This window comes from Macrobrachium nipponense, chromosome 2 (genome assembly GCF_015104395.2).
Source record: "Macrobrachium nipponense isolate FS-2020 chromosome 2, ASM1510439v2, whole genome shotgun sequence".
In the NCBI taxonomy this organism is placed as follows: Eukaryota; Metazoa; Arthropoda; class Malacostraca; order Decapoda; family Palaemonidae; genus Macrobrachium; species Macrobrachium nipponense.
In genome coordinates this window covers 135,875,650-135,947,738 of record NC_087201.1, presented here as the reverse complement: position 1 = coordinate 135,947,738, position 72,089 = coordinate 135,875,650, and the positions used below count along the sequence as shown (strand labels likewise).

General features: G+C 42.7%; 1 protein-coding gene across 1 annotated transcript; it reads left to right on the top strand.

The window, feature by feature from the left end:
- Positions 1-19,798: 19,798 nt before the first annotated feature.
- LOC135221322 (BCAS3 microtubule associated cell migration factor-like) lies at positions 19,799-61,092 on the top strand. Its single transcript, XM_064259127.1, has 3 exons — positions 19,799-19,921; positions 33,679-33,852; positions 60,754-61,092. Exons 1-3 carry the CDS (start codon positions 19,799-19,801, stop codon positions 61,075-61,077), a joined length of 621 nt encoding a protein of 206 aa, XP_064115197.1. The 3' UTR covers positions 61,078-61,092.
- The last annotated feature ends 10,997 nt before the right edge of the window (positions 61,093-72,089 follow it).

Here is a 72,089-nt window from a genome sequence, read left to right as displayed (position 1 = left end):
AGAATCCCCACAAGAGAGAGCTGATACCAACGGGCGATGCAGCCGCTACTACTACTACTAGAGGACGCCACGGACAGCAGCGCCCCTAGCGGACATCCTTAATCTAAAAACACTTGTCCTGCAGGGGGGGGTGGGGGGGGTAAACAATACAGGGTGGCTTTCATAGGGCGACACGAGCCAATCACCCAGAAATAGATTTTTCCTTCATCAAAATCCCTTTTCTGGGCTCAGCTCGTGTCGGCCTATGAAAGAGTACCAGAGAAAACAGACAAGATGGGAAAAAAGGACAAATGAAAAGCAGTGTAAAAGAGGGATATAATATAAGTAAATCAATTACAGCATACAAACTAAGTACTAAACCTAAACTTATTCTAAACAGTAACATAAAAGAACTTAGTAATGTAAAGTACTTAAAATTACGTAAACACAGTAAAATATAATAATGCAGTGTAATAATAAAAAAAAAAACCAAAATAGATTTACTTAGAAAAATTATTACAAAATATACAAACACATTAGTCCTACCCTAGCATAAAAATAAGGGTAGGTACATGAAGTACATTATCAGTACAAGTGTGGATGTCCCTAGCAAAAAAAATAAGGGACAATCCACTAGTATGATTCAGCGGCTAAGGCTAGGATATCCGAGTAGCATGGCGATAGGGTGAGGCATGTTGGATGAGGTAGGTAGAAAGGAGACCTGGATCTGTACTACGACTACTATACAGTATCAGGGAAGAACAAGTTTCCCGTTTCTGCTACTGCTGAAAATTTTAAAAGATTCCAAGGACTTTAGATAATGACGTTTAAAGACTGTCGGGGATTTCCATCCAGTATACTTTTTAAGATCCTCAAAGTTCATATGTTGAAAGTAATTAATTGAGTGGCTACTCCCCTGATATCATGTGCTTTTGGGAATGAATCAGGATTGGCTTGTTTAATGAAGTAAAGGATTTGTTGTCTCAATACCTTTTACTGACAAAGTACCACCTTTTTCTCTCATGAAGAGAGAACCTGAGGATCTTGAGGATGTACGAGATAGAAAGGCTCTTAAAAGTTGATACTGGGCAGAGAGAAGGATCTTGGGGAAGTGGGATGACTTTCCAAGGGGCCCACCTTGCAAGAGGATCCTCATTTTTAGCTAAAAAGCTACGATCCGGAGCAAGCAGAACTTCTCCTGAGGGGAGGAATTCCACATGACCCGCATCTCTGGATAGAGCCGACAGTTCTGAAATTCTAGCTCCTGAAGCTAGCTTAATAAGAATAATGTCTTCTAAGAAGCATTATGAATGTACAAGACGAGTTGTCAGTATCTTGAAGCTAGTTTGAGGACATCATTTAAGAACCATGAAACTGCAGTAGGACCTTTGAGAAGGTCTAAGTTCTAGCACAGGCTTTAGGATAGACGTGAAATAAGATTCAGTCAGATCTATCTGAAAACCTAACTGAAAAATCTTCTTCAAAGCCGATTTATGAGTAGTAATAGTGCTAGCTGCTAAACCTTTTTCAAACAAGGATCTGAAAAAGGATATAGCTAGATTAACTGTCATGGTTGGTAGTGTTGATTCTTTCAGGAAAGATGCTAATTTTTTAACAGCTGAGTCATATTGTCTAATGGTTGACTCTCTCTTATCTGATTCTAGGAAGAGAATATTTTGTGGATCAATATTAGCATCTTTATTAGCCGCAAAACTTCATGAAGTCCATAAAGTAGGGTCCCTGAAGAATTCCTGAGGAAGCGAACACAGTCCTCATTTGTACTGATTGTGACAGCTTGGGATTGGGAATCCGTTGAGGTCGGAGACCCAATTCCAGAAAGAGAGGATACCAGTTGCTCTTGGCCAGTCCGGTGCAATCAGAGCTACTATTCCTTTGAAAGTCCTCAGCTTGCTTAAGACTTTCAAGAGAAGATTCACTGGAGGAAAAACATAAATTTTTCTCCACTGATCCCAATTCTAACGACAGGGCGTCCCGTGGCATAAGCCAGAGGGTCCAGGTTGGGGGCCACATAGCAAGGGAGCTTGTGGTTCGCTTGTGAGGCGAAGAGATCTACTTGGAGACCTGGGACTCTCCGGCATATCCACTGGAATGACCCGCCGTCTAGGGACCATTCTGATTCCAGAGGAACTGACCGGGACAAAGCGTCTGCTATCACATTCTTACCCCCGCCAGGTGAGTGGCGGACAGATGCCATTTGTGTTTGTTTGCTAGGGCAAAAATGGCTATCCATGACATGGTTCACATGCTTGGATTTGGACTCCTCTGTTGATGCAATGAACTACCACTGCACTGTCCAAAACTAGCCTTAGATGAGACTTTTTCGGGGAAGCAGTCTCTTCAAGGTAAGAAATACTGCCATTGCTTCCAGAACGTTTATGTGGAGCTGGCGAAATTGAACTGACCAAGTCCCCTGAACCTGTTTGAACTGAGAATATCCCCCCCACCCGGACAGGGAGGCATCCGTGTGAATGGTTAACACTGGAAGGGGATATTGAAGGGGTACCTGCTTGGCTAAGTTCTTACTTTTGACCATGGACGGAGTTGATTGCGAAGGATCTGTGGAATTACTGACAACTTGTCTCGAGATTTGGTGTTTGCTCTCTCGATCGCCAAACTCGAATTTATATCTTTTAGCCTTGCTTTCAGGAGGAATATCTGTCACGAAGCAAACTGAAGGGACCCTAGGATTCTTTCCTGGTTTCTCCTTGATGTTTGTTTGCATTTGAGAAATTGCCTGACAGATTTTGCTTGATTTCCTTTCCGTTTGGCCACTGGAATTGACAGATTGTGGGAAGACAAATCCCATTGGATTCCCAGCCACTGAAAACGAGACTCCGGGTAAGTCGGATTTCGTTTTGTTTATCTGGAACCCCAGATGTTCCAGAAAGTGAATACCTTTTTGGTGGCTTTGAGACATTCCTCGACGGTGGTGCCCAGATCAACCAATCGTCGAGGTATGCTGCTACCATGATTCCCTGAGTTCTCAATTGCTGTACAACCACTTCTGCTATTTTCGTGAATACCCTGGGGGATACATTCAGACCGAAGGGCATCACTTTGAATGAGAATGTCTGATTTCCTAGCCTGAATCCTAGGAATGGCGGAAGTGTCTGGCTATAGGGATATGATAGTATGCGTCTGTAGATCGATGGAGCATGTGACGCTCCACGCGGAAGTAAGGTCCTTACTTGCAGAGAGGGTAAGCATCTTGAACTTGTCGCAACGAATGAAAGAGTTTAGCTTTGACAAGTCTAAGATTACCCTTCTTTTGTTGAGCCTTTCTTTGGCACGCTGAATAAGCGACCTTGAAATTTTAGATGCTTGACTCTCGCAATAGCTCCTTTCTGAAGGAGTTCCTCCGCGTAATCTGTCAATTCCTCTGATGGTATTTGGTGGAATGATTTGATTGGAGGAGGATCTTTTGATCCAACTCCAACCCAACCCTTTGGACACTATGCTCTGTGCCCAATTGCTGAACCCCCACCTGTGACGGAAGAGGAACAGCCTCCCTCCTACCTGGGGAGCCTCATTGTTGATGGCGGGTTGACCACCACGCCCTCCTCTGAACTGCCTGCTCCTTGTCGCCCTTCCTGCGCCACGCTGGCGAAAGTAGCCTCTCGCCCTACCTCTCGGTTGCTTGTTAAAGGGAGTGTAGCCCTGACCTTCATACGTAGGGTTTGAAGGCCGGCGAGAGTGCGTAGGAGGTCGACGGTTGTGATTGAGGAGACAGCAGGAGGATGGGCTGGTTCTGTTTCGAACTAGCAGGTTGTCCCTGTTGGGTACCGGGAGGGACGGCCTGAACAAATTGCTGCTGTTGCTGGTGTTTTCTGGTAAGGCTGGAACCTTTTCCCACGACTTCTTTGGTTTCTTACCAGCAGTGGGGGCGGATTCTTGCTTCCTCTTGAATGAAATACCCCACCTAGCTCTAAGGCTCTGTTGAGCCTAGCAGCCTCGTGGTGCACTTCATTTACAGCGGACTCTGGGAAGAGATCCGCTCCCCACATGCTAGAAGCCAGGAGTTCTATTAGGCTCGTGCCTAATAGTGCACTCCTGCAGAACGTGCTTTCGGCAATTCCTCCTAGCTTGGAAGAAGGTCGAAAGCATCTGTCTGAACCGTCTGAAGCTGGGATTTGGCCAAGATCTTAAACAGCGGTTCTGTAGCTATGAGAGAGCAGCATTTCCGTTATTATCAGTGAATTGAGGGACCTACCAAACCTAGTTCGCGCGTCGAACTCCGCCTGAATCAAGGAATCAGGCAGCCTTGGAAGCTTCTCGCCGAACTGGTCCATGGCGCAGTCCGGTTTGAGCTTGCCGAGCGTGAACGTGGCTGGCAAGTTCTCCCACAATTCTCCAAAAGCTGGGAAGAGCGGAGAAGTAGACTCCGCCTCCCTTAGCTGTGGCAATGGGCTCATCCTTGAGGACTGCCTGAAGAGTCCTCTCTACTATTTTCGTGGCGAACGGAAGAGAAGCCTCCTCCTCCGTGGCAAAAATAGTGAAATGGACTCTTATATGGCCTGGTAGCTTAGTGTTTGTGGCAACTCCCAGTCCTCAAGGCAGTGAAACCCATTTCCCAGTTGGGCATGATCCCTACTGTAGAAGAACATCCTCCCTAGAGATCTTGTCTTCCCTAGTAAGAGCCGCTACAGTCATCCTAGCAATAGCCTGATGAAAGGCTGCGTCAAGACCCGGAGGAATAAAACTCGAAGTCCTCCATCCTTCGAGGTTCCACACTCCAGGCTAGAGATCATCCCATCCATTAAATGGAGCGTAGGCGGCCTTTGCTCTCCATGGATTCTCCCATAGGAGAAAGCTGGCAAGAGAGTCGTTATGGCGGGAGCTGGAAACTACCAGCACTCGGCCACTGGGGAGACTGGTAAGAGGGACCTGAGAGAGCCCAGCTACTCGGTTCCTCATTCTCTCTAACCCTGTTAGAGGGAGATCCTGGATGGTACTGGCCCTGATTGAAAGACAGCAGTGCTCGACAGTTGTGCGAACCCATCTGCTCAAATCTCGTCCCCAGGGCGGAAGACTTGCCGAAATCCAACCGATCTCGCCCACCTGTTTGCATCACCACTGCTGAGAAAGCAGTGGGATCAAAAGGGTGCTGGGTTCCCTCTCCTCCCCCACCGGGGGGGGGGGCGTTTGGCCGGCGTGGATGCGGGTGGAGGGCAGGAAAGGAAGGCATTGGCTCGGGCAGGGGCGCGCCGGAGCCGCGAGCCTTCTCCTTAGAAGCCTTCGCTTCTAGAGCTCTTCGCGTAAGAAGCGCTCGGCTTGGCCTTCACCAGCGGTCCAGCGTAAGAAGTCGAAGTCTTCCTAGCCGAAGAAGACTAAGACGACTTTCTTATAAGTCGTCTTAGATCGAGTCTTAGCGGTTCTCTCTGTCCCTTCACCTTTGGGGGCGTGTACAGAGAGGAGCCGGGAAGGCGGTTGGGTAGGGATCTCAGATCCCGCACAAAGCCTTGGAAAAAGCGCGCTCGAAGAAGGGACAGGAGGAAGATCCAGGAACACCCAAGAAAGACCTAGGGCGCCCGACACACCTACCTCAACCAACAAACAAAATCCTCTTGCCCCTACCGCCATAGGCCTCGATGTTTTAGGGTCCGAGGGCAGCTGACGTTCCGGGACCGGACTCCCTGTGAAGCTACGACCCCGAAAGATTGCTGGAAGATCTTGGGCTGGATGGAGGCTCTGAAGGGAGGGGCTGCCGGACAAGGGGTCAACATACCCTTGTTGACTTTGCCCGCAGGGAAGATCTGGGACGGCCAGCTTTTCTTGTCAAGGATGTACGGCTGGCCTTTTGGCGGCGTTTTCTTCCCACGAAGCCGCCCACCCACGCTTTCAGGGTAGCAAGGGCGACCCATCCCTCACACCCAGTAGCCTGAAAGAAAGGGCGAGGATGAGGCTTTCTAATGGCGGAACTGGGGTTAACAAACTTATGTCTAAAGGGAGTTGTTAGTAAATTGATAAAGAAGGCCTATAATCGACCTTACCCCCTACCACCAGCTGACTGACTAGGTCGTAAGCAGATGGCGCAGGCTTCCGGGTGCCAGGGACGATCATATCGTTGGAATGACGGGTTGCACATGGAGCGTGAGAGACCTGCAACTCATCGTGGCCGCAGGGGTCGTTAACAACGTTCGTCGTTGCACGCTGGGACCATGACCAGTTTTGGTAGCCTGTAAGTGGAAAGATACATGAGTATCCAGAAGAAACGCTTACAGCCTAACAGTTTGCTCCGCTGGTGCCGGAGCGAGAAAGTTAGAAAATTAAACCAGAGCCCCAGCCATAATACGTGTCGGTGAAGTAAACAAGGTTGGTTGGTTGGTTTCCTAGGCTTGATTGCTCCGCTTGACGGCGGGGACAAGAGATTAGAATCCAACCCAGGCAGTGGTGGTAAAAGGAAAAAGTCCACGACGAAAAAATCGGCGGGGATGGTAAAGACATATGGGAATAAGTAAAAATTAAAACAAATCATCATAAATTAGGGTATCTCCTTAAAATAACAATAATAAATCAAACCTTTTCTCCACCCGTCTACTAGAACGAGTGCCCGGGTAAGAAGCAAGCTCCCTTCCCGGTAGCGGGGGTAGAGATGTAAGGATTATAGTAGGAAAGCACCGACCACTTAGTAGTTGACCCCGCCCCGCCCCTGGCGAGAGCCAGTAATAATCTATTAACCAAAGGTGCACGGCTGCGACCGGAAGGCTGCCGTTCGTTATAAAAGGGGAAATAAGGTGGCTGAGCAACTGGGGAATAGGGGGGGGGAAGGTCTCGGCGTAAACACGGCCGGGTGAGAGAGAGAGGGGGGGGTTGGCCTACCCTCCCCTCCCCGTCTCAACAACTACCCGCTCGGTAGACCCGGTACCCTATGAGTCGGTCGCCCTATTCCCCCCGCTGGGAGGGACCCCATGGCCACCTACAGGAGAGGGAGGGAGGAACGGCCAACTGAGGGTTGTCATTGACAACCAAGGGGTCCCCCCAGGCGCCTCCCTATAAACCTGGTAGGGAGGGAAGGGGAAGGGTAAGGTGCGATGGAACACGCCGTTGACCGCAAGTGGCCTAAAGCCTGGTGCGACAACAACAACCAACCCGTGGGGAGGGCCACGTGAACCAGGCTGTAAACCCAAACCATGGGATCCCATGCCCACCTAGGCTAGCACTAACACCCTAAATAGGAATAAAAATTAACATCGTAAAGATGGAAAACGACACTTTTGAGTAGAAGAAAAAGAAGCCCAGGAGGATGGCGAAACTGTTCCTAGGAACAGAAGGCCTACTCGGGAGCCAGCGATAGCCGATGAAGAGCTAAAGAGCCGGGATGCTAGGCTGGAACAATAATAATAGCCCTAAAAACTTACCAAACTAGAAGAAATGGTAAAGGGGCTAAATCTATCTAAAAAACACTCGCTGGTAAAAAACGATGAACGTAATATAGTAAGCCCCATAAGTCTAAGAAGTCCCAGTATCGGAGGGACCGGGAATTCTTAACCGGCAGGCATCCCGGCGCCAGCCACGAGACAACCGGGAAAAGCCGGTATATGACCTATTGAGAAGGAAAATACTGGTTCCCGGCAAGACAAAAATATAGTAAAACATTACTTATGAGGCACTTTAACTTAAGCCGTTGCGGGAATGGCAGAACTTTCCATAGCGAAAAGAAGATAATAAAAAGTCCCGTAAAAGGCACAGCACAGAGAAAAAAACTGCGTCATTGGACGCTAGACAACTAATGAATAAGGATGTCCGCTAGGGGTGCCGCTGCTGTCCGGGTGGCGTACCTCTAGTAGTAGTAGTAGCGGCTGCATCCGCCCGTTGGTATCATCTCCTCTTGTTGTGGGTTATTCTGATTGGAAGTTCTAATTGGTGAATGTCCTCGTGGTAGTGTTTTCCCGCTCGCCCCCTATTACCATACCGACACTTCTTTTTAAGAGGTGAGCGAGTCAGTTTTTTACTGACATTTTCTTAATTTTGTTTTTTGTTTTCTTGGTAATTTTTAGATTAATTTTACCTAGAAAAAAGAATGATATTAAAGGATCCTTTCATAGGCCGAACACGAGCTGAGCCCAGCGAAAAATCGTTGACTCCCTGCAGCCTTCCCTAGGCGTTTCCGATTTATTGTTTTACCGTTGTTTATGGTAGTGTTTCTGACGACACAAAACAATCTATATATTAGCGTTTTCTGTTTCGCTTTAAATTAACCAGCTTGAGAGTTCTTTCTGCTTAAAAAATAACGGGACCCTTTTTATTACTTCGTAAAGAATAGGGTAGCTGGCAAGCGCCCACCCCCAGTAACATTAAAGTTAAGAGACGACGTTCGTAAGCTGCCTGGCTGCTGCTTGTCCACGCTGTGTCTGTCCCTCCAAGTCCAAACCGAGCCAGTAACAGATCGTGCTCTGTCATGCGCTGTAGGTTAGTCTCTCTCTCCTGCAGGGATTGACTGACTAAAACCCGTATTCTCTTGTGCTGACGTGTTCGTTCTCCTCCGCTGGGAGTTGCTGACTAACTGTGTCTCTGTCTACAATCACAGGACTTTAGCCTAATATTGAGGGGATTTTCTTACGTAGTGAATGAATAAACGTTTTGCATTTCGATTTTGCCGTTACTATGTTTCAACAGAGTTAATCTCTTAACAATCCTTTCGGTGGCTCGTTGACTGCCTGGTATGGAAATACGAGTCTACCGCAACATTGCACTTTTATATGCTCTCCTGCTTAGGCAAAGCGCAGCCTTATTAGGGTGAATGTAAGCATACCTCGGGGAGGGAAAGGATGAGCTTGCTGGGGACCATTTCCTTCCATGAAGACAGTTTTGTTTCCCCACGAATAGGACTGCAATTCAGACCACAGTTTTTTTCCTACGGGGAAACTGAAACTATTATTCAAAGAATCTAGGAATAGGATTCTGGAACATCTACTTCAGTGCGTCTATCCCACCTGAGGTGGATAGAAAGAAGGTTGCCGGACATCTGGATGGAGGGTTTCAGGATGTCCTGGATCTTAATCTGAAAAGAAGTAAAAGCGATTCGGTAGTCCCTCCAAGTCCTCGAAAACGAGTTTTTGGGAAACCAGTGGTCGCAAGATCAACTCTGATATTCCACAGCTCCTCTCATTATCTTAAAAGAAGTAATCTTCCTCTCGGTCCTTGTTCGAGTTTACGAGAAAGAAAGAAGACCATAATTATAACATACAGGCGTTAGAATGTAACTATCCTCTAGAGGTTTGTCGGTTACAGGATTGACAAAAGTCCGTCACGAATCCGTCTCGATCGACGGCCAGCAACTATTGACTTCCGGAGTGGAATACTTTCTTTTAGGAAGTAAGTTGAGCGTTGTTGTAAGACTTTAGGGGACGCCTTTCATTCCTTCTCTTCGCTATGTTGAGGACGAAGAGGCTTCTTCTTCTCTGCTACCCTTATTCTCGATCCCGGGGATCGGTACCATTAAAACGCCATCCTATGATATTGAACGGGGGATGGATTTTGTTTGTCTCTTTTCCCCTTTTTCAATCCTGCTTAGGAAAATGTAATAAGCTGGCTTTATGACTGTCACAGGTAGACGGACAATGACGCTGATCGGCCCCATGTTGGCCTTCAAGGAATCCTGGATTCACAGAGGCTCACATACTTCCTCGTTTCACTTTCCAAGGGCAACCTTTTCCGAGAGAGTCGGTCTACTCTAACTCGAAAGGTACCTATAGCCTCTCCGCTCAGAGTCTGACTACGTTCATACTATCGATATGTTGACAGGAAATAAGTATTACCGTCTTCCATTTCCGTCTGTAAGATGGGATAAGCTGGCATGTCACAAACTATTTCAAATAATACGCAAATAATGTTGTTGAACGGCCATTTGGGTCTCCTGAGATTGTTGCGGTCTGTCAAAAACAACAAAGCCCCATTCACGATTTTGAGTTCTGTGGAATCTCGAAAACTCTACTCACCATCCTACTTTTTGTCTCACCTGTTTTCTCGGAGTCAGACCACCTCGGTGCTGAGATCATGGCCGACATCATAGTAGCCCTGGAGTTTCTTTGGTTGACGAAGTCGGGTTACGTTTAATCCCCCACCCCCAGATTGATCGTGTAACATGAGAACCATGGTTGGACTGGTCAGGCCTATTCTTCCTTCGGGACTGAATCGCCCTTTTTGCTCCTCGCCTCCGTTCTCCCTGGCACCAGAAGCTTCGAGTCATGGAGTTTGATTCTGCTGAACGACATTGGGTTTTGAGTTGCTACACCCCTAAGGTTTGTTTGGCTTAGATTGAAATCGCCCATGGCAGTCCCAGACACTCAATCCTTCCATCGAAGAATAGTGCCTTATGGTCTTCAGGGTACAGCCTTGGCTTGTCCTTGATTTCGTCCTGGACTGGTCAACTGGTGCGGTCCACCATGACCTTTAGTTATCAGATGTACTGACTGTTGCATGTCCAGATCGAAGCTTTCAATATGGTAACTTAGACAGTAGTGCTGAAGTTTCTTGATGTCCAAAGCATTCGAACCTCTCCTACTGTTTAACTTCTTGCAATGTGATCATGGAAGGACCTTCTTCTAACCACCCTCTAAGATACGACAAAGAGGGTTTAGTGGAGGTTTTTAAGCCATCGTCAGAAGTTTTTGGCTTTAGAGAAAAAGAAACAAAGGCGGTTGTCTCTCTAAGCCTTCCGTTCCGGTTTGTGGCCTAAGAATGGAAACCCGTTTTGGGTCTTGGGCCAGGAGCTTGGAAGCAAGGATGGCACAAAGTTATCCTTAGGGTGGGAAGGAGCCAGGAGAGAGTTCCTGTTGCCCTGTCGAGTCTCTCAAGTTTTATCTACATAAAACTCAAGAAAGTTGAAGTTCATTTGGGCAATCTGCAGTGTTCCGAAAAAAAACAAGACCAGGACTTGCCCATATCGAAGAACCACCCTGGCTTTGTAGTGTTAAGGAGTTCTTTCAAAATGCTCCTTCATTGTGTTTGGCCAACAAAGAAACTTGAAACTCTTTTTATCTGAATGCTCCACGAGGTGGAGGGCGCGGCCTCGGAAAGCATTTCAACAGAGCATGGCACTCAAAGGCAACATCCTGAGTACCATGTTTTAGCGAAGCCAACTCTGTTGTTCCACCTTCACCACTACCCTGCTAGATTTGTGAACGATGGCATTATGAGATCTGCTGCTCGCTAGGGCCATACGTGTCTTGCAGGACACAATCTTGGGGTGCAAGAAGTAACCACTCATCCTATCCTGTATAAAAATGGTTAGGAAGATGCTTCTTAATTTAGTTGTTGAGTCCGCCGACAACGGCGACTTCTTAAATCTTTTACTTAAGCCTTAGTTAACACACCTTAAACTTTGGCTAGGTTGGTCAGGGGTGGGATGATATTATTTATTTATATAATATTTAATTTTAATTTTTACTTCTTAGCCCTCATTGGTATGGTCCAATTATGGGTTCCTATCACATTGTGTTGGTCACGCCCCCCGTTGACCAGATCATCTGGAGTGCACCAGCTTTATATGGTTTCTCTACCTCTCTGGCAACCTCTAGGTAAAGCCCAGAAATCAGACTTGGGTGACAGTAAATGCCACGAAGTTCCAGCTATGCTAAACAGGTGGAACCAAGATGTAAACATCATCTGCATGCATTTGTTTCCCAAAATCCCTTTCTATTCTGTCCCTTATCCCACCTCTAAATGGTGGGATCAAGCTAATCTATCTATCTGACAGGTAAGGATTTCGCTGAAACGAAAATGATATTTTGTTTTGATACAATAAAGAAGGTTTGTTTCATGACCTTACGCCTGGCGAATATATAATAATCAAGATACCCACCCACCTCCCCTCAGGGACAGTGAAATAAAATTATTGAATAGAAAATGGGAATGGTTCCTGATACCCGCCTCCCAGCGGCGGGGAATGGGTACTAACCACCTGACGACCACGGCGTGTGTCGGAAGTTTTTAAAATTCTGTCGGACTTCAGAAAATACAGCTATATATATATCTGCCAGGTAAGTATGAACAAACTTTATTGTATCATAACAATATCATTTTTAATTAGTTTTCATACCTTTTTAAAAATTTCATTTTGTATAAGTAACTTACCAAGTAATTACATAGCTATATTTTCTACTTTAATAGCAGCTTTAGATTTAAAATTCTCGGAAGCGCTCTATTCGTTTTGGTCAGGTAAGTCCCTGCCCACATCTGGGGAAGAACAGGTACAATGCAGCTAATGAGCTCAATTTGTTTCTGCCATTCAACGACTATGTTTGTTTAGGCGCCTTTGTTTATTGTTAGGCTTGATAGCTCACCGGATGGTTTTGCTGAAAGGATTTGGTGAAGTATTGTGCTATTTGGTAGCCTCTATGCTGTTTATTCTTTAGCTTAGTTAAGCTTAGAGATATTTAGATTTTGACTTAACATGTCTGATGCTAGTGGGCCTAGTAGCCGGTATTGCAGCAAGGCAGTACCAGATTGACTTCCTCTAAATATAACCATTCAGTTTGTTATACTTGCCGAGGGCAAATTTGTTCACCTGACTGGGATGGAAGTAAATGGCGAATTTTAAATGCACATTTGGACAAGTTAGAAAAAGCTAGGCTAGTGATTCCGGTGCTTGACTCTCCAGCCCCTGGGAGGAAGTAAATGGTAAGTTCAAGAGAGGTCGGTGGGGTTTGCCCACGAGTAGCAGCTCCTTCAACAGAACCTGTTGCTACTTCTCAGGTTCTTCAGGATAACTGCTGGAAAGGTGTTCAAGGAGCTTCATACTGCCTTTCATCCAGTGGTTCCGACTCGGATGAATAACATGAACAGAGTTGGTGCTTCCAAGAAGCGTATAGGCCTTCGAAGAGGCATTCGACCATTCAAGAAGGTCCCGCAATCCCTCTTAAGTGCCAAAGGAATCAATAGCCCTCTTGTAGCTTCCGGGACAACGACGACAAGCACCCATTGGACACTTGAGCTCCCAATGGCTCGCAAGAGCCAAATGGCTCCTAGGCACTAATTGGATCCCTTGCTTCCAATAGGATCAGATCGCCCATATGGGATCAAAGCTCCCAGTGACTTGCAAGTGTCAAAAGGGATCAGTTAGGCTGGCTGGTGGATTCCAATCCCATATTGAAGAATAAGCAATTGGGTAACGACTTTGTTTTGGATGACTCTTTGGGTGAGGGAGAGTACAAGTTGACAGCATGGCAGCAAGTAGCCCATACCGCAAGGTAAATACCTGTACTAGTTGCAGACACTCCCCCGCTACCTCCTCAGGACTCGATGCACACACCCCTCTCACCAACATGAAACCGTCTCTTGTTCATCAGAGCTTAGACAGCATTATGGAATTTATAAAGAAAACTTCTACTGCTCGTGTAGCATCAGAAGATATTTAACTGGTCCTGACTCTCTCTCCTGTTTCTTCAGCTGAAGAAGAAGTTGAACCAGAACAACCAGTGTCGGCTTATGCCTCTCTCATGAATTACTTTCTCTTCTGCTACCTTTCGTACTTTTCACTAGAGACATCATCTTCGAGTTCGACTTTTATGTTATGACAACCCTCAGGATCAGTGAAACTTAAGAGGATGGTGCTCTCGATTTCTGTTAAGAAAGCTTTGTCGGCTATCAATTCATGGTTACCCGAGTATAGAGAATTGGGCAAGGCAGTTTTCTGCCTCCTCCCAAGGAGACATTTCCATGCTAATTGACCATCTTGTAGATCTGCCTTTGACTCGGCTAAGGTTTGGTTCTTGTCCATGGAGTTAGACCATTTCATTAAGGATATTTTCTAAGGTCTGGGAATATTTAGTATCTTAGATTGGTTCGTGGGAGTATTTACCAAGAAAATAAAGACTGTTCATCACTGCAAGACAAATTTGCAGCATACTGGGTTTGGCTGATTTCATGTACTGATAAAGTGATTTGAGACGGAGCTGAAGAGTTAGCAGTGGTTTTTTGAGAGGAATTCTAAAAAAACGAAAGCTGTGGTGCTCGTTCATGTCAAAGGGAGTCACACTGTCTCAAAGATCATCCCTCCTTTTTGCTGATTTGGATAGCATCTCCTTTTCACTGCTTTGGATAGTAGCAGTCTTTTTCTGTGCACCACTGGAGAGAGGGTAGCTACAGAGCTTCAAAAGAAAGGAACTCAGAATCTCCTTGCACAGTCAACCAAGTGGTGTAAGGAGACTAATCGTGCACCTTCAGTTTCTTTTGCAGCAAGAACCTCATCATCTCTTCAACCTAAGCTCTTTCAAGGCGGCAAAGGAAGAACCCAATCTTGACCAAGAGCAAACCCATGTTCTATTAGATCATCCAGCGAGAAATCTGCTACTCAACCGTCATCTGGCAAGTGAAGATCCAGTCCTCTGTACACCTGTAGGCACGAGACTCCTGCATTTTTGGGAAAGATGGGAAAGAAGATTAGTAGAACCATGGGTGAAGACAGTGCTTAGGGAAAAACCCCTTTTATTTAATGTCTTGTCCAATTGACTTGAAGGCGTACTCAGAAAAATCAGAAAAGTTTTTGGCTCTGTTAAAGGAGTTTTCAGACCTCAAGAAACAAGCGAAAGAATTGGTAGAAGACACTTCAATGGAGGGATTCTACAACAGACTTCGTCTTTCCCAAGTCATCAGAAGGTTGGAGAATGGTCCTGGACGTAAGTGCTCTGAACTTTTATGGCCAAACTACAGAGTTTAAAATGCAAACGAACAAGTTAGTCCTTTCAACTATTTGTCAGGAAGATTGGATGGTAATCATCAATATGAAAGACGCATACTTTTACATTCCAATTTACTCAGAGTCCGGAAAGTCCCTGAGATTTATGTTCCGGGATCAGGTCTTTTAAGTCTTCACCCAAGTTTCTGCACCTCTATTGCAATGGCCTCACCTGATGGGTGTCAAGGTATGCTTTTATGCAGATGACTGGCTTCTTCAGTTTCCATCTGAGAAGTGTATGGAGGAGTTAATGGAAACTCTTTAATTGTCACAAAATGTAGGGCTAGTAATAAATTAATAGAAGTCACAATTAGTTCCAACTCAATGCTTACTCTATTTGGGGATGAAGATAGACTTTTAGAGTTTTTTGGATTTTCCCATCAGACAAGAGAATTCAGTCTTGCATCCAAAAAGTTCAACATTTCACCAATTGCCAGTTTTGCTAAGCCAACAACTGGATGAGCTTCTTGGGAACCTCTCCTCCATCGAGATGTTGCTATTGGGAAGAGTACATGTGAGGCCATTATGTACAGTACTTCCTAAAAGTCCGTTGAAATAGAAAGACTCCCAGATTTGTTTGTCTTTCCCATTGCTCCGGAGATAAAACGAGACCTTCTATGGTGGTTAAGAGAAGGAGGGTTTCTAATGGGAAAGCTGCTCCCTTAACTGAACCTGAGCCATACATTGTTTTCTGACACACCAGATCTTGGTTGGGGAGCGATTCTGGGAGATTTGGAAGTCAAAAGGACTTGCTCAAGAGGAGAGGGATCTTAACTTCAAGGAGCTCAGTTGTTGCGGTTCACTCAGACAACAGGTCCACACTGGCCTACATTCCCAGTCAGGGAGGGACTCACTCATTTTCTCTACCCAAAGCAATCAGAGATCTTCTTCTTTTGGGCCCAGAGCAACCAGACCCAGTGTCTCACTTGATTCTTTCAGGGCAAGTTGAACTTTATAGTGGATGAGCTGAGCCATTACAAACAGGTTCTACCCATGGAATGGTCACTGAATCCACAGGTGTGCACCGACCTGTGGAAACAGTGGAAGACCATTGGTAGACCTGTTTTGCAACATCAAGAAATCATTGACTGCCCTGTATGCTCTCCTGCCCCAGACCCTTGAGCCTGGGTGACAGACACGATGCTCCAGGATTGGTCAGATCTGGAAGTTTATGCCTTTCCTCCTTTCACTCTAGTCAGGGAAGTCATAAATTCCAATCGCATCGCAACATGTTGATGATCCTGATTGCTCCCTCCTGGCCACAGAAGGAATGGTTTCCGGACTTCATAGAACTTCTGTCAGATTTTCCTAGGCGCCTTCCACAACCGAAAAATCTGCTCAAACAATCCCACTTCAACAGGTTTCTTCAAGGGGTTATCCACTCTGGCTCTGACAGGCTTCAGACTGTCAGGAAGCTTGGCAGAGCAAAAGGTCTTTCAAGCAAAGTGGGCAGTGTTTCGCAGTTGGTGCAGAAAATGTAGTACTCATCTTCTGAAACATCTGTAGCTCAACTTGCAGAATTTTTGGTGTTTCTGAAGATGTATAGGGGACTTTCTACATCCACAATTAAGGGGGCCGGCCAAAACCCTTATATATATAGGGGGGGTATAGGGCAAAAAATGCAAAGTCATGAAAAAATTCATGGAGCATCGTATGGCAATGGAGAACACGTATACAAAATATTTCGTCAAAATTCCTTTTACTTTCGTAGTTACAGGGTAATTAGTAAATGTAACTCAGTAAGCCAAAAACATTGATCCGTACAAGAAAAGGCTATATTTCTTCTGTTATCGTAAATTTTGATAATTATTGTCAAAGAATGTGTGAGCAATGGCATCTGGAGAGATTCCATGAGGCGGCAGGAGGGAACTTAGTCAGTCAACCACCACCTTCCAGAGCAAGGAGAAACCTCTTGTAGTGTACACATTCAAGTTTCACCTCTGATGTTCACTTGCTTTTACGTATGTTCATCTACGTTTCGGCAAGAATTTTATAATGCCAATGAAGAAAAGACTGGTTAAACATCTCGCTTATAACAGACGAAGAAAATTAGCTCTTATATGATTACAAAATATTATAATGTACGCGGTATTAGCGTAGTTGGTGAAGAGAGAGAGGGAGGGGTGCATAGTAAGGAACGCCCCCATCTTGCCTGACGCACACGTTGTGCAGTACCCCAGGGTACGGTCTTTGAGCAAAGGGATCTTCATTTATGATAAATAACATAGTTTTGGTTTATTAATACCCAAAAAGGAATATGAAATTCATAATAATCATGTTTGATTAACATTGTCTTTGTAAAAAGAGAGTACACGTTCGAGTTTCACCTCTGACATTCTCTTGATTTTATGTCTGTTTATCTTTGTTTTGGCAAGAATTTCATCATGCCAAAGAGGAAAATACAAGGAAAACATCTCGCTAACATACAGAAGAAAATTCGCTGTAATAAGCCGAGTTAGTGAAGGAGAGAGATAGAGTTGTGAGGTAGGAGTGCCTTGTCATGCCTGATGCAGTGCCCCAGGTTACAATACATAAATGAGCAAAGGGATCATCATTTATGATTAAATTATGATAAATAACATAGTTTTGGTTTATTAATACCCAATAAAGTAATAGGTAATATATATATTCATATGTTCATTGTTAACATTGTCTTTATAAAAATACAAAGGAAAACTATACTTATTGACCTTCAAAATTATCTTCTCGCTTAGTTTTAAAGCTATAGCACTGAAATTTGGTATATAACTCAGAAAAACATTATAGAACAATCAAATAAAGTCCCTTTTTCCTATTTTTGTTTTGACCTTTTTTTCATAAATTTTTTTTCCTGATATATAGGGTTTTTATTTTTTTACCATAATGAAAAAATTTGTATTTAGCAAAAAAATGACTTTTAGAAAAAAAAATCCTCATTTGATTGAAGGTCTACATCAGGTCTATATATGGTAGTAATCCTGGGTCTTAATATTAAATATCAAGGGAGGAGATAGAATTTGAAAAATGGTTATTTTTGGGATAAATTGGCCTGGCATCACAAAACCTAAGGTCAGAGGCGAAAATCATAAGCGGATTGGAGATGTCCCAAGTTATCTTATCAAGTGGCATGAATATCAAAGTCCTGTCCTTAAAAAATGGCATTAGCCGGCCGGCTTCCTTAAGGGCTAGGAGTGATGCTAAATTCTGTATTCAGACATAGAGGATTAGACTTAGCTCCAAATCATGACATCTCTGATTTAGTTTAAGTCTTTTAACACTATTACTTAAAAAAGTTTCTTCTACCTCCTGGTCGCCTGGAAACTTGGATGTGGTTATTATGATGGCTTTCAGGCCCACCATTCAAGCCTTCGATTTCTGCTTCTCTCAGGGGCTTAACGAGGAAGACTCTTTGTCATTGAGTTGGTATTACGGGTCGACAGGCCAAGATCCCCTCAGGTTCTTTTAATATAATAAACAAAAGGGATTCAACACCAACAGTTAAAACTGGGGATACGAGTATAGAAATAAACTCTAACAAAACAGAAGTTTATTTACAAGCTTATTAACAAAGATAAATGCAGAATGGTTTCTCCTATTTACATAACAAAGTTAAATCTAACAATGTGTAAAATGGGGAAACAGTGCATTAATGAAATAATTGCTGATTAGTTTTGCAGCTGTCGAAATCAGTGCTCGAAGCGACAGCTTCACAAAAGGAGTCGGCTGAAACTTCAGACGGCTTCATGACTTCGTACTGCAGAAAGAAATGTCTTAGTCTTGATACTCGAAGGCTGGGTTGCTCCTCAAAACCATTTTCTTTGGAAGAGACCTTATCATAGAGGCTCATTTGAAGATTCAGGAGGAAACTTTACCTTTGCGGAAGGTAAAGGCACACGACATTCGGGCTGTTGACACATCCTTGGTGTTTCAACAAAATCTTTATCTCGATTCTGTCATGCATTCGACTTATTGGAAATGTCGATCAGTGTTTGCCAACCACTATTTGCATGATGTTGAAACGTTGTTTAAGGGCCATAGTAAATTGGATCCATTTTCCACAGCTGACATGGTACTAGGGAATGAGAGATAGAAATGATTCTTCTATTTTCTCTGTGTCCTCACCTTGTATAAGGCCATCGAGTTTATGGGAAGCCTGGCGCTACTTGGTATCTGGAATGCCCACCAATCATTTCTTTTTAATCAGATGAGTACTATTGGTTTTTTTAACGTAGTGTTCAGGTAATCGTTTTTGGTTAGTTATGGTCATGTTAAGCCCAGGGCAAGGGCATTGGTTTTTACTTTGGCAGACATCAGAGTACTCCTTGACTGCAAAGTTCCCACTGAAGTAAGGACAACTCCTGACACTACAGTCATGTCCACTACAGGTTGAGATAAGCAACGACCAAAGGCAGGATCTTCCTGTTTCAAGTGCTTACATAATCAGAGCCCTCTCTCCTCCCCATGTATGGACATAGAGCATAAAAGAGCTGAGCTCATCAGCTACGTTGTACCTGTTCTTCCCCGTATGTGGGTGGGGCACATATCTGTACCAAAAGCAATAGAGCGCTACTGCTAATTTTAAATCTAAAGCTGCCCTTAAAGTAGAAACTATAACTGTATGTAATTACTTGGTAAGTACTATATATATATATATATATATATATATATAGATATATATATATATATAATATATATATATATATATATATATATATATATATATATATATATATATATATATATATATATATATATAAAATTCTAATTTTATTATAAAAATGTCATTTTTGCTGTTTTGGGAATTTTGTCTAAATTCCAAGGATTTTTTTACCTATTGGTAATGTTAGATGTCATTATCAGATGAACCTGTGTAGTATTATACTATGTATTAATAGTCTGGTGAGTTAAGGTCAAGTTTAATGACAGATTGTTCATACAGTTGTATTTAATTAATTTCTTTGCATTGGATACGAGAAACTATTAATTTTTAGGATTTTTAGGAGAGTACGTATTGTACAGTATTGCATAGTACATAATTAATTTTGAGTGTATACAGAAATTAGAGTAGCTTTTTTTAAATTTCCCCAGTGCCAGTGAAGTAAAAGTGTGTCATTTTTGTTTTATAAAAGGTCTGGCTTGATCATGTCATCAGCCATGTCTGGGGAGACGTGGCCGAAGCTCACGACCATCTGTGGGCCAACAAGTGCGTCCAGAACCTGTGATAGAGAAGACTTTGTGGAAAATGTGGCTGGCTTCATAAATGAGGTAGGAAAACTGAATTGCTGTATTCTTAAATAACAATAAGGCCAATGAGTTTTTTTGCCCCCAAAATCAGTGCTACATGGTTGCAGGCATTTTAAAATAGTTATGTGTACCTATACATACCTTTAAATTAGGTGTAACCTATACATGCCTTAATTAATGGCATATTTGCCAATCAGTGCTCTTCCTGTACTGTAGGAGAGATTTGCTGTGCCACTTCATAAAGTTTTCTGCCATCAGAATATGTTTGGCACTACATATTTATTGATGGCCAGTGTCAATATTTGCCAGTGGCCACTTTAAGAGGTCAAGTAATTGGCTGCTCCATATTACACTACTGTTAGTTTCACGATATGTTTCATATTACAGGTTATCATAGCATGACTCCATCCACTACAGGAAACTTTTGATTTAGCCTGAATAGGTTTGTGTTAACCTTTGCTAGGTCAAGAATGCTGTGAACTTATGTTGTATCCCAAAAGGCAAGGATGACATCATCCAGTCCTCCAGATTATTGTACTCTCACCAAGCTTGACCTGTTACAGGCCAGCGCCTTGCTTATATTGTGATGTTTATGTATGCAGCTTACCAAGTACAGTAGCGCCTCAGGTTACGAAATTAATCCGTTCCGAAGCAGTCTTCGTAACCTGATTTTTTCGTATCCAGAACTACATTTTACATGTAAATTGCCTAATTCGTTCCAAGCCCTACAAAAACACCACAGTAAATTTTATAATAAAGCTAGATTGACCAATAAACAATGAAATACAACAATTTGGACTATCAATACCTAATCCAACAACCATTACTGTACCTGTAAATAAGTGTATTGTGTACAGGGTACAAGAAATACTGTACGTACGTATGTAGTTAAAATGTGGACCTTACCTTTCGAGTGAGGCGATGTCCGAAAGTGGCGACAGAGGAGGAGGACAAACAGCAGAAAACATGAACACTTAACTTTACAAAACACATTAAAAAATGGCAGAAAACATTAACACTAAACTTTACGAAGCACATCAACAAATGATTATCTCCATCTTTGTCTCCATAGAAAGCATCCTCTTCTTTCTGTGAACTTCAGCAACATTCTTGGGACCCATGGCTAATAACGTAAGTAATTAAGTTCACACACACAGGATTAGGTAACTTACAGTACAACAAAAGCTAAATCACTAACATGAATATATGTTAACGAACGAAATCTACGTGAACAAATTATTCCACTTGTGTACGATAACGCTGCTGAAACGAAATGGTCGAGGAACTCTCTTACATAGATGCATGATGGATAGATGCTGACCAATAGTGGTGAGCAAGATCTTATGGCGGTAACTAGCATCAGGAACCAATGGGAGAGTGGGAGGATGGTGGTGAGTCTAATGAGTTGGCAGTGCACAGTTTTAAAATTGTTCTCGGCGGCCCCGGGCAAATCTCGGACTTTACAGTACACCCTTTTCTTTCACAACCTGAATATTTTCGTACACAGAAGAAAAAAATCTTCCTCTTTGCCTTCGTAACCTGGATTTTTCATACATAGGGACTTTCATATGTAGGGGTATGACTGTAGTTACATAGCTGTCGTTTCTAAAAACTGTTCAGCAGCTAGAATTTTGAAAATTGACGTTAGCGTTATATTGTTTTGGCTAGGCGACACACCCCTCATCAATCTTGCACACAGGCTTTGGCTTATGGGGAATGGATTGGTTGGGATGATGAGACATAAGACTTTAAATATCCATTTGAGTAAGCACCCAAACGCAATGCTGTTGTCAGCCTCAAGCACGAGTAGACCTACCGAATAGACGGTTGTTGGTTTATTTGTATACCAAGCGACCACACTATCAGTATGACTACCTTACTCACCTGTATCAGACCAGTCCAGCAAATGACAGGTCTATTCCTTAACCCCACCGAAGGAAGAAGGAAAGGTACAAGAGAAAGAAAGAGACCAGAACCCAACTCACTCATCTCTCCATCCACAACAATTCATCTAAGGTAAGATTCAAAAGTGCCCTGTTAAGGACAATGATGAGTTACACATCTGTTGGGCAGCCACCACAGGACCCAGGGAAAACGTGTCCATAGATTTGTGGGCAACATCCTTAAGATGGAAAGAGGTGAACGTGGACTGGCGTAACCAAGTACCAGCACTCAGCACTCCATGTACAGCCAAAGTTCTTTTTGAAAGCCAGAGAGAGGGACCAATACCCCTAACATTCATGCTCTCCTAGCCTGCACAGACGTGGCAGCGGAATCATCAAGAGTCAAGTATGCCGTGTGATGGCTTCCTGTATCCAAAAAGACACCTTTTTCTTTGTATGTCCTGTGCTAACAAAAAGTCGGCGGTAGGACAGGACTCAACAAAAGCTCTTGAGCATCATGCCCACAAAGTCATTTAGTGATTGAATGGAAAAGGAAGTGAACCTATCATTGTGCACAGAGGGATTTTGGGTCTTGACCACGAATTCTGGGACAAATTCAAAGGATACCGACCCCCAACCCCTGGTGTGCTTCACATCATAGCTCAGACTGTGGAGCTCTCCCACTCTCTCCGAAGATGCCAAGGCCAGGATGAAAACCGTCTTGAGCATCAAGTTCCTGTCAGATGATTGACGCAAAGGCTCATATGGACCCTTAGATGAAGCTTCTCAAAACCAAGGAAACATCCCACATTGGAGGCTTGAGCTCCCATAGGAGAACTTGATTGCTCAAACTCCTTAACTAGCAAGGAAAGTTTCCCAGGACGCGAGATGTCGATACATCTAAGGAGTAACACTAAACTCAGGGCCGCCCTGTAGCCTCTAATGCACAGAAAACAGACAAAAGTTTCTCATCCCTGAGGAAGGTTAAAAAGTCTGCTGTGCGTTGAATAGAGGTTCCGAGTGAAGAAAAACCCCATTTACAACACCAATCACAGTAGATTGCCCATTTGCCTTGGTTTTAAAACTGCAGAGGTCAACCTTCTGAGACTGCAGGACATATTCCCTGCTGTTCTCTGAGAAAAGCCTCTCACTCGGAGGAGATACTTGATAGCCTCCGACCGTTAAGAGACCAGGATTCTACTGACTGGTGGAACCTTTATACATGTAGCTGACACAAGAGATGCCGCCAAGGGGGAATTTCCCACGGAACCTCTGACAATAACGACAGCAGATCTGGAAACCATTCTGCCTGAGGCCACAGAGGGGCTACCAAAGTCATCCTGAGACCCTGCGAACTCATCAGCCTGTTCAGAACTCGACAGATCAAACAAAACGGAGGGAAAAAATACACCTCCAGGTTGTCCCAGGGATGTTGGAATGCGTCCTCTGCTAACGCTAAAAGATCTGAAACAACTGAACAGCATATCTCCAGTTTCCTGTTGAACAGTCACAATAAGGGCCAGCATGGATCTCCCCCAAACCTGGAAAAGCTTGTCTGCTACTACCTGATGAAGGGACCACTCTGTGCATAGGATCTGATCCTGATGACTTGAGTTTGTCTGCGACCACATTCCGTTTGCCTGGGATATACCTGGGTTAGAGCTCTACCAAATTGCTGACCACCCACTGGTGAACCTCAACTGTCAAGGCGTGAAGTTGACCAGAAACCAGTCCTCCCTGCTTGTTCACATTGGTGACCACCGTGGTGTTGTCCGACATGAGAATGACAGGAATTACCCTCTAGTTTCTCCAAAACTCCTTTCAGACCCAGAAAGGCTGCCTTCAACTCCAAAGTCGTTGATATGCTGCTGTTTGTCCTCCAAACTCCAAACGCATGAGCATTGAGGCCACCTAAATGAGCCCCCCAACCTGCGAGGGAGGCATCTGAAAACAGAAGGAAGTCCCTGGTGGGAGAGAACGCAGAGGGACACCCTTCAAGATTTCAGTCGTTCAATTACCAACGAAAGTCTTCTCTTACTTCCAGAGACAGAGGAACCTTTAACAGGGGTGAGTCCCCCGACAGAGACCAGAATTCCCCCAGTCTCCATTCTAGAGACCAAAAATGAAGATGCCCATGAGGGACCAGCTTCTCCAGGGAAGACAAAACTCCCAGAAGAACCTGCCACTGATGAGCTGACTGATGTGGTTCCAACAGGAAGTCCTGGCCTTCACTCGCAAACTTCTCCAGCTCTGATCTGACAGGAAAACTCTTGCAACCGCCGTATCGATGACCATGCCCAGATAGAGAATCTTTTGACTAGGTACGAGAGGTTTGACTTTTCCTGGTTGATCATGATGCCCCAGTTCAGACAAAACCAAAGCAGACAATATCTGTCCTGCAGCAGCTTTTCCCTGGAACCTGCCAAGACCAACCAATCGTCGAGGTACCTCAGCAAATGGATCCCCTGAGCATGGCCCAACTTGAGATGAAGAGAAGACTCTTGTGAACATTTGAGGGGTGGCTGTGGTCAGCCCTGAAGCACAGGACTTGAACTCGAAGACCTTGTCTCCAAGAGAGAAGTGAAGGAACTTCATGGATGACGGATGAATAGAGATCTGGAAGTATGCGTCCCTCAAGTCTATCGACAGCATGAAGTCGCCTTCCCTCACAACTAACTGCCAACACTGAACGTGGGGTCTTCATCTTAAACGTCCTCCTAATGAAGTGGTTCAAGGTGGATAAGTTGATCACAGGTCTCCAACCTCCCGACGCCTTGGGCACCATGAAGATGTGACTGTAAAAACCCCTGAGACAGACGCACCACTTCCTCCCGGAGAGCCAAGAACTTCAAGAGAATCTGGAGAACACACCCTCCTGAGCTGCGGCTTGTCCAAGAGAGGAGGAGAAGTTGAATGGCAGTAGATACTCCACCCAAAGGACATCTACCATCCAATTCTCTGCCCCATAACTCTGCCACTTAGCCCAATGGCCTGCCAGGCACACCCCCCCACCCATGGCACAGGAGAGGGAGAGGTGCCATAACCTTACCGACGACCTACTTTACCTCTGCCCCTGGGCCCCACCCTTTCGACTTAAAGGAATAGGAGATGAAAGGGATGTTGGTCTCGACCTAGGCTGGGATGAACAGGGAGGCCTGCCGAAACCAAACTCTGAGACGGCCTACCAGGCAACAATCTTCGTGACTGCTGCTGGGCAGGGGGAGGCGAGGACGAGGAGCAGGACATCTCCGAGGATGAGACTCCAACTTATACACAGCCTGGTGCACTAATCTGTCCTTGGTGTCAGCCCGGCGCCGGTCTATTGTATCCTCCAGCTCGTCCGAGGGAACAGAGATTGTGACTCCAACAGATCTCCATTCCTCATTGCCAGTAAGGACTCAGGGTGGGTCAACTGATCTTTCCATCCTGGATAAAGCCGTGTCTCTTCTAATCGGAAGGTTAGCCCATAAATTAACACTGAGGTGAGCCATATACGAAAATGCCTTGCCTCTGGACAGCAAGAGAAACTGGCAAGAGAGGAAGCACTCACCAACCCCTCTGGGGACCTGTCAGAAGCTATCTTGGCAATGACCTATACCAGAAGTCCAGCCAAGAACTCTCTGCAACATGGAGGCTGCCGTAGACTCCTAACGTTGGAGGCTTCCTGTGGAGACAAGGATGGAGCCACAGACCTCATCTGCTCCAAAGTCAATCCTGGCTTCAGACAAATGACGTCCAGGCTAAGATGGTGTGACATCAAAAAAGCAGAGTTTGTAGCATAGCACTTCCTAGACCTCATGAGAGGCGGGGGTAGCAGCTTGGCAGAGCCCCTAGAGCGAAGCAGCTTTATGCAAGATCGACTGGACATGCACCAAGGGAAGTTGAAACGATGACTTGGGATCCTGCGTAGCTCCCAGCAAGGCTTCCAAGCAGGAAGAAGTGTAAGACAACAGAGCCTGAGTCCTACTCTCCAAATTGTTAATCATGAATGAGATCAACTTCTGTAAAGAAGGACAAAAACTCTTGCGTGTCTCCCTCCTCCTGCTCCAGCAATGGAGACTGATGATGAGAAAGGTGTGTGGGCTTATCTAAAGCGCCTTCCTCCTTTAAATTAATGGAAGAACCAGCAGCCAAACAGCCCATAACACCAACTAACTTGTCTGGATGAACCAACCACAACACTATGAACATCGCTACACCCTCTCCTAACAGATGACTCTCTAACATGGCCGCGAACGGGCACGGGTGTTACAGACGTACGAACGTGTGTCGGTGAGGAATCCTGAACACTCGAGATGGAATGAGGAACCCATCGGAGTCAAAACTCTTTGAAGTACCAGGGAGAGGGGCAGGCTAACACTCCTGCTGCATTAACTCTGCACTCACAACTTTTGACCTCTTGACAGGCTCCTTGAGATCCTTAGTTGACGAATTATGCCCTGGAGAAGGATAAGTGTGGAGCACGCTGCCAACATGTGCATGAACGCTTGCGACTCGATGCAGAGGACGAAGCAGTCCACTGCAGACCGCACAGGGGAAGATACAGTACCTCTCTCAGGAAACACGGGCGTGCTGCTCTTCACTCTCAGGCAAAGAAAGGGCAAAGTCCTTAGCCTTCCAACGCTTGATATTGCCGATGCAGCAGAGAAGGAGAGGAAGACAGCACTGGCCCCTTACACAATCTCTTTGCAGGAGGTGGGGGTGATGCAACAGAATCCAATCTCTTAAGAACTGCCTGGCATAAAGCCTCAGATGGATCAGCAAGAGAAGGTCCAATGACATCGAAGGGTGATGCAGCAAACTGGATGGCAGATGTTGACACAGATGAGCGAGGCAGCACAGCAGAGACGACTGGGAGTGACGTCATCAGTGGCGATGACGTCACGGCTTCCCCTCGATCCGAACAGGAAGCAGACGCCGCTGGCAGAGGATGCAAAATGACTGGACTGTGACGTCGCTAGCGGGGCTGATGCCATGGCTTCCCTCTGACTCGAAGCAGCAGCAATCGTTGCTGGCGTAGCAATACAAAATGGCTGACTCCGCTACCCATGAGATGCGTCCAGGAGGAGGCGGGAAGGGCCTGGACAGATGAGGAAGGTAGCGAGGGGGGGCATCCATGAAGTGTGTCAGCAAACCCTCCAAGGACAGGGTGGACCCCGTAGCCCAAGTGTCCCCAAAGTGCCGCCATTTTTGGATGCCTTCGACTCTGAAATAAAAGAATGGTGAAAAAAACCCTCTCCCTCTTGGGAGTAAAATTAACTCCCAAAGAAGAGGCGACATTACATAAATCTGCCTGAGGGTCTCCCGATACTTCCCCAACAACGAATTGAGGGAAGAAAAGGAAGGAGGCAAAGGCACAACACTAGCTATTGGATGGGGTGACAGCAGCAGGAGAAGAAGCATTGGGAAGAGAAGAAAACACCTTCCACGAAGGAAGAGTAGAAACCGCACAATGCTCCCTCTTACTATAAGATAATCTCCACTGCTCTCTAGGCCCACGCACGGCATTCCGTGCAGGGATTCGTTATTGTACAAATGTTAGAGCCAACACCTACTACAAGTGAAGTGGGGGCCAGTTGCAGCCAAAGCCAAAAAACAAGAATACGGAAACCAGTAGTTCTGGGGCACACACATTGACGAGACTGAGATGGAGCAGAAGAAGCCATAATAAACAGCAAAAATACACACACTAAAACACAAGCGAAACGGGCAATGACCGGGTAAAGGCCGAGAGAGGTCAACCACCAACAATTCTCGCCCAGGCGGTTAAGAAAAGACTGATGCAGTGGTGTAGGTGTATGGTCCTTGACCACTCTTCACCTGATATACGCACACGTTGCCAGATCTCACAAGATTCCTTGCTTTCATCTGCAATTTAACCGGATCCAGCTGGGCACTAGAAATTATCCTAATGTTAAGAGCAAAGGTTTGTAGCTATGAAAATACGAATTGCCTTAGAAAATTGTCATATTATGTTACAGGTGATGGAGACTTTAGGAGTGTCTGTTAAGATGGTAATGGAGAAGGTAGGGTAATAAAGCAAGTGCCAGTGTTAAGTGTTGTGGAGGAGGTGGCTGTTCATCTTGCAGATTCTCGTAGGCAAAGGTCCCTGTCAAACTCCCATCTCCTGGGAGGAGTCATACTGGTAGTCCAAGCGAGGTCAGCAGGGTCTGCTCAAAAACAAGTCATCCCCTCAGACGGTCCTGTTGAAAAGTCCCAGACCATAACAGAGCGCCATTGGAAAGGCATATGTAAGAAGTCTTGACACTTCTTGAGTGGGTTGGACTCCGAGGAGTCTTCCCCAGACACCAATGGTGCTTTGTACAAGTGTCGTCCGTTGGAAAAGGAAGACTCGTAACGTATCGCCTTCTCCTGTCCCCCTCAAGAAGTCTAGTGTTTTAGAAGAAGACCAGTGTCCGTTCTTGTAGCTTTAGGACATTCCAGCACATTTTTACCAAGATGCTAGCCTTCCTCAAGGGCTAGGTAAATCTCGTTCCTTGTTGATAAAGTTGTCCTCTGGATGTTCAGTCTGAAGAGGTAGACAATTCTCCCGTGCTTCCCTCTCCAGGTCCTTCCTCTCCTATTGCCTCTGGCTCCAGGAAGCTGTCTGCACCTTGGTGTCTGTCGTCACGTGCAACCTTCTTGTACGGAGAACGGTATTGTGTGTTCATCGATGATTGTAGGATTCAGGAGCACCCATTGGTGCAGGAGCATCCATTGACACAGGAGCGCCCATTGTTGGCTCAGGTGACTATACTGGCACGTGAGTCTTCTCTTCCCGATCAATCCTTGGCGCTCTCTTGTTCTCTGGTATTGGAACCAGTGGTTTTTCAAGACAGGGTTTTTTGGCCCTTGAGTACCCATTGACACCCGTCTTAATGATTTGGCCAGGAGAATGCTTTTCATTCGGCCAAAATAATGCTCGTATCAGAATTGGACCACCTTACTAAAAACATTTTTGGGTTTTGAGATAGTAAGCTTCTTGGATTGGGTAGGGTGGGAGCCTTCAGTTGGAAGATCAAGGAATGCTCCTCTTTGGATGAGGAAACTCTCTGACATTCCAGGTGTAATTCTTGCCTGATAAAGATATAAGAGATAGTTCATTGGAATTGGCCTCGCTTTTTACTCTATAAAGAGAGAACTTTGGTGTGTGATTCACACTAAAGGTGTTTCTTGGACGCAGAGGTCTGCCTTACTTTACTCTCCTCTTTATAGGAGACACGTCTTCCCAGACGACACTGTGGTTCAAGTTTCTTCTAAGCTTCAGAAGAAATCCACTCAGGGTTTACCCTCACAATTGACTAAACGTCCTCGTTATCCAACTCCAGTTCTTGCCTCTAGCCAGCTATGCACGCTTAGCCCTTTCTCGGCAACAGAGTATCCAGATCCTTCCCTAGATCCAGGGGGAGAGCTCCCTTTACCCCTAGAGCAATTGAGAAGTTTTTTTCTAAGTCCTCAACGAAAAACTGAATGTTCAGTCCTTTGTGCATCGGTAGGGATGAGGCACCACCAATTCTGTAGAAACTGGAAAGTAAAAGGGGCGGAACCATGGATTGTTGAAGTTTTGAGAGAGGGCTACGTGATCCATTTTGAGAGCTCCGCCATTGTTCAGCTGTCCGATAAATTTGTTGGCCTTCTCAGAAGTTCAGATAAATTCATTGCCCTTTCGGAGGAGAAGTTTTGTCCCTCCTAAAGGAAAAGGCATGGAGTTAGTAACGATCCACTTGCTCCAGGGTTCTACAATCGGCTTTTTGTAGTCCCCAAGCCTTGGGTTTGGAGACTATTACTAGATGTAAACTCCCTAAAGGGATTTTGACGAAGGAAAAATCTATTTCTGGGCAAGGGCCCGTGTCGCCCAGTGAAATGTCCCTTTAGCACACATTTCTAAGGTAAATTAATGCTAACATACCAGAGAAAAAGCTAAAATGGAAATGCCAGAATATTCTGGCTCGCTCATCTTATATATAAAGGTGTCGGTATGGTTTCTGGGGCGACTGAAACCACTACCAGGGGTCTCTTGCCATTTAGATTCATCCTTCTTCAAAATCCCTCTACCAGAGAGGAGCTGATCCAAGCCCCACTCCCCGATACCGCTACTACTAGCGCCTCTGACGGCATCCTTGGAGTTACCACCCAAGCTTGGGCCCAAGAAGGGTGAGGGTATAAGAGAAGGGTGGGATTTCACTGGGCGACACGGGCCCTTGCCCAGAAATAGATTTTTCCTTCGTCAAAATCCCCTTTTCTGGGCTCAGCCCGTGTCGCTAAGTGAAATAGTACGTTTGTACCAGAGAAATGGCCACAAGCTTGGAACAAAGGAGTACAATGAAATATTGTAAGGAAAAATGAAAAAAACAATTAAGGTTAATTAGTATAATCTAAAATCAACTTATGAATTAGAAATAATTGTACTGAAGACTTAAGAGTAAATACAGTAACTTAAGATTAACCTTAAAATTAGATACAATATAACAGACAGTGTGATTAATCCTAAAGCAAAAACAAGGAAACATCACAACTATGTACTACATGTGGCATCCAAGGCACGACAAAAGGCTACATGGTGGCAGAGCCACGGCAAGAATGTCAGTGAGGCAGGTAGAAAGGAGAGATCTAGATGTAAAGCTAGCTTACCTACTGCTTAAGCCGAGTGTCCAGGTAAACTGTGTTTCCTGCTGCACTGCTGGAAATTTAAGTGCTTCTAAGGACTTGAGGTAATGGCGTTTGAACACTGTCGGAGATTTCCAGCCTGTATACTTTTTCAGATCATCAAAATTCATATGCTGAAAGTAATTAACTGAGTTGTGTCTAGTAACCTCTGGACTTCGGTTAAGAAACCATCACGCCCACGGACAAAAAATTCATTGTTCTTCCTGAGGATAGTTATCTAGGAAGCACATGCTCGAGTGGTTGGAGATTGTTGATTACTATTGAAAATAAGGGCTCGTGAAGTCAGATCAATAGCTACCTCATTAGCTTTCAAATACAATCTTTTTCTTGTACTCGTATTGGAAACGACTTCTGGAAATGCAAGGCAGTACAGGCAGTCCCCAGGTATTGGTGGGCATTCCGTTCTCAGCTGGGTGCTGATAAGCAAAAACCATCATTAACCGAAACTCAGCGATTTATGCCGCTTGTGGCAAAGTTTCAGTTAATGGCGCCTCTGTTAGGTATGGTCATGCCAATTTTATGGCACTAGACAAGCACCATAAACCGGGTCACCATTAACCGAAACCGCCAATAACCAGGGACTGCCTGTATGGCTACTTATTATCTTTGGGATGTGGTATAGTAGAAAGTGTGTCTTCCTTCATCACATTTTGCCTTGAATCTTATGTTGAGTTCTTGGGAAGTCAGGTTATAGTGTACGTATAAGCAATCCCTGGTGGGGGTTCTGTTCTCGGCAGGATGCTAATAAGCAAAAACTGCCATTAATAAAAACTTGCCAATTTGCCAATAACTGGTTAATAGCACATCTGTTAGGTATGATATTGTGCCATAACTTGATTAGGCGCCAATAACCAGAACTCTGCGTGTTATGGCGCCATATCACTGATTTTAGGGCACTAGACAAGCCCCATAAAACCGGATCACCATGAACCTTACAGGTAAGGAAACAACAAGCACTCTGTGAGTGTTAGCAAAAGTTTTCTTTCTCAATTTTTTGCTCTTATTAACTTTGTTTGGGATTAGAATAGTCCATGCTTCCCACCTACTGTCAATGTGGGGATCAGCTATGTACAGGTGGCTGCTTCACTCTATGGTGCTTCAGTTTTATGGCGTTTTTTTGAAAATATTAAAAAATAAGGTTTCTTATGGCACCACATTTTGTTATCGGCGCCATAAGCCACCCGTCCACTATGGTGTTATTGGGGCGCCATAAAGTGAAAATCGCCATTAAGCGAAGCATGAAAGTATAAGGGAGTAAAACATACTTATGGCACTCTTATGGTGCTGATAACTGCTTATTGGGACCATAAGGCACCATAAGAACACCATAAGTATGTTTTACTCCCTAGACTTTCCTGCTCGCTTAATGACGATTTTCGCTTTATGGCGCGACAGGAACAGAACCCCTTCCAATAACCGGGGACCACCTGTTATTACTTGATAAGTTACATATACAAAAATGGCATTTTTATAATAAAATTAAATTTTGCACGTAGGTACTTACCAATTAATTACAGAATGAGAGCCCAGCCCTCCATCCCCGACACCATGGACATATGCATAAACAATTTTGTTTTTTTCTACTCAGTTTTCTTCCTTTCTTTCCTGAAAGCGGATGGGCTGTTTACCCACATTAAAAACAAAAGAATCACTACCTCAAATTTTCAAAACATTTTTTTTTTTTTTGTTCAAACTTTTTTTTTTTTTTTTTTTAGTTTGCTGATACTGGAAACCTTTAGCTATGTTATTACTTGGTAAGTATATGCAAAATCTAATTTTATTATAAAAATGCAATTTTTTAGTAACTTGTATAGTAATAAGAGTACTAACATTAATACTGTAATAATAATACAGGCAGTCCCTGGTTATCTGCAGCCTTGTTTATCAGCTATCCAGTTTTTTGGTGCCGAACTGTGCCGATTTCCAGGTATCGGCGCTAATACATATGCCTAACAGAGGCGCCATTAACTGGTAACATACCTAACAGAGGCGCCATTAACTGGTTACCAGGCCAAAATCTGGTTATTGGTGATTTTCGCATGTCATCAAGCTGTCGCAACGGAACCCCCGCCAATAACGGGGACTGCCTGTAATTATAGTTTTCCCCCAAAATCCTATTGGTACAGGCAGTCCCCAGTTATCAGCAGACTCGATTAATGGCGATCCAGTTTTATGGTGCTTGTCAAAATTGGCAATTTATGGTGCATTAATGGGCCAAGTTTCAGTTATCGGCACCATAAGATGCCGATGATAGTTATGGCGCCGTATCATACCAAACAGAGGCGCCATTAACCGAAACTTGCCGCCATAAGCACCATAAATCGTCAAGTTTCAGATAATGGCAGTTTTCACTTATCAGCACCCTGCCAACAACATAACCCCCACTGCCTGTACTACTTGGCACCTAATTGGCCTCTTCCTTACCTCATGTCTTTGTTTTAGTTGGATCAGATTACACAATATTATTTTAGCTAACTATGGACCAGAGTGAATATGTATGCATGTGCCAAGGCCCTGTTAAAATGGGTGTATGGACAAGATTTATACTGTGTTTAGAAAATTTCATTTTGCTTGTTGGGGTTGCACTGTTGGTAGCTTCTCTGGTTCATAAGATTTCAAACTCAGATTGTGACAAAGATGACTTAGTATGTACCTTGTTCATTGTCATAGAGAGCATGCAAAATGGCAGGTTCCCATTGACTTCTTGGATCTTTGTATTTTTTTTTTTTTCTACAAAGGAATTTGATTTCTGTGGGTATATTTGGATGATTGATGCATTGGACCAAAAAAATACATCTTCACTGAAATTGTGTTGAAAACAGCAGCCCTTTGCATGTTCAAGGTTTAAGAATGGTTTACAATAGGTATGATCACTGAAGTGGACTTGGAAATATCAGTGAGAATAAAGACATTCTTCAAGTAAATGGTGCTTAAAAGTTAATATTTACACATGTATGTTTTCAATATTATTACTGTTTATAGAATTTTTTTCCATAAGAATTGTATTGTTTAAGAAGAATTAACTTTTCATGTGTTGCCACTCAATCTATGTCAAGTAAATATATGTTAAATGAGTTGAAAAGTGTTAGGAAGTAGTATTGTTGAATAATCATATAAATTCGTGACAAGACACAATTAAGTTAAATGAATGCAAATTCTAAATATGGGAGTTGATTGTACAAAATATTTTTTTATGCAGTAATTAAACATTTCTTTATTTGCTTTCAGGTTGTACCACAAACCTACAGCAATCCTTCTCATTATGAGGGAAAAGAAACTATCAGTTGGGTGCGATTTGATCATTGTGATATCAATGACTTGGCACAGTTTCGGGATAAGATAGAAGTTAACGGAAATTCTCCTCCTCTCCTCCTGATTGTTGGTTATGCATGTGGTGTACAGGTATGTTGATCCTTAAGTTATGTTTCTTCAGGCCAGCCCTAGGAGAGCTGTTAATCAGCTCAGTGGTCTGGTTAAACTAAGATGTACTTAACTTTGTACAAAATCATTCCTTTACAAATACAAGTCTTTTCTTTTTATGTGGATCTCCATTGCAGCAAAAGTTAGTTCTATCATTAAAGTTTGATAAGTTAATTAATTAGTACTAAGTAATTAACCCTTAAACGCCGAAGCGGTAAAAAAAAATTGTCTCCCGTGTGCCGCGGAAGCGGAAAAAATATTTTTTTCAAAAAAATACAGCGCGCTTAGTTTTCAAGATTAAGAGTTCATTTTTGGCTCCTTTTTTTGTCATTGGCTGAAGTTTAGTATGCAACCATCAGAAATGAAAAAAATTATCATTATCACATATAAATAATGCGATATATGGTGGTGCAAAAACAAAATTTCATATATAATTGTATTCAAATCGCGCTGTGCGCAAACGGTTTGGAAAGGTAACAAGTTTACTTTTTTTTGTTGTAATGTACACTAAATTGCGATCATTTTGGGTATATAACACATTGTAAAATGATAAAAGCAACACAGAGAAAATATTATCACAAAATGATGCATGAATTCGTAACGCGCGGACGTAAAAAAATATATATTTTTTAAAATTCACCATAAATCTAAACATTGTTATAGAGACTTCGAATTTGTTTCAAGATGAAATTAAATGATGGAATATTACAATACTATAAGAGTTTTAGCTTACAATTGCAGTTTTCGACCATTTCGGACGAGTTAAAGTTGACCAAATGTCGAAATTTTTGTATAAATTTTTTTTATATGCAATTATTTCGGAAATTAGAAAAGCTACAACCTTCAAATATTTTTCCTTTTTTTATTCTACATGAAATTGCGCACATTTTCATATATAAAACTCTATGAAATGCCTAATATGAAACGGAGCAAATTTTCCGAGAATGCGATGTACGCCATTTCGAAGATTTATGGCGGAGAATCCGCGCGCGGAGGGAAGGAAAGTTTTTTTCATAAATTCACCATAAATCGAAATATTGTGCTAGAGACTTCCAATTTTATGCAAAATGAAAGTAAATGATTGAAATAGTTACTAAAAATATAAGAGTTTTAGCTTATAATTGCGTTTTTCGACCATTTCGGTCGAGTCAAAGGTTGATGGAACGGGAACGGTGGTTTTTTTTTATTCTAATATATCGTGATTTATATGCAAATATTTCGAAAATGAGAAAAGCTACAACCTTCAATTTATTTTTTTAGTTGTATCTACATAAATTGTCACATTTTCAGATATAAAACTTTTATGTAACGGCTAATTTAAATGGTGCAAACATGACCACAATCGCACGTATGATTTTTTCGGAAGAATTACCGCGCAGACGTAAGGAAAATTTTATTTTTTTCATAAAATTCACCATAAATCGAAATATTGTGCTAGAGACTTCCAATTTGTTACAAAATGAAGGTAAATGATTGAATATTACTAAAAATATAAGCGTTTTAGCTTACAATTGCGTTTTTTGACCATTTCGGTAGAGTCAAAGTTGACCGAATTAGGTTGAAAAATTTGTCACTTATCATTTTTTATATGAAAATATTCAAATCTGATAAAAGCTACAACCATGGGTTGTTTTTCTTAGTTGTATTGTGCATGAAATTGCGCACATTTCCATATACAAAAACTTTATGTAAATGGCTAATTTTAAAATGGTGCAAACATTACCACACTCGCATGTATGATTTTTTTCGGAAGAGTTTACCGCGCGGATGTAAGGAAAAAGTTTTTTCATAAATTCACCATAAATCGAAATATTGTGCTAGAGACTTCCAGTTTGTTGCAAAATTAAGGTAAATAGTTGAATAGTTACTAAAATATAAAATGTTTTCTTAGCGTTACAATTGCGTTTTTTCGACCCATTTCGGTAGAGTCAAAGTTGACCAAAGGTTGAAATTTTGGCACTTACCGTTTATTTTATATGAAAATATCTCAAACTGATAAAAGCTACAATCATGAGTAATTTTTGTTGTATTCTACATAAAAATGCGCACATTTTCATATATAATACTCCATGCAACGGCTAATTTAAAATGGTACAAAAATTATGTCAAAGTGACAAAATAATTTCCGAGATGTCGTCACCGATACTTTTTTAGTGCGACAAGAAAGAATTCGCGCTTGCGCGCCTGCATAACGATTGTAAACAAACAACACCTTGATCCGTGAACTTCCAGCATCCCCCAAGGCGCGTGATTCAAGAGTTTTGGCTGGTAGGCCTATAAGTATTTTCATACAATCAACTTACCTGTCGATATATACATAGCTAAGACTCCATCGTCCCCGACAGAAATTCAATTTCGCGCCACTCGCTACAGGTAGGTCAGGTGATCTACCGGCCTGCCTGGGCGGCAGGACTAGGAACCATTCCCGTTTTCTACTCATATATTTTCTGTCGCCGGTGGTATCAACATCGTTGCTGCCACCTCCTGACTGGAATTCGCTTTTCTAGACAATTGATCATCTTTTTGTGGACTTTTGGTGACGTACCTGGATCGTTGTTTGGCATTTGCTGTACTGTGGACTGGATTTGGACTTGCTTTTGATTTTTCTTCAAGAATGTCTGATTCAAGTGGTTGTGTGAGAGTGTGTGTGAATGTAGGCTGCAAGGTGAGGATACCGAAGGCTTCGGTTGATCCTCACACTGTATGTCGCAAATGCAGAGGTTTTGATTGTTCTATTTCTAACACCTGTCATGAATGTGAGAGGTTTAATGTTGAGGAATAAGAGACTCTAACTTCTTACTTGAAGAAGATAGAAAGGGATAGAGTCAGAAGGGCGGCATCTAAGGGTGCGGGTAGTAGTACAAGGCCTATTGAGCCTTTTAATGATTCTAACTCTTCTCTTAACTATGCATTTGATTCTAATTTGTATCAGGGCCCTCACTGGCTTTACATTCAGATTCGGCCTCGGAAATTGCTGAACTGAAAGCTACTCTTCACAGGATGAAATCCAAAATGGCTGCCATGAAAGGTAAGGATTGTGAAAGTGACTATTTTAGTGAAGTGAGTGTCCCCAGTGTTGTGGAGGGGGCGTCTGACCGTCTCTGCGACGCTCCCAGGCCTAGACCTCTTCCAAGCTCCCAAGCCCAGAGGAGAAGGAAAGTCGAAAGCCGTACGGAGGTTGTGGAGAATTCCCCCGGTCAGGCGTCCCTTCAGCAGGCTCTGTAAATAGACAGACTGCTCAGGACCGCTATAGGAAAAGCGTCCTCAGAGAGTGCTTCTCTTCGTCAGCTTCTCCCTCTCCCTAAACGAGGGTGAAGGATTCGGACCTGTCCAGGCCCCTGAAACGGACTGGAAAAGATCCTGTTTTGGATTCTAGCCCCGAACGCTTTTCGGAAGAAGCGCCTCCTTCGATCAAGAAGGCTAAGAGGGTTTTGACGTCCCATGGCTTGGACAAAACTCCTTCGAGGTCTCCCTCTCCCGTTCAAGAAGACGCCGGAGAAGCTTCCAAGAGGATCATTTTGGCTTGTGCAAGTACAGTTATCCGCCTTGGTAGGAGTCCTTTCGAAGGATCCCCCTCGTAGAAAAGACGTGAGGGCTTCCTGTCAGAAGTCTCGTCTTCCTTCTCCCGCCAGGAGTGAGGCTCCTGTGGGACGTGAGGCGTTTGAGATCTATTCTGATAGAGACTCTTTGGACGATTTTGAAGCGCCAGACAAGCGCGAGGCGCCAGTCAAGCGCGAGGTTTCCTCCAGACGAGAAGCGTCTTACAGGATTAAAGCGCCAGACAAGCGAGAAACGCTTTACAGGCGCGAGGATATAACCAGACGTGATACGTCTGCCAAACCAGCAGCGTCAGCCGAGCGCGAGACGCAGCCAGGCGTTCGAGGATTCAGCCAGGCGCGAGCGCCAGACAAGCATCATCCATACAAGGATATAGCACCAGAAAGGCGCGAGGCGCCAGCCAGGCGCGAGGCGTCAGTCAGACGCGAGATTTTAGAGAGGCGCGAGGCATCAGTCAGGCGCGAGGCGCCAGCCAAGCGCGAGGAGTCAGCCAGGCGCGAGGCGCCAGCCAGGCGCGAGCAGCCAGCCAAGCGCGAGGAGCCAGCCAAGCGCGAGGAGCTATCCAGGCGCGAGACGTCTGTATTGTTACAGAGGAGCTCTGTACATGCTCTTAGCCCCTCTCCTATTAGGAGTTTGTCTCCCGTAGAGAGAGTTATTGGGCAGGAAGACCCAGAACGGGGAAAATTGACTTCTCTTCTGATCCTATATTGGAGAGGACTCAGAAGACGAGACTCACGGCAGAGAAGGGCTGTCTAACTATAAAGTTTTGACAGCTCTCCTCCTGCAGGAATACGGAGATGCATTGATCCCTGCCGCTCCTCCTTCTCCTCGTTCTTTTTTCAGCTTTTTTTCATGCTCTAACCAAGACCGCGAGTCGTCGGCTTTTTTGAAGATGAGGCCGACGATTTCTATGAAGAGAGCTCTTCAGTCGCTGGATAGCTGGATGCTAACCAAGAAGAAGGAGCTAGTCAGAACGGTGTTTGCATGCCTCCCGCTAGACTTACGGGCAAAAGAGGGATTTGGTACCAGACTGGGGAGAATATGGGGCTCACTCTCCCAGCTTCGGCTGAAGCTGACTTTTCCAGTCTGGTAGATGCATCCAGGAGACATAGCCTTCATACTGCTAAGATAACTTGGGGTCTTTCGGAGTTGGATCATCTCCTCAAGGGACTTTTTCACATTTTGGAAGTCTTCAACTTCCTAGATTGGTCCCTTGGGGTGATGTCCAAGAAGGCTCATGCCTCTGAAGGACTCGATCCGGACGTACTCCTTGCTATTTTGTCGTGTATAAACAAGGCGGTACAGGACGGCTCAGGGGAAGTCTCTTCCTTATTTGGAGCAGGTCTCTTGAAGAAGAGATCCCATTCGCAAAGGGCAGCCTTGTTATTCGCTCCCAGGTCTGACTTTCTGTTCCCTTCGCAGTTGGTGAGGGACATTTCCCGTTCTCTGACGGAGAAAGCGACACAGGATCTTCTCCTGCAATCATCCAGGAAGAAGAGACCAGTGATGGTGGGAGACAAGAAAGGTGTTTCTACGCCTGTTCGGCCCTTTCGAGGAGGCCCTCCCCTCTAGAGCTACCGCTAAAAGAAAAAGCGACTGAGAAGAGAGTAGAGCCTCTTTCCGTCCCTTTAAAAGGGGAAAGTGAAGTGGCGCTCCTCCAAACACCAGTAGGTGCCAGGCTCCGGGGATTTGCGGAAGCCTGGACGCTCATAGATACAGACGCTTGGTCAATGTCTGTTCTACAGAAGGGATACCTCATTCCTTTCCTGGACAATCCTCCCCTGACGTCAACTCCGCGGGAATTGTCCTCCAATTACAAGGACCCTGTGTTGAAAGATACTCTTCAACAAATGGTGGATCAGATGTGGGACAAGAGAGCAATAGAGCTAGTGCTGGATCAAAGCTCCCCAGGGTTTTACAATCGTCTTTTCTTGGTTGCGAAAGCCTCGGGGGGCTGGAGACCAGTTCTGGATGTCAGCGCTCTGAACAAGTTTGTTCAGAAACAGAAGTTCTCCATGGAGACTTCTGCATCAGTCCTTGCGGCTCTTCGCCAAGGGGATTGGATGGTGTCTCTGGATCTCCAGGATGCCTATTTTCACGTCCCGATCCATCCTTCGTCGAAGAAGTACCTCCGTTTCATGACGGGGGGAAGGATCTTCCAATTCAGAGCCTTGTGTTTCGGCCTGTCTACGGCACCTCAGGTTTGTTTTCACGAACCTTATGAAAAATGTGGCGAGATGGCTTCACCTGAAAGGAATCAGTATATCTCTATACCTAGACGACTGGCTCATCAGAGCAAAGTCAGAGAAACAGTGTTTGGAGGACCTGGCTGTGACACTAAACCTGATAAAGACCTTAGGATTGCTCGTGAACCTCGAGAAGTCCCAACTGATCCCCAGCCAGAACTTGGTCTATCTGGGGATTTGGATGGATTCTCAGGGTTTTCGAGTATTTCCTTCTCAAGAGAGACTAACGAGAGGTTTAGAGAAAGTCTCTCTCTTCCTAAGGAAGGAACGTACTTCGGCGAGGGAATGGTTGAGCCTATTAGGGACTCTTTCCTCGCTCGAACAGTTCTTTCCTCTAGGAAGACTTCATCTCCGTCCGCTTCAGTTCTTCCTCAGAAGATCGTGGAACATGAAGACAGGGCTTCTCTCGGACAGTTTTCCCATTCCAGTTCTGATGAAGCGCCATTTAGAATGGTGGTTACTCCCACTGAAGGAAAACAAGGGTACTTCCCTAGAAACGCAGAACCCAAACCTTGTATTGTTTTCCGACACGTCGGAAAAAGGTTGGGGAGCAACCTTGGGAAAGAGAGAGGTGTCAGGCACTTGGAATGCTCTTCAAGTGTCCTGGCACATAAACTGCAAAGAGCTGTTTGCCGTACACCTAGCCCTAAAGAGCTTCGAACCTTTAGTGAGGAACAAGATAGTCCAAGTGAATGCGGACAATACAACCGCCCTTGCATACATTCGAAAGCAAGGAGGTACTCACTCGTATGCCCTTTAAGAGCTCGCAAGAGACCTGCTGTTGTGGACATCTCAAAGGAACATCTCTCTTTTGACGAGGTTTGTTCAAGGAGTAAGGAACGTGAGAGCAGACAGGCTGAGCAGGAGGAACCAGGTCCTTCATACCGAATGGACCCTCCACTCAGAATTTGTCGGAATCTCTGGTCTCTTTGGGGGACTCCTCATGTCGACCTCTTTGCCACGTTCCTCTCAAAAAGACTGGAAGTCTTTTGTTCAGTAGTAGAAGACCCAGAGCTCTAACAGTAGACGCCTTCCTGCTAGATTGGTCTCATGTAGACGTTTACGCATTTCCCCCATTCAAGATTCTGGGGCAAGTGCTCAGGAAGTTTGTGACATCAAAGGGGACAAAAATGACCCTGATAGCCCCCTTTTGGCCAGCTCAAGAGTGGTTCCCAGAGGTGCTGGAGTGGATGGTAGACTTCCCCAGATCCCTCCCACAAAGGAAGGATTTTCTCAGACAACACACTTCGAGAGGTTTCATCAAAACCTCCCCGCTCTCGCTCTGACTGCCTTTCGACTATCGAAAGACTTGTCAGAGCGAGAGGCTTTTCTAGCAAAGCAGCAAGCTCGATCGCTAGAGCCCGGAGAACTTCCACTATCCGTGTGTACCAATCGAAATGGAAGTTTTTAGAAGGTGGTGTAAGTCGAAGAAGTTGTCCTCCTCCAGTACCTCTGTAACAGAAATCGCTGATTTTTCTGTTATTTTTGAGAGAAGAATCGCGTCTCTCCGTGGCCACGATAAAGGCCGTCTTTAGGAATAGAGGCCTAGATTTGGGAAACGATAAAGATCTACGTGATCTGATTAGATCTTTTGAGACCAAGAAGTCTAAGATTACTTCTCCCCTAACTGGAATCTCGACGTGGTACTTAAGTTCTTGTCCTCAGCGAGATTTGAACCCCTGCATTTGGCCTCGTTTCGTGACATAACGAGAAAATGTTTGTTTCTTTTGTCACTGGCGACGGCGAAAAGAGTTAGTGAGCTGCACGCCCTGAGTGATAAAGTGGGTTTCAATCTAGATTCAGCCATCTGTTCCTTCAAAGAATTATTCTTGGCGAAGAATGAAAATCCTTCGAATCCCTGGCCGAGAAACTTCGAAGTAAAAGGCTTATCGGGTCTCGTCAGCAGGGAAACCGGAGAGGTCTCTTTGCCCAGTAAGGGCTTTAAAGTTTTACATACAGACAAAGAAACAGTTGGGAGGTTCTAGACAAGGTCTCTGGTGCTCGGTGAAGGATCCATCAAGACCTATGTCTAAGAATGCTTTAGCCTTTTTTGTCAGGAACGTCATTACGGACGCTCATAAGGCTTGCACGGATGATTCTTTCAAACTCCTGAGAGTAAGAGCTCATGAAGTGAGAGCAGTGGCTACGTCTCTCTCTTTTCAGAGAAACATGTCACTAAAGAATATCTTGGAAGCGACATATTGGAGATGTAATTCTGTGTTTGCTTCTCACTATTTGAAGGACGTTCGTGTGACCTATGAAAAATGTTTTTCTTTAGGTCCTTTCGTGTCTGCGGGCACAATCCTGGGTACAGGAGCTAACACCAATCCTTAATTAATACATAAGTCTAATAGATATGTTCTAGACTTTCTGCTGAACAAGTGCAGATGCCGCACAGGCGGCCAGTCACTTTCGTTCAGTAAGGAACTCTTGTGATATCTTTTATTAGATGAGTATCATAAAAAATTTTTTTTTTTGGAAAAATTATTGTGTGCGTGTGCAATTTGGTTTGAGTTATGGTTGTTGCGAAGAGTTTGGGGATAACTCGGAGCAATTTTTAATACTAACATGGTGGTTAGGATCAGGTGGTCGGGATTGGTTGTGTGCTCCTTAATAAGGTGTGTTGTCATATAAGTGGATCAGCACCCATTGACAAAGTCCTTTCAGGCTCTGCCGAGTAAGTGGATAAGACCCCTTCGGCAGACCCACAAGAATTCTTGGCCATAGATCACATATCTCGCTAAAGTTTCTTGAGTGATGCAGGATACGGGCAAACACCCACGAAGTCTACCACCTATCAGGTAGGAACCAAGGTTTTATTTATACCTACAACATATGTTGTTTACCTGTCTATTCCAGTAGTAGCTGTCTCTTACCCTCCACCGAAGGGTGCCAATCAGCTATGTATATATCTGACAGGTAAGTTGATTGTATGAAATGATATTGTTATGATACAATAAAGTTTCATACATACTTACCTGGCAGATTATATGATATTAGGGCCCACCCAGCCTCCCCGCAAGGAGACAGGGGGAAGAGAAAATATATGAGTAGAAAACGGGAATGGTTCCTAGTCCTGCCGCCCAGGGCAGGCCGGTAGATCACCTGACCTACCTGTAGCGAGTGGCGCGAAATTTGAATTTCTGTCGGGGACGACGGAGTCTTAGCTATGTATATATCTGCCAGGTAAGTATGTATGAAACTTTATTGTATCATAACTATATCATTTTTCCACGAATTTAAAAAAAACTTTTTTGAGTCGACGTATGGTACGTCCATTCGGCAAACGGGAGACATTTTGACTCGACGTTTAATACGTCCATTCTGCGTTTAAGGGTTAAGATGGTGGGATACCACTTACTCACTGGAATATTAATTTTTTCTTTGTTTTTATTGGTTATATTATAGTGAAGATGTGCCCATGCTACTGGACTTTTTATAATGGTTGTTAAACTTTAAATTGCTTTTATGGTTTTTTTATTGGCTTTGCTTTTGACTGTTGTAATACTTGTAAGGATGATAAGTGCTGGTTCCCCTTGTGAGAAGAACATTGATAGTACTCATACATATTGGATCATGGTTATACTCTGACTGCAGCTTATGGTGAGTGTACTGTTTGGTTGTCTTCCCATGGTTATACTCTGACTGCAGCTTATGGTGAGTGTACTGTTAGGTTGTCTTCCCATTAGCAAAAGTTTGAAACCAATGGGAGGAAATACTTTATGGACATCACTGTTATTTAAAAGTAATACCCTCCCTTTCTCAGTAGTATCCATTTGAGATCATTTTTGGTGGTGATTCCTTCATTGTTCGATGTTCCTCCAAGGCTGCATGGGCTGTGGGGTAAGTGTGGAATAGGAAGGCTGAGTAATGAACCTCCTGTTCTGCTCATGACAAGACAGCTGATTCTGGTGGACATTCCCTACGTGATCACTCTTGCACTTCTTTTTCAACATCTCCAAGTGTTTGGCAGAGACTAGAAAGGTACTGAAGGCTCTTTGGCTTTCCCTGGAGCCTTTGAAGATCCTTCCCTGCAGGTTGTTTGGAACTCATGGCTGTGACTTGGAGTTCTACTCCTGTAAGCCCTTTCTTTGGCAACAGACTTATTGGCCATGACCTCTGCTGCTGCTGTATCTCCTGTTCCTGTTGGGAAACCTGCCTTTTCTATGTCCTTAATGTTGTTGGAAGATTTAAGTGTTCTTGGAAGAAGATGATCAGAGAAGCCCCCAGTTCACAAGCTTGCTTGTGCCCAGTTGGTTGTTGCCTGTTCAGTCATCAGTAGATAGGAGGACTGCCCTGGACTGTTCTCTTTTTGCCAGTGCTTTCTTTGCAATATAGAACAGGTATTTTAGCATTGTATGAATATCACCCAGTGCTCTGGAACAGGCCTGCTGTGTGTACAGGTGCACTATCACTTGGATAACCATGCCCTCATCCTCAGTACCATTCTTGACCATCAATGAAAAGTTGCCATCTAGCATGTGCCTTGTGCATTTGTAGGTAATCTTGGACTTACAGGCAATTCCAGCAGATCTGGTTTTCTGACTGGCTCTAGTACTGAGGCAAACTTTTGATTAGATCATGCCTACCTAGTCTGTGTGGGACATTCGACTGCATGGTTATCCAAGCATTCTCCATGTTTGGATCTTACCCTCCCGTCAGGTGAGGATGGTAGGACCTAAGGGTTCTTTACTCCAGAAACCTCAATAGGCTGAGTTGAAGAGGCTCCTTCTAAAGTCATTGGGGTCATACATTACTGCATTGTTCTTGAGGAAATGACCAGTGATCTTTTCGGAATCTGGTATTGTTGAAGGAATGTGCCTTGGACTTCTCTATGCTGGCAGTTCTGTTCTTCCACCTACCCTTGTCCACTCTTACACAGTACATCTTGGAGGACATTTAATTCTCGTCTCAAAAAAAATAAGTTGGTACAACTGAAACTAGTTGCTTTGAAGTAAGACGATATAGTTATAAATGATGAGATTGTATAAAATGTGTTTTGTTATAAAGTTTTTTTTCATACATTACAAATTTCTATATACATACAGTGCAACTTCTTCAATCTACTTTTCCCTTAATTAACCACACTACAATGTTAATTGCCTCTGTTGCATCTAGGTTAACTTTGGCTGCAATAAGATGTTCCATTGCCAAGGCTATCATAGCTAGACAAGACAGATGGAGTTGCAGAAGTATTGTTTGTGAATATTTTGACATGAAACTGCTGTAATAGGCTTATTATCACGTAAAAAAAATCAAACAAAAGAGATTAATTTGTTGCTCTTGTTTACCTAAAATGAAGGGTGCATTTAGAGAAGAAGATTGGTGTATTGCAGCTTTTTCCCAAATCAGACATTGCTCATTGATTACCTAAAATGGAGGTGCATTTTAGAGAAGGAGGTTGTTATTTCAACTTGATACCAAATCAGGCAATTGCATGGGATTTAACACATTGGGGTTCATTGTTTTAGTTATCAGATCACCAAAGTCATGTTTTTTAAAATAAGGTCTGAAAATCAGTCCAATAATTGTATTAACAATTATGAAATTTTATGCAATGAAGCTACTTTGACCCAACACAAGCTGTGGGTTCCTGAGAAAATTATTTTACAAATCAGAGTGGTACCAAAGTTATATATATGTTAATCAAATTCATATCTTGAAGTCAACATTACAGACAAACCAGGCTTAACACAAGATAAGAAGAATTTAAGCTCATAAACTATTCTGGAAAACAAGCCCACTAGTGATGTAGAGAGAGTGATAGAGAACCTGCTTTTCTATGATATATTGTTACATAACTTGCTGGACACATTTTATCTTATAAAAGTAGATTCCTAATCATATGTTTTCAATCAAAATGCATAACCAACTTATCATGAAGTCATACTATTGGTTAATGAGTTCTATTATTGTTTTGAAGTTTGATAACTGAGGCTTCCTTAAGTACTAATGTTTGATGCTGAAAATATTTTACACCCTGTTAAGCACTTTTGTGAAGGCTTTATTATTTTAGGAGTTAGTCTAACAGGTTTTGATTGACTAAGGAACTGCCAATGAGTCACTGGATTTACCATAATAATGCATGGAAGAGCTTCTCTGAATTAGTGATTGAAAGTTAAGTGTTGTGATTTGGAGGTTCAGTGCTTCCTATGTTGGTTATTCCTGAGGTAAAGAGCACTAAATGCATTTTTCAGTATTCTGTGAGGATGAAGATGGATGTCAACAATGATGGTGATGTTAGAGAGAGGGGGTGGATTGAAATTGCTGAGATATAAGTCCAAAAGTAGTGTCAGATGTAGTCAACAAGGATGGATAATAGTAGCACTTCATGAGGATGCAACAGTTGCAAGGGATTTGATGTGGTGAAAAGAGTAACAGTTGAAGCTCATGGTAATAATACATCAAAGGAAAAGCTAGTGGGTGACCCTGGTTGTTCTTGATTCATTAGACTTCTCATAGCTTTGCCCTAGAAGCTGGAACAACAGTAGAGATTACTGGTGACAGAAAAGATGGAGGCGGCAAGGTCAACAGCATATAAGTTAACAGGAGAGGAAATCAACAGAGTAGAAGTAATTGAAGTAATATTTGCCTCATGGGTGACAGGCTTAAGGAGCAATCAGCAAAGAATGCTCTCTTGGGAGAAGAAGAATCCTTAGAAGTGGAAGAAGCAGCTGCATGACAAGAGCATCCCAGTTATATTTTTGTTCCTCTTAAGGGGGCCGGCCGGAACCGTTATATATGGGGGTATAGGGTGAAAAATGCAGTCATGAAAAAATTTATGGAGCTTCATATGGCAATTGAGAATATGTATACGAAATATTTCGTCAAAATTCCTCTTACTTTCGTAGTTACAGGGTAATTAGTAAACGTAACTCAATAAGCCAAAAACATTGATCCATACAAGAAAATGCAATATCTCTTCTGTTATTGTAAATTTTGATAATTATTGTCAAAGAAATTGTGAGCAATGGCATCTGTATAGATATTAGTGTAGTTAGTGAAGAGAGAGAGGGAGGATTGCGTAGTAATGCCCCCGTCTTGCCTGACAGCACACTTCACACTGTGCCCCAGGCTACGATCTTTGAGCAAAGGAATCTTCATTTAGAATCGCCCAAAAATTTAAATGATAAATAACATAGTTTTGGTTTATTAACATTACCCCAAAAAATGAATTATGAAATTCATAATAATCATGATTTATTAAATTGTCTTTGTTTTAAAAAAGAGAGTACACCTTCGAGCTTCACCTCTGACATTCTCTTGCATTTACGTTTGTTTATCTTTTGTTTCGGCAAGAATTTCATCATGCCAAAGAGGAAAATGCAAGGAAAATATCTCGGTAACATACAGAAGAAGAAAATTCACTGTAATAAGCCGAGTTAGTGAAGGAGAGAGAGAGAGAGTTGCGTAGGAATGAGTGCCCCCGTCTTACCCGACACAGTGCCCAGGCTACAATATGAGCAAAGGGATCATCATTTATGATTAAATTATGATAAATAAAATAGTTTTGGTTTATTAATACACAAAAAAGAAATATAGTCATAATAATCATTATTTATTAACATTGTCTATATAAAAATACGAAGGAAAACTTTTAATGCCGTATCTCAAAACTATACTTATTGACCTTCAAAATATATCTTCTCACATAGTTTTAAAGCTATAACATTGGAATTTGGTATATAACTCAGAAAGACATTATAGAACAATCAAATCAAGCCCTTTTTTCCAATTTTTGTCGTCTTTTTTTTTTTTTTTTTTTATAGTTTTTTTCTCATTTATAGGGTTTATTTTTGTACCATAATGAAAATTCATATCTAGCAAAAAAAGGATTTTGACGAAGGAAAAATCTATTTCTGGGTGATTGGCTCGTGTCGCCCTATGAAAGTATCCTTAATATCATTCTTTCTAGGTAAAATTAACCTAAAATTACCAGAGAAAAACAAAATTAAGAAAATGTCAGTAAAACTGACTCGCTCACTCTTAAAAAGAAGTGTCGGTATGATAATAGGGGCGAGTGTGGAACACTACCACGAGACAAACACCAATTAGAACTTCCCATCAGAATCCCCCCAAGAGAGAGCTGATACCAACGGGCGATGCAGCCTCTACTACTACTACTAGAGGACGCCACGGACAGCAGCGCCCCTAGCGGACATCCTTAATCTAAGAACAACTAAAATACATCTTGTCCTGCAAGGGGGGGAAACAACCATAGATGGGGGGGTTTCATAGGGCGACACGAGCCAATCACCCAGAAATAGGATGTTTCCTTCGTCAAAATCCCTTTCTGGGCTCAGCTCGTGTCGGCCTATGAAAGAATACCAGAGAAAACAGACAAAGATGGGAAAAAAGGGACAATGAAAAACAGTGTAAAATGATGGATATAATATAAGTAAATCAATTACAGCATACAAACTAAGCACTTAAACTAACTTATACTAAACAGTAAAACAATAGAACGTTAGTAATCTTAAAGTACTTAAATGGTAATTACAGAAAATTACAGTGATGCATGTAATATAAAGAAAAGAGGATTTACTTAACAAATTTACAAAATATACAAACTCATTGTGTCCTACCCTAGCATAAAAATAAGGGTAGGTACACTGAAGTCCATCATTAATACAAGCATTGCAAAGTATATACAAACACATTGTGTCCTACCCTAGCATAAAAATAAGGGTAGGTACACTGAAGTTCATCATAAATACAAAAATGGTGAAATATACAAACCATGTGTCCTACCCTAGCATAAAAATAAGGGTAGGTACACTGAAGTACATTATCAGTACAAGTGTGGATGTCCCTAGCAAAAAAATAAGGGACAATCCACTATATGATTCAACGGCTAAGGCTATGATCTTCGAGTAGCCTGGCGATAGGGTGAGGCATGTTGGCTGATGTAGGTAGAAAGGAGACCTGGATCTATACTACAACTACTATACGTATCAGGGGAAACAATGTTTCCCGCTGCTACTGCTGAAAACTTTAAAGATTCCAAGGACTTTAAATAATGCCGTTTAAAGACTGTCGGGGATTTCCATCCAGTATACTTTTTAAGATCCTCAAAATTCATATGTTGAAAATAATTAATTGAGGTGGCTACTCCCCTGATATCATGTGCTTTTGGGAATGACTCAGGGTTGGCTTGTTTAATGAAGTAAAGGATTTGTTGTCTAATACCTTTTACTGACAAAGTACCACCTTTTTCTCTCATGAAGAGAGCACCTGAGGATCTTGAAGAAGTACGAGATAGAAAGGCTCTAAGAGTTGATACTGGGCAGAGAGAAGGATCCTGTGGAAGTGGGATAACCTTCCAAGGAGCCCACCTTGCAAGAGGATCCTCATTTTTGGCTAAAAAAGCTACGATCCGGAGCAAGTAGAACTTCTCCTGATGGGAGGAATTCCACATGACCCGCATCCCTGGATAGAGCCGACAGTTCTGAAATTCTGGCTCCTGAGGCTAGGCTTAATAAGAATAATGTCTTCCTCAGGAGCATTATGAATGTACAGGATGAGTTGTCAGTATCTGAAGCTAGTTTGAGGACATCATTCAAGAACCATGAAACTGTAGTAGGCCTCTGAGAAGGTCTAAGTCTAGCACAGGCTTTAGAGATAGATGTGAAATAAGATTCAGTCAGATCTATCTGAAAACCTACTTGAAAGATTTTCTTCAAAGCCGATTTATGAGTGGTAATCGTGCTAGCTGCTAAACCTTTTTCAAACAAGGACCTGAAAAAGGATATAGCCAAATTAACTGTCATGGTTGTAGTGTTCGATTCTCTCAAGAAAGATGCTAATTTTTTAACAGCTGAGTCATATTGTCTAATGGTTGACTCTCTCTTATCTGATTCTAGGAAGAGAATATTCTGTGGGTCAATATCAGCATCTTTATTAGCCGCAAACTTCATGAAGTCCATAAAGTTAGGGTCTGGAGAATTCCTGAGGAAGCGAACACAGTCCTCATTTGTACTGATTGTGATAGCTTGGGATTGGGGATCCGTTGAGGTCGGAGACCCAATTCCAGAAGAAGAGGATACCAGTTGCTCTTGGGCCAGTCCGGAGCAATCAGAGCTACTATCCCTTTGAAAGACCTTAGTTTGCTTAGGACTTTCAAGAGAAGATTCACTGGAGGAAAAATATAAATTCTCCTCCACTGATTCCAATCCAACGACAGGGCGTCCGTGGCATAAGCCAGAGGGTCCAGGTTGGGGGCCACATAGCAAGGGAGCTTGTGGTTCGCTTGTGAGGCGAAGAGATCCACTTGGAGACCTGGGACTCTCCGGCTTACCCACTGGAATGACCCGTCGTCCAGAGACCACTCTGATTCCAGAGGAACTGACCGGGACAGGGCGTCTGCTATCACATTCCTTACTCCTGCCAGGTGAGTGGTAGACAGATGCCATTTGTGTTTGTTTGCTAATGCAAAGATGGCTATCATGACATGATTCACATGCTTGGATTTGGACCCTCCTCTGTTGATGCAATGAACTACCACTGCACTGTCCAAAAACTAGCCTTAGATGAGACTTCTTCGGGGGAAGCAGTCTCTTCAGAGTGAGAAATACTGCCATTGCTTCCAACACGTTTATGTGGAGCTGGCGAAATTGAACTGACCAAGTCCCCTGAACCTGTTTGAACTGAGAGTATCCCCCCCACCCGGACAGGGATGCATCGTGTGAATGGTTAACACTGGGAGGGGATATTGAAGGGGTACTTTCTGGCTAAGTTTCTTTTACTTTTGACCAAGGCCGTAGTTGGTTGCGGAGGATCTGTGGGATTACTGACAACTTGTCTCGATATTTGGAGTTTGCTCTTGACCGCCAAATTCGATTTATATCTTTCAGCCTTGCTTTCAGAAGGATATCTGTTACCGAAGCAAACTGAAGAGACCCTAGGATTCTCTCCTGGTTTCTTCTTGACGTTTGCTTGCATTTGAGAAATTGTCTGACAGACTTTGCTATTTCCTTCCGTTTGGCCACTGGAATTGACAGATTGTGGGAAGACAAATCCCATTGGATTCCTAGCCACTGAAAACGAGATTCCGGAGTAAGTCTGGATTTCGTTTTGTTTATCTGGAACCCCAGATGTTCCAGAAAGTGAACTACCTTTTTGGTGGCTTTGAGACATTCCTCGACTGTTGGTGCCCAGATCAACCAATCGTCGAGGTATGCTGCTACCATGATTCCCTGAGCTCTCAATTGTTGAACAACCACTTCTGCTATTTTTGTGAATACCCTGGGGGCTACATTCAGACCGAAGGGCATCACTTTGAATGAGAATGTTTGATTTCCTAGCCTGAATCCTAGGAATGGGCGGAAGTGCCTGGCTATAGGGATATGATAGTATGCGTCTGTAAGATCGATGGAGCATGTGACGGCTCCACGCGGAAGTAAGGTCCTTACTTGCGAGAGGGTAAGCATCTTGAACTTGTCGCAACGAATGAAAGAGTTTAGCTTGACAAGTCTAAGATTACCCTTCTTTTTGTTGAGCCTTTCTTTGGCACGCTGAATAAGCGACCTTGAAATTTTAGATGCTTGACTCTCGCAATAGCTCCTTTCTGAAGGAGTTCTTCCGCGTAATCTGTCAATTCCTTTGACGGTATCTGGTGGAATGATTTGATTGGAGGAGGATCTTTGATCCAACTCCAGCCCAATCCTTTGGACACTATGCTCTGTGCCCAATTGCTGAACCTCCACCTGTGGCGGAAGAGGAACAGCCCTCCCTCCTACCTGGGGAGCCTCATTGCTGATGGGCGGGTTGGACCAACACGCCCTCCTCTGAATTGTCTGCTCCTCGTACCCCTTCCTGCGCCACGCTGACGAAAGTAAACCTCTCGCCCTACCTCTCGGCTGATTGTAGCCTTGAGCCTCATATGCAGGATTGAAGGCCGGCGAGATAGCGTAGGAAGTGGATGGCTGAGATTGAGGGGGCAACAGGAGGATAGGCTGATTCTGCTTTGAACTGGCAGGTTGTCCTTGTTGGGTAACCGGGACCGCCTGCAAAAAATTGCTGCTGTTGCTGGAGTTTTTTATATGGCTGGAACCTCTTACCAGCCTTCTTCGGTTTCTTACCAGCAGTGGGAACGGACTCCTGTTTCTCTTTTGAGGAAATGACCCCACCTAGCTCTAAGGCTCTGGTTGAGCCTAGCAGCTTCGTGGTGTACTTCGTTCACCGCGGACTCTGGGAAGAGATCCGCTCCCCACATGCTAGAGGCCAAGAGTCTATTCGGCTCATGCCTAATGGTACACTCTTGTAGAACATGCTTTCGGCAGTTCCTCCTAGCCTGGAAGAAGTCAAAAGCGTCCGTTAGAACCGTCTGGAACTGAGATTTCGCCAGAATCTTGAACAGCGGTTCCGTAGCATAAGAGAGGGCAGCCATTTCCGTGATTATAAGGGAATTGAGGGACCTGCCAAACCTGGTTCGCGCATCAAACTCTGCCTGGATTAGGGAATCCGGCAGCCTTGGTAGTTTCTCGCCGAACTGGTCCATGGCGCAGTTCCGGTTTGAGCTTACCAAGCGTGAACGTAGCTGGCAAGTTCTCCCACAATTCTCCGAAGGCCGGGAAGAGCGGAGAAGTAGACTCCGCCTCCCTCAACTGTGGGATGGGCTCATCCTTGAGGACTGCCTGAAGGGACTTCTCCACTAATTTCGTGGCGAACGGAAGAGAAACCTCCTCTTCCGTCGCGAAAATAGTGAAGGGACTCTTGTAGGCCTGGAGTTTGGTGTTCGTACACTCCCAGTCCTCAAGGCAGTGAACCCATTCCCGCTGAGCGTGATCTCTACTATATAGGACCGACTCCTTAGAGATCTTGTCTTCCCTCGTCAGAGCCGTTGGCGTCAGCCTAGCATAACCGATGAAAGGCTGCGTCAGACCCGGAGGGTAAAACTCGAAGTCCTCAATCCTTCGAGTTCCACACTCCGAGATAGAGATCATTCCATCCTTGAACGGAGCATAGGCAGCTACTCTCCAAGGGTTCTCCATAGAGAAAGCTGGCAAAGAGTCATATGGCGGGAGTTGAAGAATCCCAGTGCTTGACGCTGGGGAGACTGGGGGAGGAACCTGAGATAGCCCAGCTACTCGGTCCTCATTTTCTCTCATCCTGTTAGAGAGATCTTGAATTGATTGGCCAGACTGAGACAGAGTGTTTGACAACTGTGCAACATCTGCTCGAACCGTTGTTCCAGTGCGGAGATTTGCGAGCCCACCAGCACGCCCACCTGTTCCATCACCCCTGCTGAGAAAGCAGAGGGATCAAAGGTGCTAGGACCTGCTACCCTACCGGCGTAGCCGGAGTGGAAGCGGTGGAGGCGGGAGAAGGCAGTGGCTCGGCGGGAGCGCGAGCCTTCTCCTTCGAAGCCTTGCTTCTGGAGCTCTTTAGGTGAGAAGAGCTCGGCTTTGCTTTCACCGCATCGGCGTAGGAAGTTGACGACTTCCTAGCCGAAGAAGACGAAGACGACTTCTTAGAAGTTGTCTTGGCCAGAGTCTTCGGTTCTCTCTGTCCCTTCTCCTTCGGGGGTACAGAGAGAGCGGGAGAGCGGGTAGGATCTCAGATCCCATAAAGCCTGGAATGAAGCACTAGAAGAGGGGACAGGAGAAGATCCAGAAGCACCCAAGGAAAGACCTTGGGCGCCCGACACACCTACCTCAACCAACAAATCCTCCACCCCTACCGCCATAGGTTCGATGTTAAGGTCCAGGGCAGCGACGTCCGGGACCGACTCCTGGGAGGCTACGACCCCAAAAGATTGCTGGAGGTCTTGCTGGATGGAGGCTATCAGCGGGGCAGCGGACAAGGGGTCAACGTAACCAGTCGACTTGCCCGCGGGGAAGATCTGGACGGCCAGCTTCTTATCCAGAATGTAGGGCTGGCCTTTGGCGGCGTTCTTCCCGAAGCCGCCCACCCACGCCTTCAGGGTGGCGAGGGCGACTTCCCTCACACCGGTAGCCTGAAAGAAAGGCAAGATTAGCTTCCAATAGTGGAACGGGATTAACAAACTTACGACTAAAAGTTGTTAGTAAAATGATAAGTAAGCCTATAAGGGACTTACCCCATCTCCCAGCTGACCGACCAGGTCGTAGCAGATGGCGCAGGCTTCAGGGTGGCAGACGATCATCTCGTTGTAAGACGTGGCAGCAGGGGGCGTGAGACCTACACTCATCATGTCCACAGGGGTCGAACAGCGTCGCGTTACACGCTGGGACCTGGCAGTTGGTAGCCTGTAAGTGGAAAGATACATGAGTACCAGGTAAACACTTACAGTCTAACAGATGCTCCGCTTGTGCCGGAGCGATAAAGTTAGATTAAACCAGAGCCCCGCCAAAATACGTGTGGTAACCAGGTTGGTTGTGATCTCTAGGCTATAGCTCCGCTGATGGCGGAGACACAAAAGAGAAACCAACCAGGAGTGGTGGTAAAAGGAAACCACGACGGAAAATGGCGGGGATGGAAATAAATTCAATCATATAATACAATTCATTGTAAAATTAGGGTATATCCTTAAACATAGTGATAATAAAACAACCTTCCTCCGCCCGTCTACTAGAAGAGTGCGCGGGTAAGAGACAAGCTCTCTTCCGGTAGCGGGGGAGAGATGAAAGGATATAGTAGGCAAGCAACCGACCACTAGAGGTGCCCACCCCGCCCGCTAGCGGAGCCAGTAACCCATAAACCAAAGGTGCCAAGGGGCCCCGGCTGCGACGGAAGGCTCCTTTCGTATAGCGAGGCAGGTGGCTGAGCAACTGGGGAGGGGGGAAAGGACTCGGAGAAACACGGCGGGAGCGAGAGAGAGGGGGGAGGGATGGCCTACTCCTCCCCGCCTCACCAACTACCGCATGGAGACTCGGTACCTCATGAGTGGTCGCCCTATACCCCCCGCTGGGAGGAACCCCTGGCCGCCTCAGAGAAGTGGTGAGAGAAGGCAACTGAGGTTGTCATGACAACCAAGGGGTCCCCCAGCTCCTCCCTATACCATAAGGGGAGGGCGGGGGTAGGGTAAGGTGCGATGGGACACGTGACCGCTAGTGGCCTAGGCCGCGAGCAACACAACCGTGAGAGGGCCACGTGAACCAGGCTGTACCAATACAAGGAACAAGCACCTAGGCTAGCCTAACACCCTAAATGAAATAATACATCGAAAAGATGGAAAAGACACTTTTAGTAAAAGAGAAAGAAGCCCAGGAGGAGGCAGACTGTTCCAAGAAACAGAGGCCTACTCGGAGCCAGCGATAGCCGATGAAGAGCAAGAGCCGGGATGCTGGGCCAGAATAACAAAATAGCCCTAAATACCAAACTAAGAGAAATGGTAGGAGGGCTGAACTAGCTAAAACTCGATGTAAAAACAATGAACGTAATAAAGTAAGCCCATAAGTATAAGAAGTCCCAGTATGGAGGACCGGGAATTCTTACGAGGCAGCATGGCGCCGCCACGAGACAACCAAGGAACCGTATATGACCTATTAAGAGGAAAATACTGGTACCCGGAAGATAAAAATGTGGTAAAATATTACTTATGAGTTACTTAACTTAGCCGTGGCAATAGCTGAGCGTTCCATGGTAGAAAACAGTGGTAAATCCAGAAATAGCACAGCACAAGAAAAATGGCGACTTGTCGCTAGCGCTAAAAATTAAGGATGTCCGCTAGGGGCGCTGCTGTCCGTGGCGTCCTCTAGTAGTAGTAGTAGAGGCTGCATCGCCCGTTGGTATCAGCTCTCTCTTGGGGGGATTCTGATGGGAAGTTCTAATTGGTGTTTGTCTCGTGGTAGTGTTCCACACTCGCCCCTATTATCATACCGACACTTCTTTTTAAGAGTGAGCGAGTCAGTTTTACTGACATTTTCTTAATTTTGTTTTTCTCTGGTAATTTTAGGTTAATTTTACCTAGAAAGAATGATATTAAGGATACTTTCATAGGCCGACACGAGCTGAGCCCAGAAATGACTTTTAGAAAAAAAACTCCTCATTCGATTGGAGGTCTACATCAGGTCTATATATGGTAGTAATCCTAGGTCTTAATATTAAATATCAAGGGAGGAGATAGAATTTGAAAAATGGTTATTTTCGGGATAAATCTCCCTGGGATCACAAAACCGAAGGTCAGAGGCAAAAATCATATGTGCCTTGGAGATGTCCCAAGTCACCTTATTAAGTGGTATGAATATCAAAGTCTTGTCCTTAAAAAATGGCATTAGCCGGCCGGCCCCTTAATGGAGCACATCCACGGATTTACTGAAGGGAAGGTATGGTGAAGGCTGGGCATTGTCCGAAGAAACCCACTTCTTAATGGATGGGACTGAGGATTCTGGAGAGGCGTTAACAGAGGACCTCAATATATGATAAGGAATCACTGGTCTATGAACCAATTACAGCAGGTATAACAAGAAAGTTGAGGTGGTTACTATTGACCCCAATATGACTGGCAGATCAGTATCAAGTGTGAGCAACATAAACCAGCCCCAAGTTTGTGTGGGCAGACCCTGACATATTTGCTGATGTATGGCTGGAAGTGACCGCGTTTATTCCTTGTTAATCCTTACCCTTGGGAGTAATAATAATCCTTGTTTGGCCCTACTCTCAAATGCATCCTTGGTAAATCTCTTAATGTATTGAGTCAAACGGAGGTTTTTTTTATCTCATAGAAATGAAAATCTGATACAAAAACACAAACACACACAGATATTCTTGGAGTAATTCTGTTCATAGGTATGCACAGAGCCATTCTCTCCAAAACCTTAAGAAATATACAATTTCCGTATATTTTTTTCCCTTTATTAAAATAAAAATAGTCAACAGTTCACTATTAGTTTTTGTGTTTTAAAATACTCTACACAGTTCTGCAATATTTTTGTTTAGAGATTTTTTTTACTCCCCTACTCATCATATTCTTATATCTGAATTCGACCTCTACATGCCATGAGGTCATTTAAATCTTCTTTTAGGGATAGTCCTTGCCCCTACGTTGACCTTGAGACTGATATCCATTTATCCTTTCTTCACTTGACCCTCTACAAGTGATTAGTTGCATACACATAAGACGTTACATACTACATATGTATACCCACAAACACACACACACATATACTATGTATGTATGTGGAGGAATATTCAGTGCCTAAGTATATGACAGGTGATTCGCTCTCTTCTCTTATGGCATGTAGTTTATTTTTTTTCCTCTTGTAGGAAAAGTATCACAGAGTTCATTCTGTAATCATACTTAAAATTTATATTTCTGTACACATTCATTTACTATTTAAGTTTGTAAAGATTCTTTTTATCACCCTACTTGCCATTTTTGTATATTTTAAGTTAACATCTACTTTTGAAAAATGTGTTTATGCTTATTCTTTATTGCATATCTTATATGACCCAAGGGCAGCTTAACTCGGCCCAGAGTCCTCTAGGAAAACTGGCCATGTTTCAAGAAAAAACATGTTAATATTTTTACTGAGTACAAGAACATTTCAAGAGGTCTTAATACTCTATAATGAAAATAAAAAATTGATGTTTTATCATGTTTTAGGCTAGCAGTGCATACATTAACAAAAACCAATTTGATAAAGAACGACAGACATGGCAATGCCACACCCCACCCTTGCCCTGCCCTAAATGACTAGAAGGTTTGGAAGAACTTAGCATCAAGCAAAAAACAAAACTTTACTAACCAGACAGGGAAATGAAGAACAGCAAATTAAATTCAAGCTTTTCCATAATAAGTAGGTGATAATAACAAAAACGAGGGATTCCAGTATAAGTATAACCTTAGCAGGCAGGTAAGGGTACTTGGAATCTGAGGTTATTTTAATGATGCAAGGTAGAAGCACTGGTAAAAAAGACTAGTTTGCACTTCTGTCATATGAAAAGTGAAGCTCACTAAGCAAAATAGGAAAGTGAACACTAATAGATTAAATTAAATTGGTTCACCAATGCATCAACTGCTATACAGATTAAACAGAAGGATCCTTGTGATGTTGGGGATGATTTATCTGAGAGGAACTCAATATTTTTGCCTGATGTTCAAAGATGGTTAATAATGGGATTTGCAATTGCTAGTTGTTCATATGTGAAACAAACCTTCGGTCTTAACAATAGGAATAAATTTCAAGCGGCCAGCTAGAACCGGTTAAACAATCAGAGATTGTAAAGCAAGGCATCTGTGAAATCTGGCAACTTGCGCGCTTATCGGGTGAAAGCTGGTCAAAGACTGCGCAACCCACACCATCATGGTTAGTTTTTTTCTTAACCGCCTTGGGGAGTGATGCAGTTGCTTACTCTCCATCTGAAATGGTGAAAAAAAGCAGTTGTAAGCTAAAACTATTACATTCTAGTATTATTCAATCATTTACATTTGTTTTGCAACAAATTGGAAGTCTCTAGCACAATATTTCGATTTATGGTGAATTTATGAAATAAACTTTTTCCTTATGTCCGCGCGGTAGCTCTTCTGAAAAAATCATAAATTTTTTCGTCCGATTGTCGTAATGCTTGCAACATTTTAAATTAGCCGTTACATAAAGTTTTATATATGAAAATGTGCACAATTTCATGTAGAATACAACTAAAAACAACCCATGGTTGTAGCTTTTATCAGTTTTGAAATATTTTCATATAAATAACTATAAATAGAAAAAATTCATCCTTCGGTCAACTTTAACTCAACCGAAATAGTTTAAAAATTGCAATTGTAAGCTACAACACACACAGTCTATTAATATTCAATCAATTACCTTCATTTTGCAAAAAACTGAAAGTCTCTAGCACAATATTTTTTTTTTTTTTTTTTTTTTTTTTTTTTTTTTTTTTTTTTACATCCACGCGTTACGAATTCATGCATCATTTTGTGATAATATTTTCTCTGTGTTGCCTTGATCGTTTTACAATGTGTTATATACCAAAATGATCGCAATTTAGTGTACAATACAACGAAAAAAAATTAACTCATTATCTTTAACCGTTTTGCTCACAGCGCGATTTGTATACAATTACATATATGAAATTTTTTTTGCTCTGTCATATATCCCAATATTTATATATGATATAATGATATTTTTATCATTTCTGATGGTTGCATACTAAACGAGCCAAAACAAGCCAAAAATGAACTCTTAATCTTGAAAACTAAGCGTGCTTTTATTTAAAAAAAAAAAAAAAATCCGCTTCGGGGCTCACTCGCGTAGACCGCTGGCATACGGGAGACGATTTTTAAAATACCGCTTCGGCGTTTAAGGGTTAAGGAGCTATCAGAGGAACCGGAGGCCCTGGTAAGGAACCCATTATGTAATGCACTTGATGTATCCACTATCCCAGATGAGATCTAAGATGAATTTCTGGATCTAAGGAACGACCCTCCAGCTCGTGATCTCTTCAAGGTGAAATCGGTGACTATGTTCGGTGTGCTATGTATCAGTCATACCCCAAAATCAGCATGATAGCCTTACGTGTCCTTATTCCATTTGCTTCTACGTACTTGTGTGAGAGGATTTTCAACTCTAGTCAATATAAAAATTAAAACTAGGAACAGACTGGATGTTGGAGATGACATGAGACTCGCTGGCTCTAACAAACGTTCAGCCACAAATTTCAGAGCTTGCCTCTCAAATGCAACATCAGGCATCCTACTAGCTGGGCTGGATAGCTGTTGAAACCTATGCTGATACTATTGTAAGAATAATTGTTATTTTTGTGAATTAGCATTGGACCAATGTTGTGGTTTAGTTTGCTAATATATAATTACAGGATTCTTGAATATTTTTTTTTGTTAGATGTTTCTTTCCCTCTCCACAGAAAATTAAAAATGTAAATCAAGCTGCTGCTAGTAGGGGGTCGCTTGGGTTTCAAGCTTTTGGGTAAGGGGTTGCGAGTGCAAAAACGTAGGGAACCCCTGCTCTAGATCATGTAATTTCTCTCTCTCTCTCTCTCTCTCTCTCTCTCTCTATCTCTCGCTCTCATGAAATACCTATGTCATAGTGGTAACTCTCGCCCTCTGTTTGGGCTGGAAGTGAATGTATACAGTACATATATCTTTAAGGGCATTACTACATTTTATGGTAAAATAATAATATATAGTACTAGTTTTCAAATAATATTAAGTTTAATGAGATTCAACAATAACAATAACATTTCTCTCTCTCTCTCTCTCTCTCTCTTACTTACGTATGCTTATTTGTTTTGTAGTATAAATAAATTATTTACCTTATAAGTAATTTTCAAATATTAATAAGATTAATAAAAAATGGTGATTCCCAGTCTTTTTATCCACTTGGAGGAAGGAGGGCGGGGAGTAAATGACAGTTTGATATACAAATTGGCGGAGGTTTTGGTATATTTGAAGTAGGATGTTATTTAAGGTTTACATCTGGTATCTGAACTTTCAAGATAGGCAAGTTTATAAGGATTTTTAATGGTGATTTTAACTATTCGCGGGTTTTAACTATTCACGGGGGTGTCTGGTACATATCCCCCGTGAATACGGGGGAACACTGTATTATCAAATAATCAAACCCTCTTTTCAGTAGCAAATACTTGACATGATGGCGTGGGTTGTGCAGTCTTTGACCAGCTTTCACCCGATGTGTGCCAGCGTTGCTAGATTTCAGAGATTCCTGCTATACAATCTCTGATTGTTTAACTAGTTCCAGCTTGGCACTTGAAAATTATCGTATTGTTAAGATCTCAGTTTTGTAAGCAATGAAAAATACAAATTATTTTAAAGTTGGGTTGGCGTACCACCTCAATTCTCAGACTTTCCATTGAGGTGTGAGAGATGTGTATTTCTGGTGATAGAAGTTCACTCTTGACATGGTTCGGAAGTCACGTAAAGCCGCCGTTGGTCCCGTTGCTGAATAACCACTGGTTCCATGCAATGTAAAACACCATACAAACACAAATTGTTTTTAAAATTTTTTCATTTTTTGCTTTGCTAAATTTTTCAGTCATTTTAAGAGTAATTGCATGCAATTGTAAATCAGTGTATTCTATATCTTATTTCAGGCTAACAATTTCCTGGTACGTAATTATTTTAAAAGAAGTGAATATTAATGATGAAAATAATGAAACTTCTTTGTTAAACTAACAGGTATGGGTGATTCCTGTGAATGGAGAGGCAGTGGAGGTTTTATCTTGGAGGCAGGGTGCTGTACGGACCCTTAAAGTTCTTCCCTCTCCTACTACATCATCGAGTGCTGTAGATATTTATTCTCTTAAAAGACCTATCATCGCTCTCTGTGACTCGGCTGGTCCTGGCCCTCAGTTTTGTTCAGTGACATTCATCTCCCTCAAGACCGGTGAACAGGTATATGATCTTTTGGAATTGATTTTATTGCAAATGTTTCTGAGTTGTGTTATTGACTGTCGTGATCGATATTTAGAGCATTTAGTAATTTTCAGCTTTATTGATTAAATGATAATTGTGATTTAGAAAGCTTGTGTTCCTAATTTTTTAGAAAGATTGTGTTCCTAATTTCATTATTTAAGTGATTTGTATTATTTATGTGGAGCCTTATTTTGCTTAGCCAATTAATAGTAAAGCACGTTGGAATGATTTTATTTTAAGGACTTCTAAAAGCCTATGCCAAAAGGGAATCTCATACAAGAAAGCCTAGGTTTATTTTATTTTTTATATTCATTTTAACAGTATTTTCTCATAATTGAGTTCTTGAAATATGAAATCCTTATGTGCAAGGAGTTAAGCTGAGTAGATAATAACAAGAATAGTACAGTATTGTTAAGTCAGCTGATCAGATGTAAATTTTGTGCGTACTGACTAGATTTTTGAGTCATAGTAAGCTTTTGTATTCATGTTGTTTTTGTTTTGAGTGGTGATAAGTTTTTATATTAATTTTATTTCAGTTACTATGTAGTGTACCGAATAGTTTTTATGTAGTGCTTAGCCATTAAAATTTGTTAATATTTTATTTAGTTACATCATTAAGTAATAAGTTGTTTGCCAAACAGCAATGATGAAGGCTATTGACATTCAGCAGTGACAAAGGCAGTTGACATACTGCAATGACAAAAGCTATATAATCTTTCCCACTTTTATCCCTACACTGAGGGGTTGGTTGCCTGATGCACCTTCTCCACTGCCTTCTATCAAAGGCATCATCCTCCACCAAACCTCTTCTCTCCATATCTTCTTTCACTTTATCTCGCCATCTAATTCTCTGTCTTCTTTTCAATCTTCTTCCTCTAATAGGTTCTTCCCAAGCCCTCTTCACTCCCTCCTCGTCATCCATCCTCAACACATGCCCATACTATCTCAGTCGTAACTCTTATCACCTCTGTTCTCTCAAGCTTTACTTCGTCTTTTCTTCTTAGAGCCCATGTTTCCGCTCCATACATTTAACACTGGTCTATCACTGTGTTATAGATCTTGACTTTTAGCTTGATTGGCATTCCCCCATGCAGCTTTTATCCTACTGTCAATTTCAGCCTCCATCCTCCCTCTGCTTAAAGTAGAATTTTTGTATTACTGTTCTGTCTCTATCTTCCCTACTGCTCAGCAAAACCTCTGTTTTATTCTCATTCACCTTTAAGCCATCCCCCTCTAAAGATTCTGCCACTCTCCAACCCATCTCTGTGGGTTCTCCTCATTTTAAGCAGTAATCACCAGATCACTGGCATACAACTCCCACTGCTCTTCATTCCTGATCTCTTCACTTAACGCATCCATGAGCAGCACAAAAAAAAATGGACTTAATGCTGAACCCTGGTGTAATCCAACGCTAACTTCAAAGTTTTCTGTTTCCCCAACTGCTGTTATTACTTTTGTACTCTTTCTTGTATATATCATCTCGACCAGCCTAATCAACTTTTCTGGGACTTGACTTTTCCTCAAACACCAAAACATCACTTCTCTTGGGATTTTATCATTTGAGGCATTCACAATATTAAGTGTCTCCAGGGGGCTGATTAAAAAAAAAATATTGTGAGAAAAACTCATTTGAAAATTGGCTATTTTCAAACGTGCATCCTTTGTTAGATAATGGGATTTTCGACCACTTTAGACTCTACATATGCAAGTATGCTTTTCCATGGGGAAAATAAGGATATTTTTAGAAGACTTTGGAGCAAAGAAAAAAAAAAATGGGACTTGGAGCTCTGGGAACCCTTAATATTGTGAACGCCTCATGTTTTCTCTAGATCCATAAATGCACAACAGAGCTCCTGGTTCCCCTCTAGCTTCTTTTCTTGTAGCTGTCTTACTATAAAGATGGCATCCACTGTTCCTTTTCCCGCTGTTTCCTGATCTTTACAATCTCTCTTAATCTCTCGTCCAGTATTCTCTCTAAATCTTTCAATCCATGCTCTGTTAGTCCCTTCTGCTTGTATATATATATATATACACACCATTAGACTCTCCTCTCTGTCCCTCTAAATTTCTTCCTTTTCACATATAGCTTTTAATAAATTTAGCATTCATTTCTCCCCCTCTGTACCTATTAATTTGATCATTTCAATTTGGAACTCCAATGGACCTGGTGCTTTACCATTCTTCATTTTCCTTAATGCTCTCTTCACTTCTGTATCTCTTATCACTGGTCCCTCCACCCTCTTTGCTTCCCCATCTCCTCTCTCTCATTTTCAGTATTTAACAGTTGTTCAAAATACTCTCGCCATCTCTTCTTAATGTCTTCATCCCTGTACAATATATTTCCATCACTGTCCTTGATGACACCCAATTTACCCATTCCTGTCTCTGCCTTTTCCTCAAGTTTGAAATCTTATAGATATCCTTTTCTCCTTCTCTTGTTCCTAGCCTTTCATTCAACTGCTCTGCCGCCCTTCCAATAGCCATACCTACCCTCCTCTCACTGAGGTATTTCCCCAAGGTATTAATGATATTTGATATTTCCTTCATTCACAATACATATCGTATATTACTGTGTATAAGATGACCTTTGGATAAGATTAGGTTAAAACATTATGGTAAATTTTCATGACATTATCTCATATCTGTTGTTTAAGATGACTGCTAAATTACAAAACCATCTGTGCATAGGCTAGCTTTTGTTTACCGTATATACTCGTGTTTTGAAGACCTAATTTTGAAGCTAATTTTAAGAAGTGTGCATCATACATAACATAAAATTAGTGTATGTAATATTCACATATTAGGATCATAGTTTAAAATACAGACATAATGAATATACATCTTTTCCATGGATCTTCAAAAAAGTTGAGCTTTACTTCACAGTATCCAATGATATTGTACTATGTACAGTATTCTCATGTTACTATTGTTTTATAAACTACAAATATAGCAATCATGTGCCATTTGCATTGTTCATCTTTTTGTGAATGTGGACAACAATATCATTCGAGTATTTTTCTTTAGTTATCAGTTTCCATTTCAAGGTTACCATGGGGGAAAGTTCTGTCCCATTGTCATACACATTAAAGCAACAATTAAATGTGCTCTTTCATGCATAATAGTTTTTATCAAAATATCTTACTCTCCAATTGTATTTAGGGTAGAGTGTGATGGCACAACAAAGTTTAGGGGAGTTCCATCCATGTTGCCAATGCAGGATAGTTCATAGTCATTAGTAGCTTGAATATTATTTTCTCAGCTTCAGCTACAACTTGCAGCTTAAATTTAGCAGTATATTTCCTTGCCGATCTTTCATCTCAAGATAGGGCATGCATTACTGTAATATAAAAAATATATCAGTTCTATTGTACTAAATGTCATTTGCAACATAAATATGGTATAATTATTTAATATCGTACGATGGTTGAAATCCATGCAAAACAGCAGTTTATGCAACGAGTAGAGCATTACTAACAATACTTTATCATTCTCTTTTACATATTTAGTTTATTTAATGAGAAGATGAGATAAAGAGATGGAGGCAAAGAGTTTAGTCTAATGTATGATCATTATCATACATAATTATCGTTCATATGACTGAATTGTTCCAAACAGTTGTATGTAATCCAAAATTGTGTTATTTCACCAAAATGGTAACAAATTTTTAATGAAAATGAACATTATCCTAAATTTTATTGCTACTGTAATTACACAATCATTAAAATTTTTGAAAGGTTATTGAAAGATAAATGTTTCTGTGAGTGCAACCAAAACTGTGTTTACATTTCCTCAGCTGGCTCGCATACATTAAAGCTGATTTCATTGATATTGAATTATTTCTCGAATATGTCAATAGTAATATATACATATGCATAAGATAAAAATGGTTTGTTCATACACGAAACAAACCTGAGGTCTTAACATTAGGATTTACTAGCGCCAAGCTGGAAACCAGTAGAATTAAAATTACACTTGTGAGATCCAGGGACTAATGGCATCTATACCAGGTCACGGGGCATGTATACCCAGAATGCCACGGCTACCTGTGACCCATCAGTTATTTTTCTACCGCTTTAAGATAAGACGTGTTACTGTCTATGTCATTTAAAGCCGGTTTTTCAGTTTGCCCGTTCTTTATCCATTTCATTTTTTATTTTTCATTCCTTTTCTTTCTCCAAGTGTGATCAGTGTGTGGTAAGAGTGTATACGTGGTATGATGGAGAATTTTGCCTCAACATCGGGATCGTCTACCGTTTCGAAGAGGAGACAAAGGAAATGCCCAGGAGTCAGTGGCTTTCCATGTTCTAGGTTCTAACTTCGGTGTCGACAGATCCTCATCCAACGTGTAGTAGGTGCAGGGAAAACGTATGTACGGTTAATAATCTGTGTTCTGTTTGTCGCGGTTGGTCGGTGGAACAGTGGAAGAAGTTCTATGGGAAAAGCCAATACAAAAGGAAGGGTGACGCCATCTTTGGATGACCAAACCTACCGGCTTCTTTTGTATCGGTAATAAACCAGGCTGCTCCATATGTTTCTCCACCTGCTTTTGAATTGTCTCATACCCCTTCGGTTTCTCCTAGCGGTTCTGTATCGAAAACGTCAGGAGGGGCCTTGAGTAATTTTATGAATAATTTGCACTCTCCTTTGTTCCCAGCAAGTAGAGGGGGAGATCCGCCATCTTTGTTCCAGGCTCCTGCTACTCAAGCGCATAGGTTAGATGGTACGTGGTCAGCGCTAGGCCTACCAGGCGTACCAACCTTGGATGGTCTGCTTGCGCATTATATGACGTCACGGTTCCAGCAGGGTCCGGCAGCGCTGAATGTTCCTCATCCCCCGGGCTTGCAATTTATGGGAATTAATGCCGCGGCTTCACCATCCCACTCAGTATTTACAGCGATGCAGAACGTGGGAGGTAGTTTGGCAGCAAACGTGCGGTTGCCAGCAGAAACCTCTCAGTCTCTCCCTACGAGAGGGATGATGTCACAACATACGTCACACTCTGATATGGCAAGCGTGATGACGTCACAGACCGAATCTCGGCCTTTTTCGCTGCACCCAGACGCTAATACGCCTTCTGACCCGTCAATGCAAACTGTAATGCAGAAATTACAGGATATAGAGAAGAGAATGAATAAGAGAGACAAAAAGGAAAAGTGTGTGTAATGTATTGAGAAACACTACTCTCTCATTCTACTATGTTGAACCTTCTGGGAGTTGTTGTGAAGATCTCCCGCCATCCACGAACTGGGAAGCCAGGATAAGCATGGGTCTCCTTACTTGTAATTGATATACCATAATAAAGTACGTGAATGACCACCCTGTCTTCTTAGGACCTAAGTACTAAAGGGACGAGAATGCAACAGTGGCGACGAGGATGGGATCAGTGTACGAAGAGGTATGTCACATTGAAGGAGAGTTAGTGTACCAACGACAGCCGGCGTATCTAGCCTAGCATACCAGTTTAGGCCTGGCCAACGTCCAGACTCCAGTATTCGAGTAGCCTGAATTCAGCTGTATTTGTTGGGGACTACCGAAGTTCCATACCCTGTCAGGAAGGATGGCAGCAGCAAGGAGACCGACAATTCCCGAGTTTAACCCAGATAAGTTGGAATTATCTTGTTGGCTGGATCTATTTTCCATGAATTGTGAAGTAAATGAAGTAACAGAGGCGACAGCAAAAAGGGCTTTGTTGCTTTCTTCAGTTGGAGTAGAGACATTTTCCACGATCTGTAAGTTAACAGCACCGAAATTGCCGTCTGCAGTTCCATTTGATGCCTAGTAAATCAACTAAAGTCGCATTTTATAACAAAACCAAGTTATCATAGAGCATTGTGTGATTTCCTACAGAGGAAGAAGAAAAGTAGTGAGTCCGTGAAGGAATATTATGCAGAACTAAAATTGTTAGCTCAACAGTGTGAATTTAATAGTGATTTTGACCGAAGGTTGAAGGAACAATTATTGGTTGGTATTGATAATGAAGTATATTTTAAGGTTTTATTAGCTGATCCTTTTGAGTTTAAATCATCTCCTCTCGTGAATTACTTGCCAAGGTTACCAATTTAGAAACTGCTTATGTTACTGAATGTAGTCCTACTTCAAGTTCTTTTATAGATAATAGGCCTGCAGGTACTGTTAACAAGGTTAGGCATAAGGTAATTAGGCCTAGGCCTAATTCTAGTGCAGACTCTAAAGGGAGAGGTAAAAGTGATTATTGTAAAGTTCAAAGTAAATGCATTCATTGTGGGCGCGATAACCATTTAGCTAATAATTGTAGATTTAAGAATGCTAAATGTTATTTCTGTGGCAAGGAAGGCCATGTAGTACAGTGTGTCCCAATAAAAAGGCTAGAAATAAATCTAGGAATGTTAATACAGTGCATGATGTAGAGGAGTCTACTAGTAAGCATATTCCTGTTAATGAAAGTTTCCATGATTCTTATGATTTATTGAAACTTTTTGATGTTAATGTGAATTCTATTGATTTTGTCGATGATTATGAGGAACCATATAGAGAAATTTTAAGGTTAAATGGGTTTCCCCTAGAGTTTGAATTAGACACTGGCAGTGGTGCATCCACTATTTCACGGCATGATGCTAATAAATTGAATTTAACCCCATTACCAACAAGGAAACGCTTAGCAAATTATGATAAAGCTGAAATGCAAGTGTACGGTGAAATAAATTGTGATGTTTCTTTTAAAGGCCAAATGGTCCAGGGACAAAAGTTTTTGTTGTAGATAATGATTTAAATTTAGCAGGCAGGTCTTTGATGAAGAATTTGAAATACCAGTGGGTACAAATTGATAATGTGTGTGATGATAAATTTAAAGGTCCTCTTATTACCCCAAGTAGTGCATCTAGGCCTAAGCTTGATTGTGTAAAAATGTTCAATGAGTATCAGGTGGTGGAAGGATCACCCATTACAAATTATGAATGTCAATTAATGTTAAAAGAAAATGCTGTGCCTAAGTATTTTAAAGCTAGATCTGTTCCTTATCATTATAAATGTAAAATTGAGAATAGTTTGAAAGAATTAGAAAGTAAAAATATAGTGAGCAAGGTCGAGCATGCTGGAGATTGGGCCAGTCCTATTGTTCCTGTAATGAAGCCTAATGGTGAAATAAGGATTTGTGTAGATTTTAAGTATCTCAATACCCAAACCAGTGTTAATACCTTCCCATTACCGAGATTGGATGATATTTTGGCAAAGGTTAGTATGTTCAGTATATTTCGAAATTGGATTTGAAAAATGCATATTTACAGGTGATCTGTTGGAGTGAAAATTCTCAACAATATTTGATTAGAATACTCATTTGGGATTATATAAGTTTCATAGATTGCCTTTTGGGTTGTCGTCAGCACCAGGTATATTTCAGAGGTTTATCTCTGAATTATTGGCAAATATTGAGGGTGTTCATGTATTTTTAGATGACATATTGATTGTCGGAGCTACCAAGGAGGAACATGACAAGAGTTTATGTAAGGTTTTATCAATTTTGCAACAGAGAAATGTTAAATTGAATAAAGATAAAATATGTATTATTGATTCTAGGGAAGTACCGTATTTAGGATACATGTTACGTTGTGATGGAATTAAACCTGACCCAAAGAAAATAGAGGCAATTTTGGAAGCTCCAACCCCTCACTCTGTCAGTCTTTTAAAATCATTTTTGGGGCTATGTACTTATTACAATAGGTTTGTACCTCAGTTCAGCTCTATTTTATGTCCTTTATATAATTTAACCCAAAAGAATGTGGAGTTTCATTGGGCAGCAGTTCATGAAGAAGCTTTTCAGAGTATTAAGGAAGCTTTGGGAAGAGCTGATATTTTGGATAATTTTAACCCCAATGCTACCATGATTTTAGAAGTTGATGCTAGCCCTGAAGGAGTGGGAGCTGTTCTTAAGCAAGAATATAAGGGTAGAATTTCTACTATTTCTTTCAAAAGTAGAAAATTATCTAATGCTGAGTGTAATTATTCTCAAATTGATAGAGAGGCTCTATCCATTATTTTTGGAGTCAAGAAGTTTTCTGATTTCCTTTTGGGTAGGAAGTTCGTTATCAGGACGGACCATAAACCCTTGACTCATCTATTTAACCCTAGTAAGTCTATTCCACAATTATCTAATGCTCGTATTCAAAGGTGGGCTTTATTTCTATCAGGTTTTGATTTTAAAATTGAGCACATTAAGGGAGTGCATAATACAGTGGCAGATGCTCTTAGTAGGCTACCATTGTGTAGAGATGATGCTGATTTTCATGTACCAGGAGAATATGTAAATTTGATTATATTTTGGATAAGAATTCTTTTGATGTTACAATGGTAAAAGAATGTATAGAAAGAGACACTGTTTTATGCAGAGTACGAGATTATGTAAGGAAGGGTTCCCCAAGGAAAGGTGATGGAAATTTGTATGTTACCTTTCTATAAATTGAGAAATGATCTTTCTTTGCATGACAATGTATTACTCTATAGGAATCGTATTTTGGTTCCTGAGAGTGAGAAAGCGTGTTATGAAAATGCTTCACGAGGGCCACCAGGGTATTGTTGCCATGAAAGCTGAGCAAGGTCTTTTGTATATTGGCCCAACATGGACCAAGATTTAGAACAAATAACTTCCAACTGTGCATTATGCATAACAAATCTCAAAAACATAAGGGCATTTCACCTTTATCTTGGCCGTCAGTAGATAGACCTTGGTCCCGCTTGCATGTAGATTATTGTGGACCCATTGACAACATGCAATATTTGATTATTATTGAAATTCCTTTTCTAAATTTATTGATGTCTATGCTTGCAAGAATATAACTTCAGAGGGTACCATACAATGTTTAAGGTCATGTTTTGCTAATTATGGTATTCCTGACACAATTGTATCTGATAATGCAACTTGTTTTATGTCTAGGGAGACTCAGAATTTCTTTCAGAAAAATGGTGTTAGACATTGTTCAGGAGCACCATATAATCCAAGTACAAACGGGCTTGCAGAACGGGCTGTCCGAATATTCAAAACTAATTTCAAAAAGTTTGATTGTAATTTGCCTGTAAAAAACCAGAATGGCCAAATTTTTGTATACCTATAGACGTACAGTACAGTCTTCTACTGGCGCTCCCCAGCTGAATTATTGTTTGGAAGGAAATTTAAGGGTCCATTAGATGTTATAATGCCTAAAACAAAGAGATGAGTGTTATGTTCATGAGTCTAAATTCAGAGTTGGCGATGCAGTATATGCCAAGAATTTTGGTAAAGGACCAGAATGGGTGGAAGCTAAGATTATCAAAGTTCTTGGTGAAAGAAATTATTTGGTTTCTGTAGAGGTTAATGGTATTTTGACTTGGAAGCGTCACCTTTCACAGTTATTTGAGAGAAAAATGTATAATACTAGAGTAACTGATGAACCGTCACTATTAGAAGATACAATGATTCCTTATGTTCCTGTAATTTCTTCTCCCCGTAATGTACAAGGATTAGAAGAAACAAATAACACTATTCAGAACTCGGGTATGATTTGTAATCCCAATGTAGAAGTAGTAGGATCAGAGAACAGTAATTGTGATACTGGTGCCATTGTAAGAAAATCTACCAGAGTAAGTAAGAAACCTAGGAGACTCATTGAACAAATTTAAATTTTTGTCTGTTAACCTAAGGGGGGAGGAGTGTAATGTATTGAGAAACACTACTCTCTCATTCTACTATGTTGAACCTTCTGGGAGTTGTTGTGAAGATCTCCCGCCATCCACAAACTGGGAAGCCAGGATAACGCATGGGTCTCCTTACTTGTAATTGATATACCATAATAAAGTACGTGAATGACCACCCTGTCTTCTTAGGACCTAAGTACTAAAGGACGAGAATGCAACAGTGTGATTCGCCTTCTTCGTCTTCTTCCTCTAGTTCGGCGTCATCGCTAAGTCCGATAACGTCACGGCGAGCGCCAGTCAAGCGTTGGAGGAGGATTCGGGAGTTCCTGGCGGATCCTCGGGCTAAGAGGAGAAGAATCAATTTTTCCTCTTCTTCGGACCAAGACTGTCATTTCCAAGTCAGCAAGAAGGTCGGAAAATCAGTGGCTATTAAGCACAAGGTTGGCAGACGAAGCCGTTCGCAAGAATCCGAACAAGCGAGAGAGGTGACGGCCGGCGAGCTAGCGGCCGAGGCGGAGTTGCCAGTTCGGATCGCAAAAACTGCGATACCTCTGGTAAAATCGACGTTGGCGGCGAAAGGTGCAGCAGAGGATGGAATGCAGGTCCCAGTTTCGCCCATAAGGCCGTTCAAAATACGTACGAAGGACAATAAGGCTCCTATTAAAAGTACGAAAAATAGAGAGTTGGCAACCTCGGCGGATACGTTCGTAGAAGGCAGTGTCCGTCTGGATAGAAGGTCGAGGCCGGGCTCGCCGACGCTCGAAAACGATGCCAATGCTAATAGAGACGAACTTATCTCTGTCTTAAGGGAGCCTTCATCTTGGAGATCTAGACGAGTTCTCGCTCTAGATCCGTGAGCAGAGAAAGAGTGAGACGTTCTCGTTCCCCTGCTGACTATCCGGGATCGAGCCAACAGCGGCCAGCAAAGATCAAAGAGACCGCGGCCGTAGGGGCAGGCGGCCGTGGAATTCCGGGCCGTCTGTCAGAAGATAGAGGCGAGACAACATCCCTTGTGACGGAGAGTGGTACACTAGAGCCGGAGGAAGGAGAAAACCAAGAGTTTCTGGCCTCGTATGCAGAGGTTATTGATTTGATTCGTCAATTCAATAGCCTTTCGGAGAAGACAGAAACACCGGCCAGTATGCTTCCTCCGGAATTGACATGGCGTTTGGACTAAAGAGGGATACCAAGGTGTCGTATGAATTGCCTTGTTCGAGTCATGCGGAATCGGTCTTGCAACACGTAAACGCAAAGATTGCAGGGAGGGATAATTCCTTAAGATCTAATAGATCATTTAAATTTATTCCCCCTCCAATGATAAAGCGAAGGAAATATTATACGACACCGAAGGTCCCTTTGCTGTCTAGACAAATGAACCCTAATGTTGTAAGGTTAAGGCCTGGATTAACCTTGGATCAGGTTAAAATGGAGTGCCCTTCGATGATGTACCAAGAGGC

Bases quoted from the DNA above. Each gene is read 5' to 3' on its own strand.
- LOC135221322 (XM_064259127.1), top strand. From the start codon at position 19,799: ATGTCATCAGCCATGTCTGGGGAGACGTGGCCGAAGCTCACGACCATC. The intron at 19,922-33,678 runs GTAGGAAAACTG...ATTTGCTTTCAG, and splicing joins TGGCTGGCTTCATAAATGAG to GTTGTACCACAAACCTACAG. The intron at 33,853-60,753 runs GTATGTTGATCC...TTAAACTAACAG, and splicing joins GTTATGCATGTGGTGTACAG to GTATGGGTGATTCCTGTGAA.